At 38.7% G+C, this 62,472-nt stretch overlaps 11 protein-coding genes, 1 long non-coding RNA gene and 1 pseudogene across 12 annotated transcripts in view; 6 read left to right on the top strand and 7 right to left on the bottom strand.

Annotated features, from left to right (window-relative positions):
* Nucleotides 1-710, bottom strand: part of LOC106427869 (aspartic proteinase 36) — a 3,178-nt gene extending 2,468 nt beyond the window's left edge. Inside the window, exons 1-2 of the mRNA XM_013868587.3 lie at nucleotides 193-710; nucleotides 1-52 (exon numbers count right to left, since the gene is read on the bottom strand). The exon at nucleotides 1-52 is cut by the window's left edge and continues 78 nt beyond it. Coding sequence (XP_013724041.2) covers nucleotides 1-52; nucleotides 193-425 — 285 coding nt within the window. The 5' untranslated portion in view covers nucleotides 426-710. The remainder of the gene's footprint in view (nucleotides 53-192) is intronic.
* Nucleotides 711-2,581: 1,871 nt separating this feature from the next.
* Nucleotides 2,582-3,754, top strand: BNAC09G36200D. Its single transcript, XM_013868586.3, has 3 exons — nucleotides 2,582-2,720; nucleotides 3,174-3,276; nucleotides 3,371-3,754. Exons 2-3 carry the CDS (start codon nucleotides 3,194-3,196, stop codon nucleotides 3,495-3,497), a joined length of 210 nt encoding a protein of 69 aa, XP_013724040.1. The 5' UTR covers nucleotides 2,582-2,720; nucleotides 3,174-3,193; the 3' UTR covers nucleotides 3,498-3,754.
* Nucleotides 3,755-3,839: 85 nt separating this feature from the next.
* On the bottom strand, nucleotides 3,840-4,479 carry LOC106427867 (histone H2B.10). The gene has a single exon (XM_013868585.3). It carries the CDS (start codon nucleotides 4,405-4,407, stop codon nucleotides 3,982-3,984), a length of 426 nt encoding a protein of 141 aa, XP_013724039.1. The 5' UTR covers nucleotides 4,408-4,479; the 3' UTR covers nucleotides 3,840-3,981.
* A 17,415-nt stretch (nucleotides 4,480-21,894) lies between these two features.
* Nucleotides 21,895-23,406, bottom strand: LOC106417204 (protein SENSITIVE TO PROTON RHIZOTOXICITY 2-like). Its single transcript, XM_013858049.3, has one exon. It carries the CDS (start codon nucleotides 23,184-23,186, stop codon nucleotides 22,020-22,022), a length of 1,167 nt encoding a protein of 388 aa, XP_013713503.2. The 5' UTR covers nucleotides 23,187-23,406; the 3' UTR covers nucleotides 21,895-22,019.
* Nucleotides 23,407-24,628: 1,222 nt separating this feature from the next.
* On the top strand, nucleotides 24,629-28,361 carry LOC106407492. Its single transcript, XM_048767341.1, has 3 exons — nucleotides 24,629-24,983; nucleotides 25,079-25,117; nucleotides 25,216-28,361. Exon 3 carries the CDS (start codon nucleotides 25,706-25,708, stop codon nucleotides 27,344-27,346), a length of 1,641 nt encoding a protein of 546 aa, XP_048623298.1. The 5' UTR covers nucleotides 24,629-24,983; nucleotides 25,079-25,117; nucleotides 25,216-25,705; the 3' UTR covers nucleotides 27,347-28,361.
* A 98-nt stretch (nucleotides 28,362-28,459) lies between these two features.
* LOC106417195 lies at nucleotides 28,460-31,096 on the top strand. The gene is made up of 3 exons (XM_048767340.1): nucleotides 28,460-30,477; nucleotides 30,561-30,821; nucleotides 30,915-31,096. Exons 1-3 carry the CDS (start codon nucleotides 30,118-30,120, stop codon nucleotides 30,918-30,920), a joined length of 627 nt encoding a protein of 208 aa, XP_048623297.1. The 5' UTR covers nucleotides 28,460-30,117; the 3' UTR covers nucleotides 30,921-31,096.
* Nucleotides 31,097-31,783: 687 nt separating this feature from the next.
* LOC106417189 lies at nucleotides 31,784-32,893 on the top strand. The gene is made up of 3 exons (XR_001283345.3): nucleotides 31,784-32,227; nucleotides 32,303-32,351; nucleotides 32,451-32,893. It is a non-coding gene; the product is annotated as an uncharacterized LOC106417189 (long non-coding RNA).
* A 1,104-nt stretch (nucleotides 32,894-33,997) lies between these two features.
* Nucleotides 33,998-36,268, top strand: LOC125592725. The gene is made up of 2 exons (XM_048768104.1): nucleotides 33,998-35,354; nucleotides 35,472-36,268. Exons 1-2 carry the CDS (start codon nucleotides 33,998-34,000, stop codon nucleotides 36,266-36,268), a joined length of 2,154 nt encoding a protein of 717 aa, XP_048624061.1.
* Nucleotides 36,269-36,611: 343 nt separating this feature from the next.
* On the bottom strand, nucleotides 36,612-37,175 carry LOC125592724 (uncharacterized protein At4g04775-like). Its single transcript, XM_048768103.1, has 2 exons — nucleotides 37,020-37,175; nucleotides 36,612-36,914 (listed from the first exon to the last, which is right to left on the bottom strand). The coding sequence occupies exons 1-2, from the start codon at nucleotides 37,173-37,175 to the stop codon at nucleotides 36,612-36,614; spliced, it is 459 nt and encodes a 152-aa protein (XP_048624060.1).
* A 702-nt stretch (nucleotides 37,176-37,877) lies between these two features.
* LOC125592723 lies at nucleotides 37,878-43,181 on the bottom strand. The gene is made up of 7 exons (XM_048768102.1): nucleotides 43,121-43,181; nucleotides 40,229-41,088; nucleotides 39,706-40,143; nucleotides 39,331-39,615; nucleotides 38,806-39,071; nucleotides 38,644-38,725; nucleotides 37,878-38,561 (listed from the first exon to the last, which is right to left on the bottom strand). The coding sequence occupies exons 1-7, from the start codon at nucleotides 43,179-43,181 to the stop codon at nucleotides 37,878-37,880; spliced, it is 2,676 nt and encodes an 891-aa protein (XP_048624059.1).
* Nucleotides 43,182-44,848: 1,667 nt separating this feature from the next.
* Nucleotides 44,849-48,048, bottom strand: LOC106407475 (protein SENSITIVE TO PROTON RHIZOTOXICITY 2-like). The gene has a single exon (XM_013858029.3). It carries the CDS (start codon nucleotides 46,205-46,207, stop codon nucleotides 45,077-45,079), a length of 1,131 nt encoding a protein of 376 aa, XP_013713483.1. The 5' UTR covers nucleotides 46,208-48,048; the 3' UTR covers nucleotides 44,849-45,076.
* A 4,106-nt stretch (nucleotides 48,049-52,154) lies between these two features.
* LOC125593597 lies at nucleotides 52,155-52,253 on the bottom strand (annotated as a pseudogene).
* Nucleotides 52,254-52,383: 130 nt separating this feature from the next.
* Nucleotides 52,384-54,150, top strand: LOC106407466. The gene is made up of 4 exons (XM_048768101.1): nucleotides 52,384-52,579; nucleotides 52,640-52,872; nucleotides 52,999-53,540; nucleotides 53,643-54,150. The coding sequence occupies exons 1-4, from the start codon at nucleotides 52,384-52,386 to the stop codon at nucleotides 54,148-54,150; spliced, it is 1,479 nt and encodes a 492-aa protein (XP_048624058.1).
* The last annotated feature ends 8,322 nt before the right edge of the window (nucleotides 54,151-62,472 follow it).

Here is a 62,472-nt window from a genome sequence, read left to right as displayed (position 1 = left end):
TACATAGAAGTCTCTTGGAGGAGATCCCAATCGCAGTTTCGTGTAGTATAATCTGTTTCAAAAAAATCCAAACACCAAAATGAGCAGAACACAGACGAAACCAAACTTTTGATTGAGCAGGCAAAGACTCAAACACCTTGTGTGCAATCAAAATCATGTGTTCAGAAGAATAAAGATGGAAACTTTAGTTACCCAACAACGAAAGGATCAAAAGTTCCGTCGACGGGGAAATCAATAACTCCGCCGAGAGACTGCAACAATCTGCCGTGCCTGGCTCTGTCGCGAGCCTTGAGCTGGCTGATCTCCATCTCGTGATTCGCCGGAACCGCTCTTTCTAGTTTCAGAGCCGCCGGAAAACCGTAGGACAGAACCGTCAACGGTAATAGACAAACCAGGATAGCCGCCGTTAACCGGACAGCCGACATAGCTGAACCGAGTTGGGTTCTGATTCGAAGTGTTAACAGCTTAACAAGATCTCTGTATCTCGTCAAAAATCAAAAAAGATCATTTCGTTTTATTCCTTTCTGGGAGCGAGAAATAGGGTGGGGAACTAATCGTCGTCAGTCTCTAATTCTCAAGAAAACCAGAAGATTTGCAGATTTGTTTTGTAGTCGTTTCGCTTCTTCTTCTGGCAACGAAAGCGAGGGAGAGAGAGAGACAACAGTGGATAAACAGAAGATGTTTTAGTGCAGATTACTCCAAAATCACGTGTGTTTTCATTCCATTTATTTCACTTTCCTTTTTTGTCCTTTTTTCACAAACCAGTTCATTTATAGTAAAATAAATACATGAAAAAATGAATTTGAGGATGCTTTATTTATTTGTTATATTAAAAAGTAAGAATATTGTCAGAATTTCGTGTTTTAAGAAGCATACAAATTTGGTTAGAAGAAGAAATAAAAAGTTTATATTCACTGACTAGCTGTTTATATTAAGAAAATTTTGTGATGAAAAAGAGATAAATATATGTTTCCTCGTATAAGTATAAATTTTATGTTTGGTTTCATTCAGAGTTCAAAATGGAATTAGCAATCGCTTTTTCTTTAATATTATAAAGACAAATATAGCAAATATATATATTACAACTACACATTTTCCACTAGAACTAAAGTGATACATTTGAAATAGTGAACAGACATGGTAAAAGTTACTTAGCAAACAAGTAACTATTTATCATATACAAAAAAAAGTAGAACAAGGATTAGGGTTTTTAAGACAAAAAGGAAGACCAGTCAATGGGAGGTTCTTGCCTCTCTTGGCATCATCTCATTCTGCTTTGTCTTCTTTCTTTTTCCCCTGGTTACCTAAACCACATACTGCGTAATTTTGACGCATCTCTTGCTTTATGTATTTATACAGAATCGTGCACTTATATACATGATGATGTATATGTTGAAACTAATATTCCATGAGAGAACAAAAAAAAGCAAGTCATCGAAACATTGACTATTTCAACAAGTTGGTGAATTTGCTAATTAACTCCACAATTCGATTGGTTATTTGTTTAAATATTCAAACATATTACCCCTATTCACATTTGCAATACTACTTATTCTCGTGTTTCTTAGCATCATGATGGGTTTCCTTTTTGAACTAGTCGTACATATCTAAAGTACTACCCTCCTCGCATAAATGGAAGAGAATAGAAGATGCTTTTTTTTTTTTTTGAAACAAGAATAGAAGATGCTTATCTTACATAATTGACGTTGACTATTTATAATGGTATAAACTGGCCAATGGTCTTATGTCTTTAGGAAACAACTCAGATCATGGCAATTTCTCTTCTTCCTTTTTTACGGATGGTAAGCTATAGAACCCCACATTGCAATTATTTCATTTGCTTTAGCGTTTCTTTTTCTTTTTGATAATTTGTCGACAGCTTTTTCTCTATAACATATGGTTTTACTTTTAAGCAAAACAAAATTACAACTGATTTGTAATCAGAAGATGAGAAATTCCGTAATGTTTTAAGTGTTAAAGAATAGATCCTAGGTTTTGTAAGCTTTAGAACCTGACATAACAGAATCAAATAAAGAGAGATCAAACAAAAAAAGGTAGTACAAATAGTAATCCAATTATATGCACATTTTCACCTTGTATTTTCAATGTTTAAAAGTTTCGTGACAATAGGAATTTTAAGAAAAAAATCTTTTATATAATTTTGGTTGGGGTGAATGAGCTTTAAATTGTATCACTTCATTCAAATAAAAGGTTATAATGTATAACAAGAAAAGAAAAGCAATACCTTTGTGTTCCTTTGTGGCTAAGTTATGAAGGTATGGTGGTGTCACATTCCATAAGAATGCCTTTTATATTGCTTCGAAGCCCATAAATTCATAAAGAACTCTCTTTATGTAAAAACCATAAATTTATGTTCAGCTCACTTTTTAGTCATCATTAACCATAAACCTACTCGTAATGATTTTCCGTTGAAGTTTTAACAGATTTTAACTTTTTAAACTAATGAAAAATTTGACAACCCGTACGTCTTTTTTCTTCTTGCCGACAAGTCTCTCTTCTCGGATAATGAACGTGGCCCAATAACAAAAAGAATTAGAAATCAAGTTTAAACAGTAGGCCCAATAAAGCTTATCTCTAGCCCAATATTAATTTCTCAGAGCGTCTAAGAGCAAATCGCCGGTTTCATAGACCTCCGCGACTCGGGTGTATCTGAATACCCAAATGCTTAACTGAGTCAACTCGACAGCCTCACATCCCAAGTGAGATCTTCTTATCCGCTTCTGCTCGTGATTTTGATCTTTTGCAATATGTTCTAATTCAGTTTATTGTTTTGTCCGAATTGAAAATCATTTGTTAGATTCGGAAATTAGATTTAGATATATGCCTTTCAGTTTTGATTTATGAGCATCGCGACTGAACTAGTTGATTTCAATTTGGTGTTGAAATCATCATTGATATATTTCAGATGCTTGTCTGTGTTAAGGAAACTTGAATCTCGATTTGATCTTCAGATAGATTTTGAACATCTTTCGTCTGTGTGTGTAGAACGGAGAATGTCTTGAATTTTAGCAACTGAGAATGATTGATCAGTGTGTGTTTTTTTGAACTAGTTGTTGTGTTTGAGCTTTGGTCTGAATCCTTCTTTTTTTTTTGTTTCTTATAGTAGAGACTGATTCCGATTTCGTTTTGTTTTTTTTTTTTCTTTCTAAAAGCCAAGGACGCTAGTTTTGGAATGGCACCATCACGTAACATCATTGTAGCAACGGGTCTGGTTGTTTTCGCATCTGCAGGCTTAGCTTTCCCCTTTTACATGGCGTGAGAAAATCTCCTCTCTCTACTGTTCTGTTCGATTATTTTCTCATCTTTGTTGGTCTGACATTTGCTTCTTTCTTTTTTTTCCCTGGCTCAGATCGTCAAAGAAACCAGTGATTGATCCAACAAAACCGCTACCTCCTCAAGCAACTTTTAGAGGACCTTACATCAACACCGGTTCTCGTGATGTTGGTCCTGACCATCGAACTTACCCTAAGAAATAATCATCATCGAGTCAAGACACACAAACTGTAAACATGAGTTTTCATTGTCCCCCTTAAGAAGAATTGTTATGGTAACGCTATGTTTTATGTAACGAACGCTATGATGAAGACCTTCCCATAAACACCACCAGACCAGTCTAGCCATTGAGATGGTTTTGATTAATATAGCTCGAGGATTTGAATACAGTATGATGTCATAAGAATGTCACCACAAACCATTTTCATCATTGCAATTTTGAGTTTGCTTGAATACGTTATTTTGTGTTATGTTATTGAAGTTCGAACAAGCCACCTTTTATATATTACGAAGCATTTTTTCAGGCAATAGAAAACAGAGGCAGGTTTAAACAAAGTAAAACTTAATATATTTCATTCCATTACAAGAAAAACTAAATTTTCTAAAGTACAAACCCTGATAAAATAACCAAATGCTCAACACAACAGACTACTACTAGTTAAAACCATTACAAATCTCTCTCCAGATCTAAGAACTCGTGAACTTGGTCACCGCCTTGGTACCTTCAGAAACAGCGTGTTTCGCCAACTCTCCAGGCAAGACGAGTCTCACCGCCGTCTGAATCTCCCTCGAAGTGATTGTCGGCTTCTTGTTGTACCTCGCAAGCTTGGAAGACTCGCCGGCAAGCTTCTCAAAGATGTCGTTGATGAAGCTGTTCATGATCCCCATGGCTTTGCTCGAGATTCCGATGTCGGGGTGAACCTGCTTCAGCACCTTGAAGATGTAGATCTTGTAGGTCTCCACGCTCTTCTTGGTCCGCTTCTTCTTCTTGTCTCCGGCCACGGCGGGATCCTTCGGTAGCTTCTTCCCGGCTTTTGGCATCTTCTCTGCGGCCGCCGCGGTGGTGGTTTCCGCCGGCTTCTTCTCTGCTGGTTTCTTGTCAGCCTTTGCCATTGTTACGTTTCTTGTTTTAAGGAAGTGAGATTTTTGCTGTGATGATGATTTGTTGAATGATTCACGGATCCTCTTTATTTATATAGGAATGGTAAAAGAGATCTTATTGGTTAGGATTCTAAAACGGGGATCTGTGACGTGGCGGTAGTGAGCTGTTCGATGTGGAAGGCGTTATGATGGATGGACCAGATCTTTTTGCAGTAAACCCCGAGCTTTTTTTAAGATATATTATCCAAAAATCGAAATTCAAAATATTTCGTTTGCCCTTTTTGTTTCCCCGCCAACACAACCCATTACCGCCGCAGAGATTTGGCGTGGATGGCTGACGTGGCTATGCTCGGTCAATCCAACAATGTACGGCTAGGAATACATGGATTTATGACGAACTAGAGTTCCCGGAAACATAATTTTGATATCATTAATTCTTCATCAAATTTATCTTTCAAAGATTATTTTTTAAGGTCGTATAATTCAAGTTCTTCCATTATTATTAGAATAATAAAAATTTTAAAAATAGTTGTATCTATTACATGAAACTATGTTTCTTCACAATCAATGTCATATCAAACTTTTTTTGTTGTAACACTTTATTTATATCTTTATTATTTTACATTTTTAGTGTTTGAATTACTGCTCCAAATACTTCTCTTTTCACAAGAGTTTATATCTTTGTCTATTGTTTTTTTTATTTGACCAAAAAATTTTTAGAGAGAGTGTTGCAGTAAGAAATAGACATGTTGTCCTTTATCGAAGTTGCTCCACAAAACTTGGGAATTATGGTTAACTAGTATTGACCCCATGCTAGGCATGAAATATTTTTTTGTTACAAAGAAGACCATCACTACAAGAAAACAGCGGTATTCTGACGGACATTCCGAGGAAATATCAATCCGTCGGAATATTCCGAGGAAATTCCGAGGAAAATGGGTTCCTCGGAAAAAACCGATGAATTCCGAGGAAATATTATAGCTGTTGGAGAGCCATTGGGGGATTTTACAAAATTCCGAGGAAATTCCGACGAACTAGCCTTTTCCGTCGGAATTCCATCGGAATTTCCTCGGTCTGTCGGCAGGATTTAAACTATAAATACAAGCACTCCTCTTCCTCTTCATTCACTCCATATCTTCATCATCCCTCTTACTCTATTTACACACGAATTTGATTCATAAAAAATATGTCTTCTTCAAATTATTTTCGTTCTTGGATCGATCGACCTCATTTGGATCCGAACACGAGATTGCTTACGGAAGAATACCAACGAGGTATAACCGAATTCATGGGGTTAGTTCACCGACAACCGGAAGAAAAAACAGGTATGTTAAGATGTCCTTGCTCTAATTGTAAAAATAGAAAGGTTATTAAAGAGTGGGATGTTTGGACTCATCTATATTTGAGTGGGTTTACACGAAGTTACAAAATTTGGTATCATCATGGGGAAACTGATTATGAACATGGTAGTACTAGCGAACCTCAGCCAGCGGTTAGATTAGAAGAACCAATTAGAACGGATGTAGATTATGGTGTAGGTACTGAGCAGATGGTAAATGATCATTTTAGAGGGGAAGATTTACCCAATGCAGAAGCTAGGAGATTTTATGATATGTTGGATGCTGGAAAGCAACCATTGTACGAAGGTTGCAGAGATGGTCATTCAGCTTTATCATCTGCTACAAGATTGATGGGCATTAAAACAAATTATAATTTGGCTGAAGACTGTGTGGATGCGATTGCTGATTTTGTAAAAGGTATTCTACCCGAGGATAATGTAGCTCCTGGTTCATACTACGAGGTTCAGAAACTCGTAGCTGGTCTTGGTTTATCGTATCAGGTAATAGATGTATGCAGCGACAACTGCATGATTTATTGGAGGGCGGATGAACAGCGGGTTACATGCAAATTTTGTGGAAAGCCTCGTTATAAAGATACGAGTGGAAGAGTTCCAGTGCCATATAAAAGGATGTGGTATTTACCTTTGACGGAAAGGTTGCAGAGGTTGTATCTGTCTGAACGCACAGCGCAACCAATGAGATGGCATGCGGAGCACTCAACAGATGGTGAGATCAGACATCCTTCAGATGCAAAAGCGTGGAAGCATTTCCAATCAAAGTATCCCGACTTTGCGTATGAGAGAAGAAATGTCTACCTTGGATTATGTACTGATGGTTTCAGTCCGTTTGGCAAGAGTGGAAGACAGTATTCTCTATGGCCCGTCATTCTTACACCATACAACCTACCCCCAAACTTGTGCTTGCGACGAGAGTTTTTGTTTCTCTCGATTCTCGTTCCCGGACCAGAGCATCCTAAGAGATCACTTGATGTGTTTCTTCAGCCACTAATATATGAGTTGCAACAACTATGGGCTCAAGGTGCTGAAACATACGATGTTTCGTGTAAAGAAAACTTTCAAATGCGGGCAGTACTAATGTGGACAATAAGTGATTTTCCAGCATATGGTATGTTGTCTGGATGGACAACGCATGGAAGGCTATCATGTCCATATTGTCAAGATAACACTGATGCTTTCCAACTAAAACACGGAAGGAAAACGTGTTGGTTTGACTGTCACAGGAGATTCCTACCACCTGATCATCCATATCGTAGGAGTAGGAATTTGTTTACGAAGAACAAGAGGGTGTTTGACAGTCCACCTCCGGAAATTTGTGGGAAAGATTTGAAGATACAACTAAGAGATTTTGGTGCAGAAAGGACGCCAGACGTCGGTGGACATGAGCGTTTTCCGGTAGATGCTGTTGGAGAACTACATAACTGGCACAAAAAAATATTTTCTGGGATCTGCCATACTGGGAGGATCATCTGCCAAGGCATAATTTAGATGTCATGCATATTGAGAAGAACTTTTTTGACAATCTCATGAACACGATCCTTAATGTTCAAGGTAAAACAAAAGATAATTTGAAGTCAAGACTGGATTTAGTCGATATATGTGCTCGTTCAGAACTTCATGTTGATGAGAATGGTAGGGCTCCTTTTCCCATATACCGACTTGATGCAGCGGGAAAAGATGCGTTCTTTGATTGGATTTCAAACGATGTGGAATTTCCAGACGGTTACGCATCAAATTTGCGTAACTGTATCGACAAAAAGGAAGGAAAGTTTACTGGCTTGAAAAGCCACGATTGCCATGTAATGATGCAGCGCCTCCTTCCGTTCGCCTTCAAGGAACTATTACCACGAAATGTTCATGAAGCAATTGCAGGGATAAGTGGTTTCTTCCGCGATTTATGCACGAGATCAGTGACTCTTGAAGGTATTGAAAATTTGAAGACTAACATAGCCGTGATTCAGTGCAACCTTGAGAAGATATTTCCTCCCTCATTTTTTGATGTTATGGAGCATCTTGTTATTCACCTGGCAAGAGAATTGGAACTTGGTGGTCCTGTGCAGTATAGATGGATGTATCTGTATGAGCGGTATATGTTCCATTTGAAGAAGATGGTGAAAAATTTAAGTAGGGTGGAAGGTTCTATAGTCGCACAGATGATCAATGAAGAAACTTCAAACTTTGCCGAGTACTACTTTCCAGCAGAAGTTCAGACCAAAAACAGAAGACCTGCTCGGCATGATGATAGAGGCGAACGGGCAACATATCATGTTACGGTTCCAGACATTTTCACAGACGTTGGACGACTTAGCGGAAAACCAAAGGACCGTCGACTTACTGAGCAGGAGCGCAGTCATTTGCAAACATATTTGCTCACCAACTGCGAAGACGTTCTTCAATATGAGAGGTAAATAAATGAGCTTACAAATTTTTATTTTAACAAGTTGAAATTTAAATCTTAATTAATTACATTATTGTCATCATATACAGAATTTTCATGGCAGAAAAGCGGTTCGAGTATAGATACGCCACAGAGGACGAACTAGAAGAAATGAAGCAGAGAGAATTTACTGGATGGATGTTTACTTATGTGAGTGCTTTAAACAAATTAAAATATATTTTATCACATATTTATACTAATTCACATTTATTGATATAACATATATATATGTGCTATTAATAGGTGTCTGCTGGTTTGGCCAGAGGTGAAACATTTGACGATTGGATACGTGAGATGGTCGTTGGACCAAACTTTGTTGTGAAGTCATATCCGAGATTTTGTACTCGAGGATATGCATTCACAACTCAGAAGAGGAGACGTTCGAGTACGACTTATGATGCTGGCGTTTGTTCTGCATCAGGAGATGATGTATACTACGGACACATACATGAGATTTTGGAAATCAAGTATTTGGGCATGGTTGGATTGCGCTGTACTGTTTTCTATTGTGATTGGCACGACAACACTCCAGATCGAGGTGTGAGAACAGATGCATTTGGTGTTACATCAGTAAATTCGAGGCGAAAGCTGCAATATTATGATCCTTTCATTCTTGCTTCTCAGGCCGATCAGGTAATTAAATGTTAATTATTCAGAATGATTCATCATCATGTGTATTAATTTATAATTTTTCTAAATGTTACAGGTTTGTTATATCAAGTACCCCCGGGTAAGGAACAGAGATGATCCATGGGTTACTGTTACAAGACTCAACCCGAGAGGCCGAGTTCAGGGAAGTTCTGAGCTGGAAGACCCACTACAACCAAGCACATCCGGCAACTTAAGTGCAGCAGAAGATTTAGCTGGAGTTGGCCTTGTTGTCGATTTAACCGACTTTGGAGAGGAAGCCGTCGTTCACGTAGAGGATGAACCAGTGATTGGAGAGTTTCACCAAGATCCAGATTCAGATTCATCTGGTGATGATGACTCGGAAACAGACTACCATTGATTTTTTTTTTTTTTTTTTTAAGAAATACCGAGGAAATTCTGAGGAACACTTGATATAACCTCTTTCCTCGGATATTAGTTATTTGGTTTATCTAGCAAGGCAAAGCTGAATACGAATTAAAAACTACTCAAAACACAACCAAATAAAACGAAGAAACCATGTAAAAGAAATACGAACTCATAATTAAGAAAAAAAAAACTAAGTTCAAAATTAACAGAAAATAAGACCATAAAACGTTAGAATAGAAAAGAAAATAAAATAGCGCGGTCGGAAATCAAATGGCAATACTGGCCGGTGATAGCTCCTACTCCTCGTCTCCTGCTCCAGATGTTCCTGCATCGTTGGGTCTCTTGGACCTCTTTCTTACCCTGTGTGTACCACTCGAACCCGAACCAGAGCTGGATGGAGAGTTGTCCCGATGAACTACATCATCCTTTTGGCAACGACACGGCCTGATACGTGAAATGGCAGCCCAGATCTTGTGTAGCATGTCGTTGTTTGTCTTTATGCTCTGATCTCTCCAATGTTGTTGCTGGCGCGAAGTGGCGTTCGGTGGAAGCTCTTGCAGCTTGTACTGGCTGGAGTCTGATGGGAGTAGCTGATGGGGTTGTGAATCATCTGGAATGGCTTGTGCAGCCTCATCTTCTCCTTCTTCATCAACCACGGCCTTGCCTTTGGTCTGATATTTTGGCGTGAAGAAGGATGGCTTGTCTACTAGTGCGGTAGCAGGGGGTAGGAACTCAACTGCAGCCTCTGAAAGTAGAGCAGTCAGGCCGATCTGAGGCAGGTGGCAGTAGAGTGTTTTCTTCGCTCGGTCCTGGAATACGTAGACGTAAGGACCATCCCGATCGATCCTCGAGTGGGGACCAGCTATGAACTCCTTACTTACAAGATTTTTAACATCCAGGTAGTTCCAAGCAATGTTGTTCGATCTGTCCAGTGCTACCTGCTGGTTCTCGCAGTCTACACCCACATGTCTAAGGATCCGAGTAATCACTGCACCAAATCCACATGCATTGCTCTTGGATTTGGTTACTTTCCCCTTGTATCCTGCTAAGTTTGCGGCCAGCACCGCTCCCATGTTGAAGGCAGTAGCAGGTGGGAATGTAGAGTTTCCAAATGCCGGTAGCAAATGCCTCACACCTTGGTACAGGAGGCACAACTCCCATTGCGTGACTGATGCGGCTGTGGTTGTCCCGTATAGCAATGAGCCAATGAGGCGTGTGGCATATCTCAGTACTGGGCTCCGGATAAGTGACTCCTTTGCCTGAGAAGATCTATAAACCCCTGTGCCAATCGTTTCCCAGAAGTTCAACAGCTCTGAAGTCCAATAAAGACCAGATGTCCTCTCCCCTGCACTCAATCCAAATAGTCCGCAGAGGTTTGTGAAAGATACCTCATAGTATACTTTCTGCACTACGAATGCCAGAAAACCTTCCTGATGGCTATCATCGGGATGGCTGACGTATGCGGATGCTATGAACTGGCGTACCAACTCCGGATAAGTGGGTTCGTTGAGGTTGCATAGTTGGCCTAGACCCATATTCTGGAACAGCCCTTCAATGTCTGCTTTGATTCCCCACATTGTCATCGTCTCAGGACATGCTAGTTGTGTAGCCGGAACGGCTACCTTCTTCATGTTGTTGTAGTGGGTGGTATCAGACTTATCCCACTTCTTTGGCCTTTGCTTCTCTCGCTGAGACGAACCCTCTTCTTGTGTGTTCTTCTTTGCTGATGTTTTCGTGCGCTTCATTCTCTACAAAATAGAATCATTGCTCTCAACATGGTTATAATCAATTAAGAACTCAAAGCAACATGAAAATGAAAGGCGAAATCGAGTTGTGATAAAAAAAAACCAAATTGAAAAAAATTCTCAATCCCTAAATCATCTCAAATCCTGTTCCAAACTCGTTGATCACAGAAAATTGTGTTCTATTCCATGTTTAAACATCTGTTTCATGCATATTTGATCAAGGAATCAACACAGAAATAATAAATTCACAAAACCCAAAACATTGCTCAAGAACACGATTTCAGAATGTAGAGATTCGCGGAGTATACATGTCTTAGGGTGAAAACGAGTGTAGGAATCAGGTAGAGCTCGAAAAATCAAGGGGAATAGAGCCCAAAATTGTTCAAATCGGATGATTATAGAGAGAGAAAGGGGGGGCGAATTATAGGGGAAATCGGAGGGGATGAGAGTTCTGAGGTTTAGATCCAAAAAAGGTCGGGTTTTGCCTTATAATTATGTTTCCCGCACACGCATCGATCGATGCATTTTTGAACAAATACGGATCGATCGATCACATTCTTACGCTTTGGTCCATCTTAGTGATCGATCGATCCGTTCTTGGACATATATCCATCGATCGATCCGTTTATAAAAAAACTTACAAGATTTTCCGAGGACATTCCGAGGAATATTTGAGATTCTCGATCGATCGATGGGATAATCTCATCGATTGATCACATTATTACGGTCCGGTCCATCTTAGTGATCGATCGATGCGTTTTTGGACATATATCCATCGATCGATCCGTTTATAAAAAAACTTACAAGATTTTCCGAGGACATTCCGAGGAACATTTGAGATTCTCGATCGATCGATGGGATAATCTCATCGATCGATCACATTCTTACGGTCCGGTGCATCTTAGTGATCGATCGATGCGTTTTTGGACATATATCCATCGATCGATCCGTTTATAAAAAAACTTACAAGATTTTCCGAGGACATTCCGAGGAACACTTGAGATTCTCGATCGATCGATGGGATAATCTCATCGATCGATCACATTCTTACGGTCCGGTCCATCTTAGTGATCGATCGATGCGTTTTTGGATATATATACATCGATCGATCCGTTTATAAAAAAAAAATTGACGTATTGAAACCCCAAACACTAGTTCCTCGGAATTTCCTCGGAATATTTCGAGGAAATTCCGAGGAAGAAGAGGGTTTCCTCGGAGTTCCCTCGGAATAATCCGAGGAAATAGGGTTTTTAAACCGAAAACAACATTTTGCGGTTTGAATAACACCTATATAACCCTTATTAAGTGTCTTACGTTCATTATGAAGTCAAATATTTGTTCCTTACCGTATAATTAACACTTTTCCGATTGTATGAACGAAATCCCACGACATAAGAGAAACACTTATACCTTTTAATGAACGGTAAAGGGAATACTTTCAATTAGTTTTGAAATTTGTTATTTCATGGTTTATGCTCATCTATACAAAGAATCCTCAATGGTATGCATTACAATTGTATAAGAAATGAAATACGGCAAAAAAAATTGATGTTTTGAAACCCCAAACACTAGTTCCTCGGTATTTCCTCGGAATTTCCTCGGAATATTTTCATTTTACCGGGCAAATATTTCGCGAAAATTGAAATTAGAATTCTGACGGAATTCCGACGGATAATGTCCGTCGGACCCTAGGTTTTATAACCACGAGCCCCTTCTTCTTCTTCTTCCCCATTTCTCTCTTCTTCCTCTGCGCGACTCCTCTCTTCTCTCCGGCGATTTCCCCCTGAAATCCGACGATATCTCCGGCGATCTCCCCCTTCTCTTACACAAATCATGTAAGGACCCTGTCCCACTCTCTTAGGTTCTATTTGTTAGGTTTTTGTGTAGTTTTGATAGATTTTTGTTAGGGTGATTGGTTAGGATTGTGATTTGGTTGTATAATAGGTTTAGAATTATGATTTGGTTGAATAATTTGTTTTGTTGAATTGATTTAGAATTTTTTTATAATTTTTTTTATTTTTTTTTGTATTTATAAAATCGATTTTTGTATATAAAATCGATTTTTCTGTATAAATTCGATTTTTTGGATTTTACAAAAAAAATTTGTATATAAATTCGATTTTTTGGATTTTACAAAAAAAATTTGTATAAAAATTCGATTTTTTGGATTTTACAAAGCATTTTAAATATCTGTAAAACTTTTTTTGTGATTAAAAATTATTATTTGGGATTTAAAATATTTTTAATATATATATATATATTATTAAAACTATTTTTTTGTAATTATTAAACTATTTTTATTTATTAAAACTATTTTTTGTTTATTAGAACTATTTTATATATTTATTAAATATTTTTAATATATATAAATCTTTTTTTGTGATTAAATTATTTGAGATTTTTTTAAAAAAAAAATTAATTTATATATTTCTCTATTTATTAAATATATTTTTTTAATTTACAGGTCTCATGATGATCAGACCCGGCCTCGACAGCGTCGTGGTCGTGGTGGTACGGGGAGTCAGTCTCGGGATTCCAGCCATTTTTAGGATTCTCCTTCGCCCCACAGCTCCAACCATACATCTCCCTCTGCTGCACCCGCTCCTGCTCCTCTCGCTCCCGCTGCTGCATCCGCTCCTGTTCCTCCGGGTCCTCCGGGAGTGATGTGTGTTGCGGAGTTGGTTCAACAGCCCGGTCGTGGAAAGCCTCGTTATAAAGATACGAGTGGAAGAGTTCCAGTGCCATATAAAAGAATGTGGTATTTGACTTTGACGGAAAGATTGCAGAGGTTGTATATGTCTGAACGCACAGCGCAACCAATGAGATGGCATGCGGAGCACTCAACAGATGGTGAGATCAGACATCCTTCAGATGCAAAAGCGTGGAAGCATTTCCAATCAAAGTATCCCGACTTTGCGTATGAGAGAAGAAATGTCTACCTTGGATTATGTACTGATGGTTTCAGTCCGTTTAGCAAGAGTGGAAGACAGTATTCTCTATGGCCCGTCATTCCTACACCATACAACCTACCCCCAAACTTGTGCTTGCGACGAGAGTTTTTGTTTCTCTCGATTCTCGTTCCCGGACCAGAGCATCCTAAGAGATCACTTGATGTGTTTCTTCAGCCACTAATATATGAGTTGCAACAACTATGGGCTCAAGGTGCTGAAACATACGATGTTTCGTGTAAAGAAAACTTTCAAATGCGGGCACTACTAATGTGGACAATAAGTGATTTTCCAGCATATGGTATGTTGTCTGGATGGAGAACGCATGGAAGGCTATCATGTCCATATTGTCAAGATAACACTGATGCTTTCCAACTAAAACACAGAAGGAAAACGTGTTGGTTTGACTGTCACAGGAGATTCCTACCACCTGATCATCCATATCGTAGGAGTAGGAATTTGTTTACGAAGAACAAGAGGGTGTTTGACAGTCCACCTCCGGAAATTTGTGGGAAATATTTGAAGATACAACTAAGAGATTTTGGTGCAGAAAGGACGCCAGACGTCGGTGGACATGAGCGTTTTCCGGTAGATGCTGTTGGAAAACTACATAACTGGCACAAAAAAAAGTATTTTCTGGGATCTGCCATACTGGGAGGATCATCTGCTAAGGCATAATTTAGATGTCATGCATATTGAGAAGAACTTTTTTGACAATCTCATGAACACGATCCTTAATGTTCAAGGTAAAACAAAGGATAATTTGAAGTCAAGACTGGATTTAGTCGATATATGTGCTCGTTCAGAACTTCATGTTGATGAGAATGGTAGGGCTCCTTTTCCCATATACCGACTTGATGCAGAGGGAAAATATGCGTTCTTTGATTGGATTTCAAACGATGTGGAATTTCCAGACGGTTACACATCAAATTTGCGTAACTGTATCGACAGAAAGGAAGGAAAGTTTTCTGGCTTGAAAAGCCACGATTGCCATGTAATGATGCAGCGCCTCCTTCCGTTCGCCTTCAAGGAACTATTAGCACGAAATGTTCATGAAGCAATTGCAGGGATAAGTGGTTTCTTCTGCGATTTATGCACGAGATCAGTGACTCTTGAAGGTATTGAAAATTTGAAGACTAACATAGCCGTGATTCAGTGCAACCTTGAGAAGATATTTCCTCCCTCATTTTTTGATGTTATGGAGCATCTTGTTATTCACTTGGCAAGAGAATTGGAACTTGGTGGTCCTGTGCAGTATAGATGGATGTATCTGTATGAGCGGTATATGTTCCATTTGAAGAAGATGGTGAAAAATTTAAGTAGAGTGGAATGTTCTATAGTCGCACAGATGATCAATGAAGAAACTTCAAACTTTGCCGAGTACTACTTTCCAGCAGAAGTTCATACCAAAAACAGAAGACCTGCTCGGCATGATGATATAGGCGAACGGGCAACATATCATGTTACGGTTCCAGACATTTTCACAGACGTTGGACGACTTAGCGGAAAACCAAAAGACCGTCGACTTACTGAGCAGGAGCGCAGTCATTTGCAAACATATTTGCTCACCAACTGCGAAGACGTTCTTCAATATAAGAGGTAAATAAATTAGCTTACAAATTTTTATTTTAACAAGTTGAAATTTAAATCTTAATTAATTACATTATTGTCATCATATACAGGATTTTCATGGCAGAAAAGCGGTTCGAGTATAGATACGCCACAGAGGACGAACTAGAAAAAATGAAGCAGAGAGAATTTACTGGATGGATGTTTACTTATGTGAGTGCTTTAAACAAATTAAAATATATTTTATCACATATATATACTAATTCACATTTATTGATATAACATATATATATATGTGCTATTAATAGGTGTCTGCTGGTTTGGCCAGAGGTGAAACATTTGAAGATTGGATACGTGAGATGGTCGTTGGACCAAACTTTGTTGTGATGTCATATCCGAGATTTTGTACTCGAGGATATGCATTCACAACTCAGAAGAGGAGACGTTCGAGTACGATTTATGATGCTGGCGTTTGTTCTGCATCAGGAGATGATGTATACTACGGACACATACATGAGATTTTGGAAATCAAGTATTTGGGCATGGTTGGATTGCGCTGTATTGTTTTCTATTGTGATTGGCACGACAACACTCCAGATCGAGGCGTGAGAACAGATGCATTTGGTGTTACACCAGTAAATTCGAGGCGAAAGCTGCAATATTATGATCCTTTCATTCTTGCTTCTCAGGCCGATCAGGTAATTAAATGTTAATAATTCAGAATGATTCATCATTATGTGTATTAATTTATAATTTTACTAATAATTTTCTAAATGTTACAGGTTTGTTATATCAAGTACCCCCGGGTAAGGAACAGAGATGATCCATGGGTTACTGTTACAAGACTCAACCGAGAGGCCTAGTTCAGGGAAGTTCTGAGCTGGAAGACCCACTACAACCAAGCACATCCGGCAACTTAAGTGCAGCAGAAGATTTTGCTGGAGTTGGCCTTGTAGTCGATTTAACCGACTTCGGAGAGGAAGCCGTCGTTCACGTAGAGGATGAACCAGTGATGGGAGAGTTTCACCAGGATCCAGATTCAGATTCATCTGGTGATGATGACTCGGAAACAGACTACCATTGATTTTTTTTTTTAAAAGAAATACCGAGGAAATTCTGAGGAACCCTGTTTCCTCGGAAAAGCCTCGGAATATTCCGAGGAAATTCCGAGGAACACTTGATATACTCGATCGATCGATGGGATAATCTAATCGATCGATCACATTGTTACGCTTTGGTCCATCTTAGTGATCGATCGATGCGTTTTTGGACATATATCCATCGATCGATCCGTTTATAAAAAAACGTTCGAGAGTTTGTTCTCGATCGATCACATTGTTACCCCAAACCTTGTTTCCTCGGAAAAGCCTCGGAATATTCCGAGAAAATTCCGAGGAACACTTGATATACTCGATCGATCGATTCGTTTTTGGACATATATCCATCGATCGATCCGTTTAAAAAAAATTGACGTTTTGAAACCCCAAACACTATATCCTCAGAATTTCCTCGGAATATTCCGACGGAATTCCGAGGAAGAAAAGGGTTTCCTCGGAATTCCCTCGGAATATTCCGAGGAAATTCCGAGGAAATAGGGTTTTTAAACCGAAAACAACGTTTTGCGGTTTGAATAACACCTATATAACCCTTATTAAGTGTCTTACGTTTATTATGAAGTCAAAAATTTGTTCCTTACCCTATAATTAACACTTTTCCGATTGTATGAACGAAATCCCACAACATAAGAGAAACACTTATACACTTTAATGAACAGTAAAGGGAATACTTTCAATTAGTTTTGAAATTTGTTATTTCATGGTTTATGCTCATATATACAAAGAATCCTCAATGGTATGCATTACAATTGTATAAGAAATGAAATACGGCAAAAAAAATTGATGTTTTGAAACCCCAAACACTAGTTCCTCGGTATTTCCTCGGAATATTTTTATTTTACCGGGCAAATATTTTGCGAAAATTGAAATTAGAATTCCGACGGAATTCCGACGGATAGTATCCGTCGGACCCTAGGTTTTATAACCATGAGCCGCTTCTTCTTCCCCATTTCTCTCTTCTTCCTCTGCGGGACTCATCTCTCCTCTCCGGCGATTTCCCCCTGAAATCCGACGATATCTCCGGCGATCTCCCCCTTCTCTTACACAAATCATGTAAGGACCCTATCCCACTCTCTTAGGTTCTATTTGTTAGGTTTTTGTGTAATTTTGATAGATTTTTGTTAGGGTGATTGGTTAGGATTGTGATTTGGTTGTATAATTGGTTTAGAATTATGATTTGGTTGAATAATTTGTTTTGTTGAATTTGGTTGAATAATTTTTTTTTGTATTTATAAAATCGATTTTTGTATATAAAATCGATTTTTGTATTTTACAAATCGATTTTTCTGTATAAATTCGATTTTTTGGATTTTACAAAAAACTTTTGTATATAAATTCGAATTTTTGGATTTTACAAAGCATTTTAAATATCTATAAAACTTTTTTTGTGATTAAAAACTATTATTTGGGATTTAAAAATATTTTTAATATATATATATATTATTAAAACTATTTTTTCTAATTAGTAAACTATTTTTATTTATTAAAACTATTTTTTGTTTATTAGAACTATTTTTATATATTTATTAAATATTTTTAATATATATAAATCTTTTTTTGTGATTAAATTATTTGGGATTTTTTTTTAAAAAAAATTAATTTATATATTTCTCTATTTATTAAATATATTTTTTTAATTTACAGGTCTCATGATGATCAGACCCGGCCTCGACAGCGTCGTGGTCGTGGTGGTACGGGGAGTCAGTCTCGGGATTCCAGCCATTTTCAGGATTCCCCTTCGCCCCACAGCTCCAACCATACATCTCCCTCTGCTGCACCCGCTCCTGCTCCTCTCGCTCCCGCTGCTGCATCCGCTCCTGTTCCTCCGGGTCCTCCGGGAGTGATGTGTGTTGCGGAGTTGGTTCAACAGCCCGGTCGTGACCATCTTCCGTATCTCACTCCGTATCCACATGGACGGGGTCAAACATGGTAATTAAACATTTTTTTTCTTTAAATTTGGATTCATTATTAACCGTTTATTCTTTTTATTAGGTTCAACCGATCGGGGAACGGGATCAGCGCATGGATCAACCGTATGATGTAGTCGGCCCTCGACAGTGGACATCCGACTTTCACTCACTTCCCTACCGACAAGCAGGTTCTGTGGTTTCGTCAGTTTGCGGTAAGTATTCTAGTTTTTTACTTATATTTTTAATCTTTAATATAAATTTTCTACTAATTGTTTTTTTTTTCAGCAAGGGTTCAACTGGAATTCCGATGAGACGCTCTTTATCTATCACCACTTCGTCCATAAAGTTATGGACAACTATGGGAAGCAGATCCACGAGTGGAAGAAGAAGTGGAAAATCAATAAGGTTCGATTTAATTTATTAAACAATTTTTTAATTTATTAAACTATTTTTTAATTTATTAAACTATTTTCTTTTTCTTTTTTATTAAAAGGTCCCAAAGTCGATGAACGACACGGTCTGGAAGGAGTTGTGTGCGCATTGGGATAAGGAAGAGACGAAAAAAACTTCTTCCACCAACTCCACCAACCGCAGGAGCGACCGTAAAGGGAAGGACATGATGGCGGAAGAAAATGATGGCGAGCCGGTTGATGATCTCGCCCTAATGAGGAGGGCGTATACCAACAAGAAGACCGGCCAGATTGATGACGGTCTTGTGAGGGACGTGGTCGACCTGGTCCAAACTCAGGTGGTAGACGAAGTGTCTCAGCTTCAAACCGAGGATGACGCTTCGACGGCTTCGACCAACTTGTCCCGGTTTCAAATCAACGAAATCGTTGAATCCGTAAGTTCTTTTTTTTTTAAAGTTCAATTCATTTATTTCTTGGTTTAAATTTGTAAATTTGGCTATTTTCTATTCAGTCGGTTCCAAAGAAGAAGGGACGTTTGGTCGGTTTGGGTCGTCGCACCCGGTCGGTTTCTCCTTCTTCTGCACCACCGCCCTTTGTTGATCCAGAAGTACTTACGGCCCAGTTGAAGGACAAAGATGATCGTATATCTTTGTTGGAGACCCAGATGGCGGCTCAACAGGTGGGCTATGAGGCACATAGGAGGCTGAACCAGCAAATGATGGAGATGATGCAGATGATGTACCCGAACGAGGTGTTCCCGGACGTGCCAGACCCGTAGTTTTTTTTTTTTCCAAAAACTCGGAATGTTTTATTTTTATTTGTGAAACTTTGAATATTAATTAATATGATTTCAATTTCAATTTTAATTTCATATTTTCGAATTTAAATTTCAGAATTTTTTTTTTTTTTTAAAATTAATATTTTTTACATTCCGAGGAAATTAATTATATTTTTTACTCGATCGATCGATGCGTTTTTGGACATAAATCCATCGATCGATCTGTTTACAAAAAAAGTTCAGAATATACCGAGGGACATGTTCCTCGGAATTTTCCGAGGAATATGTCCGTCGGTATATTCCTATCGATCGATGTATATATGTCCAAAAACGCATCGATCGATGAACGTCCGAGGAAATATCCCGACGAAGTTCTCCCTCGGTATATTCCGAGGACATTTCCGACAAACTAGTGATCCTCGGAATTTCCTCGGAAGTTTGTTTCCTCGGAATTCCGTCGGAAAATTCAAAGGGATTTCCGAGGAAAGAAGAAATTTCGAGGAATTATTTCCGACGACTTGTTTCGTCGGTATGTCGTCGGAATAACGATATTCCGACGAAATTCCGACGATTTTTTCCCTCAGAATCCTTGCTGTTTTCTTGTAGTGCATATTTCAGTTATATATATATATATAAATATATATCATGTTTCCAATTTGATATCTAACCATTCTTAGATATATTTTTTTGAGAACGTTACCTTAGAGAATAAAAACATTGAAGAATCTGATTGTCTGAGTTCCTAATATTCCCTGCAGTCAAGAGAACGCAAAGTTGAAAGAATTTATTTTTCGTTGTGTATTGGTATATCAAACATCTACAAATTATGTATTGCAAAGATTGCCGACCAATTTCTAGAGAAATTAAAAAAAAAAAATACAGACATATAGCTAATATACCTCTCTTAATTTTCCATGGCAGCAACATTTGAAGTTCCTATCCCATACAACCGTAAACATACCAAAATTTCTCACCGAATATCAAAGTATTCGCAGTAGAATTTAAACAATACAGATCCTTAAAGTGGTGAATTAGTATAATTGATTTTACCTTTTATGAAATTCAGTTCCTCCTATTGTACCATGTCTACGTTTGCTTTCTTTCTTCCTCCCCCTTTCTTTCTCTTTTTCCTACCTTGAAGTCTCTTTGCACTTGTCGAATCTTCAGCAGCTAGGATCCACTATATCCATTATTTCTCGAAACTTCTTGGCCTTAAACAGGTTTTGATGAAGCAATTTGGTGTTTCGCTAAGGCGCTAAGCCAACAAAAATGTACTGAATAGTAAAATAGTGTAACTGGAGAATTTGGTTGCAGGGATCCGTTTATTTAGAAAAAGAAAACTCAACACTGCTCAAAACATTGATGAAGCAAGAGTATAAACATTTCCTATTATATTCTCAATCGATAGGTAGTTTAATGTCGTTGTTGTTCGTTTATCAAATTTTTAGAGATATAAAAATAAGAAAAAGAAAAGATCGTGGATGAAGAAGTAGGATCATGGGTAGTGGGCACTCTTTTTAGAAACGGTTGATAAGTTTTTTTTATAATCATTATCTTGTTTTAATTGTTTTTTAATTTTGTTAAACATAAATTATGTGGCAAAATTTGATTGGTTAGATGACTTGTCATTTAGTATATAAAGGATTCGCTATACAAGTTTATGGGCTTTTTGACTTCTACAAACATGGTGTTGCAATAATTTTGGTTTTAGATCATTCTTTTATCTAAATTTAAAATTAAATTATCATTAGTCAATTATAAGTTGTTTTATTATTATTTAATCTTATAAATGTGCATCAGACGAATTGGCTGTTAAATGACACCACCACTTTTCAGTGCCATACCACCTCTCATGAATAATTGATTAGATTATTATTTTTTTTTGAAAAAAAATAATTGATTAGATTATACTCCCTCCAAATCAATATATTAGATAGTTTGTTGTTTCAAAATATTGAACATTTTCGTAAATTTAAATAACTTAATTTTATAAAAAATTGTGTAACTAATTATCTTTTTACTATTTATATTCATAATGAAATAAATTAATTTTAATTAACTTTTTAAATAATGATTTTCTTAATATATATGTAATGCGAGAAAAAATCATATATTATGAAATAAAACGAGTGTATAATTAATGGAAGGCCATAAAATCAGAGAATGTATAGATCAACAAAAACTCTCACCCATGAACTTAGAAGAATCATGGATAAATAAAAAGCAAATTCAACATTGCATTTCACCAATCACGACAAAAGTCTTTTGCAACATTGATGTTAATGCACAAGTTATTTGAGAGACGTCTAATTAGAACTTAATCTGCCGTGGTAATACTTTAGAGGGAGATCATCGGAGGCTGCGGCAGCGGCTCATGGGCCGGTGAGTGACCCGAGAACAAAGAAACATGGCTCGTAAGCTTGTCTTTCCTAGAAAACCTAGTTCCACAAGAGCAAACCCACTTGATATCCCCACAATGCTTCTCGTGCGTCCTTAGATCAGACAGAACCGAGAAATGCTTCACGTTGCATCTTCTGCACATATATATTTTCGGACAATGACTTCTCTTGTAATGATTCTTGGCGCAAATCACAGATTTCAACGGCTGAAACTTATCGTGCCTTTGGTTCCACCTACATCCATGTTGAGGGCACGAATAGTAATGCCTCGTGAGTGACGAGTATTCGACATTCTTGTCACGGCTTGTTGGATTAATCAATGCTTCGCGTGTCTTGTACTCGTCTCCGTGCGCTCTCATATGCATCCTTAGATTCGCGTCTCTCTTAAACCCTTTCCCGCAGATTTGGCAGTAATGTGTGTATTTCGCTAGCAGATCCTCCACGCTTAGCTCCACTATCTCATAGCTCCCGGTTCTTGATTTAAAACGACGGTGATCTGTTTTAGGGTTTGTGGTTTGGATGCTGTGCCAGTCAAGACTCTGCGTACTCTGGTCTATAAGCGAAACATGCTCTCTTTCCTGGACACCAAGAAGGTTCGACGACGATTCTTGGAGGAAATCATGATCCGGGTCGAAGTCTCGGACACCAAGAAGGTTGGTCGAAGACTCTTGGACGAAATCATGATCCGGGTCGAAGTCCTGGGAGAACTCCATGAACATTCCATCTGTGGTTTGACTTGTATCGATGTTGCTGTTGTCGCTAGTTGAGATTTGGAGGTTTTGGCAAGTGAGCATCATTGAAGAAGCAGCCGTGATGATGTCTTGAACCAAACTTTCGACGTTAGCCGCGGCTAAAGACGAAGTTGACTCCGAGGATTGGTTATTCTTACTAGGGGAGATCAAGAAAAAGTTGACCAGAGATTGGATCTCATGGACTTTGTCTTGTATGGTAGAGAGATTGAAAAGAAGAGAGAGTGAAATGTCGTCGCCCGATGATCTCGTCGCGGCCGCCATGGAGTTAGTGTAGATTGTGGAACTAGAGTTCGTCTCGGAGCAGCAAGACATGGAGCATTCTCCAGTATTCATAATAAGCCCTCCTTGATTCATCTTTGCATAAGAAGAATATAACTAACTTAAGTTTTTGTTCTTATTTATTCTTTTGATTTTGTTGGCTTAAATGCTTTGTGATATCTTTGTTTATATATATGGCAGCCGTTCTAGAGTTATAGAATGAAAAAGACAGCCTACCCTATAGGAGGGCATCTGTTGTATAAAATACTTGACATATATACATTCAAACACGCAAACGAGTACGTGTCAGGCCTGCTTTTATTTTACTAAAATTTAAAATCAACCAATACTACGTGATCTATGGGGTATAAGTATAACAGTTGAAAACCTAATTCTGAGAGATTTATTTCACGAGACGGTATTTAATTTAAACGAACTAAAACACTAACAAAAATAGAAAAGAAACGGCAATTGATATGCGACTAAGCCATGTAGGTCTACAGTCTGTTGAACCTGACGATATTTAACGCCTTGAATTTCATTTGTGATTTCAAGATCACATAGACATACATTGATCAATGAAACATGTACAGTATAACAGAGGTCCAGTCATACTGCATTTTATTTAAATAGTGATACTTTAGGCGTTTAAATCTTGTCTATATATGATGATTTTCTGGTAAAATGTTTCAGATTGTCGTCTATAAGTTTTTGAACATACCAATTCATTAGTTAGGTTAAGACATAAGAATAGTTACAATTATGTTATGAGGACCGTAATTGCTGAACGAATACGGAATATGCGTCAGATATGCTCGGTCAAGATTTGTTAAGATTTCGTAGGCATACAATTACGAAACGTTGTAACCAATTTGTGTACTTTAAATACGATGTAAATCATCGAGTAAAGGTCAAGGGAAATACAAGATTTTCAATTGTGACAAAACAATAACATAATGATGTTTAGACCAAAAAAAAAAATAACATAATGATGAAGTCATGAATGATGCTTTCCCCCCTTGAAAACGCAACGGTTATATATATATATATGAATTATTATCATTAGGTTAAAAGTTGACAGATCTCGATGTGATTAACTAGGTAGTGTTTCTCTTAAACCTTCCTCGCATAAACCTACGAATATTTTGTCAGCTATATCTTAAAATAAACGAAACTTAACCTAAGTCAAGCATTAGTGTTTCTCATGCCTCTTTCTTCACGTAGTAATTGAATAAACATTCTTAAACGGGTGAAGTTGGCATAAAACGAAGAAGCTTACATACCATCTTATGTCACATGTTTAACCAATCATTTTTAAAAACTGCATCTACATGCTTTCCTCTTACCTGCTTTTACATGCGCACATGTAAACGCGTGCTCATAGGATGGATCTTACAGGGAACACTAACAATGTGGAAATCGGCATGAGTTGCAATTTTGGTAAGATAATTAATCTTGGCCATGCGTATTCGTTTTATCACGAAAGAAGTAACTTCTTGTATTAATGAACTACAAAATAATTCAGGCCTTATGAAAATTTAAATGTTATATAACAAATATCACTACAATAAATATGAGTATTGGTAGCAGTTCACTGTAGCACGAAATCACGAACTGCTACGAAAACATGCTAAATCCGTGGGCATCTTTTTCGTAGCGTTATATCCGCGATAGGACAAAAATTCATTAACTGGGAAATAAAAAAAGACTATTATAGCTGTTATGTGTTTTGGAGGCAAAACACTTAGCTTTTTTTTTTCTATTATTCCGCCATTATCTCTCACTTTCGAGCACTCTCGAGCATGCAAGGGTAGAAATCCAAAATCCTAGATCCGCCATCCTTCGGTGCTGTCATCGCCGATCGGTGTCTCGTCATCGCCGTTCAGATTCTAGGTGAACCCCAGTATCGATTTGTGGTGTTATGAACCCTAGATTGAAATTTTCAATTTCTCTGATTTCTCCAATTAATTAGTTCGATTTCTTTGCAGCTTGTACAATTACAGGAAGAGAAGGAGGAGACGAGTCAGGTAATACATATTTATCATCTCTGTTTCAATTTCTTGTGGAGTGATTTGTGAATCGTTTTGGGGTGAGACGATCTGATTTGTGGTTCGTTTTTGTTCAGTTTGGCTTTCAAGTTTGGAGCTTTTGATTGTTTATTTCTTTGTGGAGTGAAGTGGACTTGAAATCTGCAGTATCTTATTGAGGTAATTAATTCGACCCTAATATAAGAAGGATCTTATCGAGTTTTGTTTGTGTTATTGATTGCCTGCCACTTTTGAATATCTGATTGATTGAATATATTTGATTGTTTATTGGTGCTTCTGTGATTGACAATTTCTTTGTTTTGTGTTTGAGATATTCTTATGTGTTTGCTTTGTTTTTGGTTCTGAGTTAGAAACTTAGTTCATAAAAATGATGGAAAAGTCATGGGTTCAACTTAGCAGGTAAAGTAAAACAATATATACTTAAGGATTTATTAGGAGATTAAGAGAGTTTACGCTTTGCTATTGTCTTATGCTTGCATCTGTCTTAACGAAAGAGCTGATCCTGATTATGAGAGAGGTGCTTGGAATTTTGTGAGGTCTGTTGGTGCAGCTTTACAAGACTCTGCGATGATCATTTGCCCCTGCACGGACTGTCGCAACGTAGACCGTCACTCAGCCAGTGTTGTTGTTGATCATCTTGTAACAAGGAGAATGGATTTGAGTTACCAGATGCGGGAGGATTGGTATCATCATGGAGAAGTGATTTCAGGGATTGACTGTAGAAGCAATGCAAGTGAGAGGAACAAAGAGATTTTAGGGTTGTACAAAGCAGCTGCATTTGTTGATGAAGAGTTTCTTAGGCAGGGTGACTTAAGTGATGTTGCTGCTGATGGTGAAGATAAGCAAGAAGATGAGTTTCTTGCAAAGCTAGCCGATGCAGAAACACCTCTGTATCCAAGTTGTATAAGCCACAACAAGCTTTCGGCGATAGTTTCACTCTTTAGGATAAAGACACAGAGTGGTTGGTCTGATAGAAGCTTCGATCTTCTGCTAGAGACTTTGCCACAGATGCTACCCAAGGATAATGTCTTGCACACATCTTTGTACGAAGTGAAGAGGTTTATGAGATCTTTTGATATGGGTTATGAAAAGATACACGCTTGTGTGAACGACTGTTGTCTATTTAGAAAGGAGTTTGAGAACCTAGACTACTGTCCGAAATACAATGCTTCACGATGGAAGATTAACAAGCGCACAGGTGATGTGAAGAAAGGAATTCCACAGAAAGTTCTAAGGTATTTTCCGCTGATACCACGTCTCAAGAGGATGTTCAGGTCAGAGGACATGGCGAAGGACTTAAGGTGGCATTTTACTAATAAGAGCACTGATGGGAAAATGCGACATCCAGTAGTTTCTGTTACTTGGGATCAAATGAATGACAAATACCCGTCATTTGCCGGTGAATCAAGGAATCTGAGGCTTGGACTTTCCACTTATGGGTTTAATCCGTTTGACATGAGCGTTAACTATAGTGCTTGGCCTGTTTTGCTGATGAATTACAACATGTCACCCGATAAGTGTATGAAGGAGGAGAACATCATGTTGTCATTGTTGATTCCTGGTCCAACCCAACCTGGAAACAATATCGATGTGTACTTAGAACCACTTATAGAGGACCTCAACCATCTTTGGGAGGAAGGAGAGTTAACGTATGATGCATTCAGTCACAATACTTTCACGTTAAGAGACATGCTTCTCTGGACCATTCAGGATTTTCCAGCATATGGAAATCTTGCAGGCTGTAAAGTAAAGGGGAAAATGGATTGTCCTGTGTGTGGGAAAAACACAGATAGTATGTGGCTGAGTAATGGCAGGAAGCATGTATGTATGTGCCATCGGAAAGGTCTACCTCCCGCACATGCTTACCGAGGAAAGAAAGCATGGTTTGATGGTAAAGCTGAGCATGGGCGAAAAAGTAGGATTCTGAGTGGTCATAATATAAACCAAATACTCAAAAATTACAAGAATGACTTTGGAAAAGTGCAAGTAATTGGAAGGAAGAGGAAGATTAGTGAGTCTGTTGCAGCAGACACCAATGCCGATGATGAATCCAGTGAATCAGAGGAAGAGGACGAACCAGTAGATGAGGAGGAGCTATCTAGATGGAAGAAAAGATCAATCTTTTTCAAGTTTCCTTATTGGGAGGTATGTTTCAATCATTATTTTATAACCATGTTTTTAGAATTGTTCTGTTTTAGCTTTCGTTGATCCTCTTATCTGTGTTTTTTTGTATAGGATCTCCCGGGTAGACACAATTTAGACGTGATGCACGTTGAAAAAAATGTTGCTGCAAGCCTTATCGCCACATTGTTGCATTGTGAAAAATCAAAAGATGGTCTTAATTGTCGGAAAGATCTGGAACTGCTTCGGATTAGGAAGGATATACATCCTCAACCCCGTGGAAAAAGAACATACCTTCCTCCAACTCCTTGGTCTTTGTCCAGCAAAGAGAAGAAAATATTCTGCAAGCGTCTAGTGGACTTCAGAGGTCCAGATGGCTACTGCTCAAATATATCAAGGTGTGTGAAGATAGAAGAATGTAAGATAATTGGCATGAAATCACATGATTACCATGTCTTGATGCAACAGCTTCTTCCGGTTGCGATTAGAGGTATCATCTGAGGGTCTTTTAACTTTGTATTTGTCCAGCATTTGATGTCCTGAAATTGATATACAATGCTTCTTTCTTTACAGGGTTATTACCTAAAGGTGTTAGGATAGCTATTGGACGGCTGTGTGCATTCTTCAATCATCTCTGTCAGCGTGTCATTGATAGAGAGATAATTTCAGTAATGGAAACTGAAATTGTGGAAACTCTCTGTATGTTTGAGAGGTTTTTTCCTCCAAGTTTCTTTGATATAATGGTGCATTTGGTAGTTCATCTAGGGAGGGAAGCTCGGTTAGGTGGACCAGTCCATTTCCGTTGGGTGTACCCGTTTGAGAGGTATATGAAAGTGCTGAAAGACTTTGTAAGAAACCCTGCAAGACCAGAGGGTTGTATAGCTGAAGCGTATCTCGCCGAGGAATGTATGAGGTTTTGCAGTCAGTTCTTGAAAAACACAACAAGTGTTGAGGAGAAACTCGATAGAAATACTGATTTCGAGAGCAGCTCTATTCTGGAGGGTCGTCCAATATCCACAGCCACTTGTTCTGTTCTGTCTGAGAAGGATAAGAACATTGTACATTTTGCTGTTATTCAGAATATGGAAATCATGGAACCTTATGTCGAGTAAGTTTTGTAAATGTTCTTGTCTTTTTATTCAGAATGTTGCTATATACATTGAGTTCGTTACAAATTTTTTATTCCTTTTGAAGCATGCACCTACAACATCTACAAAACACTAGTGAAAGATGTAGACGCGATGCAACAACATTATGGAGAACACATATAGAGCAATTTGCGTCTTGGTTAAAACAGCAGGCAAGTTCATAATCAAGCTAAAATTTACTTTGTTTTATATATGTATTGACACTTAACATGTTTTCTTACAAATACCTATTACTTTGGAGAATCACGATGAAACACTGAGGTGGTTAGCCTACGGTCCTCGTGTTACTACTAGGTCTTTCACTGGTTACATAATCAATGGTCTGCGGTTTCACACCAATTCAGTTGACAGGCAAACTCAGAACAGTGGTGTTTTATACGAGGCAACATCAATGTGTAGATCTAGTGCAAGAGACACTTCTCAGATGGTTGATTTAGTTACATTATATGGCAGAGTGGTGGAGATTTTACTTATCGACTATAATACATTCTACATCCATGTTTTCCGCTGTTCATGGGCAAACATTGGTAATGGTGTGAAGGTAGAAGATGGCTTCATCCTTGTCAACCTGAACCAAAGCCAACTGGCATTTGCTAAAGATCCATACTTCCTAGCTACACAAGCAAAGCAAGTCGTCTATTCTAGAGTAGATGAGTCATTAAGTTGGTATGTAGCTTTGCGATGTCCAACAAGAAGATACAGTGAAGAAGATGTGGCAGATGGAAATGCAGATGTTGGTCCTTTACCACCAATTGTCGCTATGGATGCTGAGGAATTGGTTGATGAGTCTAGAAATGTCTGGACTGACTGTGAAGGCATTTATGTTTGAATGGAATGTCATATATTACTTTCAGTGGCCTTTTGTATATCTTTTTGAGATGCTTTTAATCAAATGAAATTATATGGCTTTGAGTTGGTTTGAGTGTTGATTTTCCTTGTGTCATTGTGTGTTTTTCTGAGTGTTTTGTGTTTTGGTTGCATTGTGTTGCTGTTTGTGTTTTAAACATTGACACTTAACAAAACTTGTTTCTGTCTCAGGTGAATTAAGATGGGTAATCGTAGGAACAAGCGTGTGAAGAAAACAAAGGAACCGAAGAACAAACTTGAAGATAAGAAGCTGAAAGAAATTGCGGAAGATATGGATGTAGAAATGGAGGAAGAAGAACCAAACAATGAGGAACAAGTTGAAGAACAGAATGAGGATGAACATAATGCAGAAGAACAGACCAAAGAACCAGAAGCTATTAATATGGAAACAAATGATGAAGAAGAAGTCTAAGCTGAAGAAGAAGTCGAAGCTGACCCAGAAGATGAAGCAGAAGTCGAAGCTGGCCCAGAAGATGGAGAATAAGTCGACGCTGATGCCAATGTTGATGAAGCGCAAACTCAGACTGATACAGTTACTGCATCACAACTTAAAAGACGTCGACGACCAACAAAGATGAAAAACATTGCCAGGGATCCACACGAACGACATCATGTTGACTTCAATGCTTTGGGAGAACCTTGTGGACCAGGGTCGGTATCATTATCCTCCTACTTGGGACCCTTAGTACGTGAACATGTTCCTGTGATTATTGAAAACTGGAAAAAAGTTGGTGAAGATATCTGAACTGTGCTGTGGAAATCTATTGAGGTAAGTTGAATCTACTTTTACTTTCACTATAAAGTTCACTTGTAATTGAATGTGTCTACCTTTCCTGCCTACAGATGAGGTTTGACTTGGATAAGGTTGTAAATCCAAAGGCATATATATGGAGGCCTACAGTTAGCAAGACAGCTATGGAGGATTATCTGAAATGCTTTGTAGCATGGCCTGCAAATAGCGTTGTATTTGAGTCAAATACACAAAATTCTCCTCATCTACAACAATCAGTAAGTTCAACTTCAAAGACTCAAAAGTCTCCATTAAGTGCAGCATCTTCGGCGAAGCAACCGGCAGCGAGTTCTAAAGCTAAGTCTATGAATGAGGAGTCTCCGTCAACTCCCCCAGCTCTTACAAATAAACCAGCAGGTACTCAGAAAAAGAAGTCTCCAGTAACTCCAACATCTCCTCTTCGCAGATCAGAGGTAATCTAATTTGTTTAACTAGTATGTTGCTTCTCGTTTGATACTTGAATTTTGGTCCTGGTTTTTGCTTATCTTGCTTGCAGCGTAACAAATTCAAGCCAAATCAAAAAGTTAAGCTCCTTGATCTCTCAGAAAATAAGGTGATTGTAGCTGAAGGTCGTTGGTCATCGAATAATCCAGAACATCTTGTCCACTTTGAACCTTTGGGCCCTGGTGGATGTCGAATCTTTGTTGATGTTGTGAAGGTTAAAGATGCTGCTGTGTGGAGGACAACATCTGAGATCGAGTATATGGAAGATGCACTTGGAAGCTGTCTTGCCTGGCCAGAGGATAAAGTTGTAATGGTGAGATTTGATTTATTGCTGACTTCTCTGTCCTGTTACATATGAGGGAAAAAATATGTCTAACTTAGCTAATTTTGTTGGCTTTGGTTGCAGGCGTAACCCCCAAGAAGGAAGCAACTGAGTTATGTGTTCGCATTTTATGTTGTCCTTTGTTATGATATGCCTTTGTTTCAAAACATGACTCTGTCTTTTTTATGACTCTGTTTTTATGTATGCTTTGGGTATTCGTATGCTTCGGATCTATGACTTAATCGAACCATATCTTATGTTATGCATATTTTCCTTTTCAAATTCAAAACAAGACCCAGCTAAAAAGCCCAATTTGATAAAGTAATTAAGTAATCTCATAAGTATTTTTTCCGAATTTTTTTTTATGGTTTAGGGCATATTTAGGGGTTCGTCTGTTATTTTAGGGATTAGTTTTACTGAATAGTTTTAGGGTTTAGGCTAGTTTAAAGGGTTTTATATACAAAAGATAAAAAATCACACAATAACAAAATAATCAATGTGTTCACAAATTATAACATGTTGTCTCTCAACTATGTCGTTGAAGGGTTTAGATTTAGTGCATAGTTTTAGGGTATAGGGTATAATTTGGTTTACTTGTATTGTGGTGTGTTTATATGTTCACAACATTATGTATTGTTTCAATAGTTTTGTTTTCAAGGTTTCTCTATCGTTTAAACTAACAAATACATTCCAATAACAAATTACATTTTACACAATCGTAAAACCTTGTCGAAATCAAACTAAACCATTGTGTGTTTCATAATTTGGTGAAATTTGCTTCTTACATGTTTTGGAGGCAAACTTGATTTTCGGTGAAATTTTCGGAGGCAAACCAAATTTTGAGAGCCAAATTTTATTTCATTTTCTTTATATCTGCGAAATCCAAAGGGCTCCTACCCACCACGACATTAGAGCATGATTAACTCGGGATTCTTAGAATGAGTTCTTATCGGAAGTTAAGAAACTAATTCTTAACTTTTAACTAAAAAAGCTAAAAACCGGTTCTTAAATAAGGACTTTAAGAACCGGTTCTTAGTTTTTTTAATTAAAAGTTAAGAAACAGTTTCTTAACTTCGCTAAGAACCCAACTCTAAGAACCTCAGGTTAATCATGGTCTTAGGTTCTAGAGTTCTCTCTCCTTCCATCTCAAACCTCCACCACGATTCTATCTCAAAACACCTCCAATCTCTCCGTAACCACCACGATTCTATCTAAAACCACCACGGATCTCCCCTCTTTCCATCACTCCCGACGATTAAATTTCAAAGCACCATTTTAACTCAAACCACCGAGAGATCTCTGTGACTACGAATTTCTCGTCTTCCATTAATCCCGACGATTCCTCTCCAAGAATCTCTGTTACCACCACGATTTCATCTCATGAATCTCTGTTAAAGGTTTGCGACCTCTAAACCCTAGATTTAACTTAAAGGTTTTCCATCTCATGATTATATTTCTCTTATCTCTTACAGATCCAGACTGATTCGAATCCTAACAGATCTCGAAAGTCTCCATATCAAGGTCATAGATTTCGATTCTTATATCTTATTATTATTATCTTATTCGACTTTTTAGACTTATTATCCTATAGATATAACTTGTCTTAAATTTGTCAACCAGGAAACTCCAATGGAAGCAAGGAAGGGCATCATCTGTGGACTCGCGGCATGTGGAGTTAAACCACAACTCAAAAAACAACATCCAGAAGAAGAACAAGGAAAGACCTCAGGAGGAAACGATGCGGAAGAGATAACTAGAACCGAGTTCAGACGCTCTCAAGGGTACTTGATACGCATTGAGGAACCTGAAGAAGACATCGACCCAGTGTTCTTGCACTGTCTGTGAGCACTCGATGCCCGCAACTCAACCCCAGCGAGACGCCCACAACAACAACAAGGACAGTCCTCACGAGGCAAGGGTGGTCGTCAAAACTAATGGGATGGTTCTATAATTGTTTTCTTTCATTCTGTGTTTTGCTTTTTCATTATCTCATCTACTGTATTAACATTTTATTGTTTTGACATTTTTGTCATTTCTATAGATCTATTAATTTGATTGAATTATATTTTGAATTTATTTTGTTTTCTAAATATATAAAGTATGCAATTAAATATTTCATTATGAAATTAAATATATATAAATTATGCAAATAAATATCCAAATAAAAACAAATATAGCACAAAATCAGACCCAAAAACGTGTCAATATACAATATTATGGGGCAGTGAAAAAGGTTATGAATTTACACGTAGTAGCACGAAAAAGTAGCTACCTAAATAATATTCAACAACAACAGAGAAATGCTATTATAGGTGCACAATCTCCACAAACAGTCACGTTACGAACACATATTCCATGGCGTAGTTTAAAGAAAAAATTGCCAAAACACTGGAGAAGAACAACTACATTGTCCCTATAGCATAAATCCTTTTTTGGTCGGATTTGGACTTAGATACTTTTGGCCAACTTCAAAAATTCATATCAATTATTTTAAGAGTCAAAAAAATATGAAAAATTATTCAAAATGTACATAAACATGAAACAATCATATGAAAAATAATTTGGCTGACTAAATATTAGTGTAACATAATTTCATATTTTGATCTTCAGATCGCAGAAAACAAAATCTACTAACTACGGATATGTAGATCGTAGTTTCGGTTAACTACATATATCTGGCGCTTGAAAATGTTAAAATCTACGATTTCGTAATATGTCTACTACCGCAGAAAGAAAAGGTTACGGTTTTGCTTACGATCTGAACCCCGAAAGATTTTATGAACTAATGTCTCCTATATATCTACTGGCTCGGAATCATAGAATCTGCCAGTTACTAATACTCTACCATGGTAATATTTCATTATCTACTAAGATACTATAACCTATCTCTGCCGGATTATACATTCTGCCATCGTATCTACCATCATATATACAATCTACTGGCAGCAGAATGCATGTTCTGCCAAATTCGAATTATTTTCGAAAATATTCCTTAAATCTCTCCAAAATCTGTTGAAAAATATTTTGTAAATCTTTAATTTCCCAAATTTTACGTGTTTCCTAAAGTTATGTTTTTAAAAAATAACCGTGACCTCTCTTCTTCTTCTTCACAAGTTCTTGATTAATTTTGAAACCACCCCAAAAATTTGAATCCCTTGTTGAAGAACATGCATATCTATGCCTCTTGTGGGGTGTGGAAATTTGATCCCTGTAAAGGATGGGGATTTGCTTTTGATAAGGAAAAAGGAGGAAGAGTACTTGCTGTGGAATTGACAAGTTCCTTTGAAGATCTAAGGACTACGGCTTTTGAAGATTTTGGAATTGACCAAAACGATGTCGAGCTTGAGTTAACCTACTTACCTATGGAGTTAATCAATACGATAGACTGTCCTCCAGTTATCATTGAGAATGATCGGCAAGTCAAGAATTTTCTTACATATGTACGTGGAAAAGCTTCTTCAAGGTTGTGTGTGTCTATTTCACATGTCAATGCAAACAACGACAACATTGAGCTTGATAAGGAGCAATCTAACGCGTCTGGCAGAGAGCAAGGTGAGCCTTCCTCATTTTCACCTGGAGATGGCATTGGTAGTTCTTGTGAATCGAGCAAGGATGGTGAATACGAATGTAACTCGAACGCCCCAGAAGAAGATGAAGATGCTGACTTAAGTGTAAAAGAAGAGGATAAGGGAAAAAGTGTTCGGTTCTCTTTGAAGGATGTTGTGAAGAGGGGTGAAACGTTTCAAAACAAATCTAAGTTGAAAGCAGCATTGGAAATGTCAGCAATGAAGAATAACTTCGATTACAAAGTTGTGAATTCAGATAGAAAACTTTGGTACATCCGATGCGTGGACAACAAGTGTAGGTGGAGTGTTCGTGCTGAGGGGTTATCAGGATCCACATATTTCATCATCAAAAAATATGTGGCGGATCATACATGTGCTGCGTCAAGTATGAATAATGGTGGCCAGACAGCTTCTGCAAAAACTATTGGGAGTCTAATAATGCATAGGTATGATGGTGTCAAAGAAGGTCCCAAAGCTAATGATATCATACAAATTATGAGAATGGAACATGGATGCGAGATATCTAAATCATTAGCATGGGACGCTCGTGAGTATGCGATTAGTCTTGTTAGAGGCATTCCCGAGCAGAGTTTTGGAAAAATACCGAAATACTTGCACATGCTGAAAGAAGCTAATCCAGGAACACACACCTTTTACGGAACCGATGTTGATGGTAAATTCAGATTTCTCTTTGTTTCGTTTGGGCAATCAGTACGAGGTTTTCATACATCCATGCGAAAAGTTTTTGTTGTTGATGGGACATTTTTGAAGAGCAAATACAAAGGAGTATTACTTGTTGCGACGGCTTTAGATGGAAACTCCAACTTGTATCCTATTGCATTTGCGGTTGTGGACTCGGAAAATGATCGTTCATGGGATTGGTTTTTCAGACAACTAAAGGTTGTTGTTCCGGACGAGCGTGCTCTTGCCTTTGTGTCGGACAGAAATAACTCACTTTGTAAGGGGCTTGAGAATGTGTATCCTCTTTCTCAACATGGAATTTGTATTCACCATTTGTTAAATAATGTGGTCACACATTACAGAGGAAAATGAGTGGTTGGATTGATTGCAAAAGCTTCTAAAGCTTATAGAGTTGTTGATTTTCAGAAGCGATTCGAAGCTGTGTGCAATATTAGTCCAGCTATTGGAAAATATTTAAGAGATGCATATGTTACAAAGTGGGCTCGCTGTCAGTTTCAAGGATACAAGTACGACATCAGGACGACAAACCCGGCTGAGTCAATAAACTCTGCTTTGCGCTCAGAGTATCCAGTCATTCCTTTGTTGGATAGCATCAGAGAAATGCTTACCCGTTGGTTCTTCGAACGACGCACACGAAGCAGGAAGCACACAAAACCATTAACTATTGCCATCGAGAAAAAGATAGATAGACGGATTAACAAGGGTAAAACGTTTCTTGTCCAGCCAGTTAACGAGCATCGTTTTTTGGTTCGCGGAGATACAATCGACTGCCTGGTTGATTTGGACAGAAGAACCTGCTCTTGTGGGAAATACGACCTACTGAAAATCCCATGTAGACACGCAATCAAGGCTGGTTTAACAGTTGGCCGAGCCCCATCCTCACTAACGGATTTCATGTTCACGACTTCCAATTGGAGAACAGCTTATGAAGAAACTATCAATCCAATAGGTGTTCCTGAGGATAGTTGGGTGGTTCCAGATACTGTTCGGAATGCCAGTGTGCTAGCTCCTGAATCAAGAAGAGGAGCAGGAAGGAGAAGAAAACGCAGGTATGAGAGTGTTGAAGACAAGCTCAGTTCATCGCAAGGAGCTCAAGAAAAAAAGAGGCGCAGGTGCAGTCGATGTGGCGAAGAGAATCATAACAGGGCTACGTGTGACAGAGCTATTTAGACATGTCTTTGTTTTGGATTTTCTTGTTTTTCATTATGAGGTTGGTTACTTGATTTGCTTTGTTTTCTTGCTTCTGGATTTTCTTGTTCTTGGATATGGTTTACTTAATTTTATGCAATCATTCCTTCATAAAACGAAGCTGATCAATAGGTTTCTCTGCAACTTTTACTCTTTAAAAAACATTACTTATATTGTGAACTGAAGCTGCTTATAAAGCCAACGACTGTAAAAAAGAATCCAAGGAGTGTATATTAGTCAAAATAATGAAAAACAATACTGCAAACTTAAGAGATTGTGAGGAAAATCAAAATCAGACAACAAGCAACCGACCACTAGAACTTGCTCATACACTAAGAGAAGTCCATATTCCTACGATTGCTCCTACAACTACCATAGCCACAGTTGCTATCTTTAGCTTATGTTTCATCTCGTGTGCAACTCTAGCAATCTCCAAGTCTACCTTCTCTTTAAGCTTTTCGGACATCTGATGTTCAACTCTAACCATCTCGGACTTCACCTTTTCCATAACCCTTTCTTCAAACTTCGTAATCCCTTGAGCAACCCTCTCATGTTTCGCATCCACCATCCAAATCTCCTCAATCAAAGCTTCATCAATCCATTTAAATAGACGATTCTCAGTTTTTCTCTAGCGCAAAAGAAACAAAAATCAGTCAGTATTGTATTATGAACTATAAATCTAAGTGATATAGTATGGTTTAATCTGCAACACGAAATCAAAACAGGGACTTACATCTCTTGCGATTTCGTATTGGTAGAATCGTCGATACCTATTCTCCGCCGTCGATGAATCAAACGTGGTTATGCCCTCGCCACACCAACATCTTGTAGGCATACCATGAGTAGAGATTCGAGGAAAACGAGCAGAAGATATTGACGAACTGGTCATTGAGATTTCGTTGCTAGATTCGCAGATAAAGAACCCTAATCTCCTTTTCTCTCTACTTTACTTTCTTAAGTTTCGACAAATGAAAAGAAACTCACGTGTTTGGGGTTGTGTGGACCCGGGTTTTAAACATTTTCGGGTGGGCCTAGTGGGTATAAACCGTAATTGGGTTATACTCTATAACACTTATATTAGCTGCTAAAATACTACACTCTAATACAAAAAAATCGACTTCTGAGAATTATATGAAGACAAAATTTGAAAATACTAATCTGTAAAAATATCTTAGTAATCAATTAAAATCGTCATGTTACATACTATATTGTAAAGAAATTGTTAAACACAGAATTCTTATTTACTCTTGTTAAATACTACACCCTATAACATGATTTAGGGTATAGGGTTTGAACTAAATCGAATTTAGGGGTTCAACATCGAATTTGGAGGTTTGAACCGTAATGAATGAAGGGGTTTCAACCCGTTCTTATTTAAAATGAAAATTATCATAACTAACAACAACAATTAACCATGAACTAAAATAAATTAGATAGGGTTGAAACCCTATACCCTAAATCAATTAATATATCAGTTTCGAAACATAAACAATAATCATGAACTGAAATAGTAGATCAGTTTCAAAACAATAACAGTAGTGCATGAGCTGAAATGATAAACCACAAACTATCAAAGACAACAATCATGAACTCAAAAGAGTTCAACCGTTTTCTCCGGAGCACGCTTTGGAGGCTTAAATGTGGACATTCGATACTGCAAGGCCTCATCATTTGCTGCTTCCCAAAGATCAAACGCTATCTTGTGTCGGGCTTCTTGGATGTTCTCGTCATTCACCAAAGAGAAATCTAAACCAAGTAGATGGCACTCTATGAACTTCAACGAATAAGCACCACAATCATTGCCACTCGTGTTTAGGACGCGCATCGGGACATATGAAACAGCATACTGTTTGACGTTGAAATCTTTCTTCTTATCTGATGACTGGACAGCCTTGACGATTCGTGGAATGAGGACGACAAATACTTCCACGGCCTTGTTGTTCTTCTTACCCCCACAATCAAAGACCTCAACAGTCCGGTTCAGAAGATTGACGCACATAGAGATCCAATGGATTTGGTTGACACAAATAGGAATGTAGAGACGATCGACATCAACACTCCAAACCGAACCTGTGCTTCCATGATATGGAAGCTCACCTCTTCCATACTCGAGAAGGTTGTTGTCGACTTTGTACCCTCTCCTGTTCCCATCAAACTTGCCGTAGGCGGTGATGATCTGATTACTGAACACACAGTTCATAAATGCTATTCTGTTTGGCTTCCACCGACGCAATGAGGTTTTTTCCCGAAACAAATACATCATGGCGTCCATGTCCTGAAAAAGACAATGCATTTTTTTAAGGGATGAGAACCAATAACATAATTCAATTTGTAAATTAAGTCTAAGCTAAACTCACATTGTTCTTCAACCATTCATTAGGCCCCATTATACGCGAAACCAACTCTGCATCAAATTTAGATGGCCCAATCTGGAGTACTCTGTATATAGAAAGCAGTAGTAAGACGATGTTTGTGAGGAAAATTGAGAAAAATAGTAAAACAATACAAATATTACTTACTTGGGCTTGAGGATCCATTCAGTTAGTTTGGAAAATTTGTCTTCTGGAACAAAAACCAATTCATAGTCGCTGTCTTTGCAACGGACTTCTGGATCATCTATATTATTCAAGAATGGTCGGTTGAAGATCTCTTGAGATGGATCAAACCCCTTAACATGCGACTCTTGTGTAAGCTTGCCCATTGTCTTTTGTAAGTGCTCTTGGGTCCCTAAATTGAAATCTATAGTGTCAAATAAGCTGCCAAACACATCAGACAACTCTGGATCCTGGTTATAAACAGAAAAACATGACATTAATACTTTTAAAACATATATAAGACAACATCAAATACATGCAATTTCAGTACATCATCCTTACTTCAAAATATTACAAACCGCAAACAAACCATCATCCTTACATAAATATTACAAACATCTAACAAAACATCATCCATACAATAATATTACAAACCGCAAGAACAATAACCGAATACAAACCTCAAGAAGAGAATTCAAATACATGAGAAAAGATCTATTTCTTGTTTACCTTTGTCTGAGACCTTGTCTTAGCAGCAGTTGCAGGACCACCAGTGTGAGAAGGAACCGAAGCTTTGTTGCGAGAAGCTCGAGCGCGGGAAGTAGTAGCAGGAGCACTAGCGTGAGTAGACGCCGGAGTAGGAGTAGGAGAAAGGGTAGAATCCGATCCAGGAGCTTGAGTAGATGTCGTAGCAGCAACATGAGTCTGAGTATAAGCCGGAGCAGCACCATGAGTCTGAGTATAAGCCGGAGCCGCACCATGAGTCTGAGTATAAGCCGGAGCAGCACCATGAGTCTAAGTATAAGCCGGAACACCAACTGGAGTCTGAGATGAAAGGATCGTCTGCTCTAATTTGGTAAACCGGTCTTCAATTAAGTCGCAGACCTCGAGCCCTAAGGCAGTAAAAGAAGACTTAAATATACCCTGGATATAGGACTTCATACCCTCTTCAAGATCTCTGTATTTGTCGGTTGATCTTTGGCAAAGTAACCTCTTCTTCCTTGACTCGGCTCCAATATCCTGATACTGGTTCTTTCTCTTCTTTGCAGGACACACATGGGCAGTTTCTATTTCTTCTTCCATTCCACAGTCACTTCTTTCTCCTGCCTCTTCTTCCTTTGAACCATCATCCTCAGAACTGTCCGCATATGGTTGTTCAGTTTCCTGATAACCCCAAACATGCTTACTCCAGTCATACTTCTTTCTGTACATGTCAATGATCATATCGACCCTTTCGTCATTCATCTCATCGTCTCGCTCAAACCCAGCATCAACAATGATGTTGCCATTTCCAGTTGAAGAGATGTATGGAAACGCAACTCCCTACAAAAAAAAAAGTTCAAAAATTAAACACAAAGATTAAGAATCATGAAATTCAATCACATTGATTAAAGGAATCAAAACTTACAGTGGATGCAAAATCGGACTCAATACTAATAATATCCTCATAGGAAACCTTAGCAGATCCTTTCCCATTTCTGCATCTCATGCTAGTGACCCCTTCTTTGAGCTTCTTACCCAAAAGAGACCCGATGTCTGGAATAGCCTCCATCAACCAAATCTGAAGTGCATAAGAGAATCCATCTATGACATAACTGTTCTGCGTCTTCACTTTATCCATAGCTTCAGTAATGGAAGTCACAAGCGCATCAAAAGAGTGAAGACCCCACAGATATTTTCTCATCTTATCGAAATCCATCACCAGCTTGATGTACTTGTGTGGGATGCACACCTTCTCATCATTCGCCATAACCAGACCAGCAATCACACACAAATACACCATCCTCAGCCTATCAACATGAGACCATGTATTACAAGATTTCAGATGCACCTTCCTGATTTGTTGTAGGCTAATTTTTCCTTTTCTCCGCAGCAACTTACTCCAAAACCCTTTATCACCTCTCCAGTTATCAATATCCAAGTCAGGCTCGTCGTCTTTATATTTCAGACCAGTGATCGCATGGAATTCTTGCATTGAAAATCTGAGAGCCCTCCTAGCAAAATGGAACCACAACTCATGGCGCTTTGCGGTCAGAAGCTGCTTACAAACGAAGCTGTGGATCACTCTCCCTGAATACTGAAGCTTGTGCACATATATATCCATAACCTGAGAAAATAGTGGATCACCCAACACTTCCTTGTACTCTGCTTCAACATACTTCTCCACCTTCTTAAGTATGGAAGTTTGACAAGTGTTGTTGACCTTCTCAACTTGTGTTTCCGTTCCCTCTTTGAATAGGGTTTTTGGCAACTGATCCATCACCATACCTGTATACAATGAAACAAATACAATCACCACAGTCAGTACTCATAAAACAAAGTCATCATAATACAAGTTCATAATACTTAAGCGTTGACAAACAAGAAAAAGTATGAAACTTTACTTAGCGTTCAAAAACATCAAAAGAATTAAACTTTGATAACATAGACACCTAAATCATTAACACTAACTATCTCAACTAAAATCGATACATATCAAGTGCAAATTATGATAACGAAACACATATATTTTAAAAAGAAAGACATGAAAATGAAGTCACCAGTTCTTATACAAACCTGAAAAGGTCGAGGTGTCTGAGAACAATGCACAAGGAAAGAAAAACAATCACAACAGTCACGGTTCATGCCACTTTTCATCATAAAACAATCGTCCAAAGACATACATACTAGTGAAAACAAATCAAACAAAATCACCTAAGACATACAAAAATGCAAACCACATACTTTACATGCTTTATAGATGTCAATACCCAATCAAATACGAATCCATTCTCCCTCAATGTCACGAGAAACAACAACAGGTACAAGAGATCAGTTGCCACAAACCAACAATAAAAAAAGTATGCAACTTTGATAAGATAGAAGCCTAAATCATTCACATAAACTAAATTCGAAACCTATGACAGTCAAACTATGATTAAAAAAAGACTCAAGTAAAAGATACAAAGACATGAAAAAAAATTCACAAACAAACCTGAAAAATCTCGATTGGTTTGCTTGAAATTGAGCTGAGAGAGTATATTCCAGATCGGAGAGGCACGAGCTTCGGTTATCGGTGAGGTTCGAGCTTCAGTGGTGTTCGGCGAGTTACTTGAGAACGAGATGCGAAGTGAGACGTGGTTTCTGAGACTGCGATTAAGAAGAAGAAGAACACCACTGGAGTCCTAGCGGGCAGAAGGAACACCGGCGACGGCGAGCTCTGACACGCCGATGACTTTAAATCGTCTTTTGTTCTCTATCGCCAAAGGAGAAGACGAAATTAGGGTTCTAAATCACGATTTGGGATTATCCCCTTTTGTTTATTTACCTTCTGTTTTTTTTTTAACTTTTAACTTTTTTTTAACAATTAATTTTACAAAAGAAAACGTTTTAAGCTTAGATTAGGGACTTAATTGGGTTTACATAAAACATTATGCTAAGTGGACAACTTCTAGTTCATATTATGGCATAGGGACAATATACTAGTTTTTTTGTTGCATATTTCCAATTTTCCCTAGTTTAAATGCCATTATATAAAATTTTATTGCAAAGAAAAAACGCCATAGAAATGTTAATATTAGCATATACCTTTAGCTATAAAACAATCATAATGTAGCAGCATAAAAATGCTACAATAAATCTATTTACAATAACTCACGCGAAAACGCTATGATAGGGGTTCTACGGTAGCTGCGGCAGACCTAGCGTTTGTGAAAACGCTACGAAAATGTTTTCGTAGCGTTTTCAGTGTGCTAACAAAGCCGATATTTCTTGTAGTGTAGATAGGATATCGTCTGAGCCTCACTACTCAAGACTCCGAAGCACATCCTGCACCAGCTTTGGCTAATGCACCGGATATTGCACGATCAATATGGCATTCAGATACTGCTCCAAAGTTGAAACACTTTCCCTGGAGAGTAATGTCTCGCGCGCCGTGGCAGTGAAAGCAAATCTCAGACACCGAACTGATCAAGACCACCGTCAGCCGACAGGATATGGATCAATTCAACTATAATGCAGCTTTTAAAGCTAGGTCAGGACTAAGTTGAATAATCCGTAATAGAATGTGGCACACAGTTGAGGAAACAGATAATTCTCTGCTCTCCTTTCGGCTATGCAAGCAAGCAAGCAACATGGGCTCTAGAATATATTAATGTTATCTTCCAAGGAGATAATCTGACGATCAATGGTGCACTCAACAATACAACAACTAATCATAGATTGCAACACTTCATCTCCGCAGCACGCGCGATGTTGGGAACAAATGTTTTCTTCATGTCGGTTCACTCATAAGAAACGTTCTTCTAACGAATGTACTGACCTGCTAGCCAAGCAAGCTTGTTGCTCTCCATTACAGTCGAGCTTATTGTATTGTTGTCCATTTCTGGGACATATTTTAATACATGACAATGATGTTACTCTACCCTTGGTTCACTTTTTTTTATCATATAATTTATAAATATATAATTAATTAATAATAAAATAGAGTTTGACCTGAATAATTTTATTTTTATATAGGTTAAAATTTTGGTTTGTATAATAAATAATTAAATAATTTGTAACTAAATTTGGTCACGTAGTACTGTTGTTTATGTTTATTGTTTTTCAAAAATTTAAGATACAATATTTATTTTTTATCCGTTATGTATTTTTCATAAATAGTTATTTATTTTGTCATAACTAGTTAATGAATATCAAGCCATTTTTACAATATTTGATACAATTTTTTTTTGATGTAATCAAATAGAAAAAAATATATTAAAAAGTTCTTTGACCAAAAAATTTATATTAAAAAGTTGAAGATTTGTTTTCAGAAATTTATATAAGTTTGCGTAGATTACTTTACAAATTATTTTGATAGTATTTCTAAATTATTAAATATAAGTTTAGATGTATTTAATATTATATATTTTGAATATTTAATACAAGTTGGATATTTTGGTTGTATCTGAAAATACATGAACCCAAAATTTACCGAACCTGACCGAAGTGAATAAGAAAAATACCTAAATAGGTAATAGAAAAATAAACTAAAACTAGATCTTGACCGCACATCCACACATAATTATTTTATTTTTCTATAAACAAATATTGATTTGTATAAGTACTAATATATATATAATTTATAATTTATTCGTATTCAAAAATTGTTTAATATGACATTCATAAACACAATCATTTATAGTTTATATTGAGTAATTTTACTTTGTCTTGTAAACAGTCAACGTATTATCCACATTTTTAGAATATGATCCATGCATTCACACAAATGTATTTTTATGTTTTATGGATCAAAATTTTATGATAATATATAATGAAATTGTTTTATATACTATTCAAAATCTTGTGCTATATATTTTATACTCTTCAGCATTTATCAATTTACAGTGGGTATTATTTATATAAAAATATACATAAAATAATATATTTATGTATTAGTTTATATTTTATTTATATATTATATAAATGATTCTTTTAAAATTTATGTATGTTTTATGGTTGTTTAATTTGATAAAAAGATTAAAAAAATACTAAATGTTAGAGTTAGGTAGTTTTTAGTGGCATTAAAATGTAATTAAGAAGTTGTTTTAGTTTATGATCAATTTAAAAATGATTTATTAAATTAGAAAAAAACAAAGGATATATACATAAATATAGGTTCATAATTAATCAGTGGTATTCTAGTGTAAATAAGTTGAAAACTAAGAGAAATTTTTATTTTTTATTTTTCTTTTAATAATATAGATAAATTCCTGAAAGTCCAAAATACTCAGTTTATATCCGAACTTGTATCCAAAGGCCATGTCCTAGTCATTGTACCATCAAACGTCTAAAACGGTATTTGATTAAACACTGATCTAAGCATAATTTGTATGACATATTTTTGTTGTGGTGCGAACGTATTTGAGTAATAATTTTGTTTGAATACAAAACTGTTTTGGATTTTAATTTTATATAGTGATCGGTACAGTTGTATGAACTCTCGGTTTACATGCATTATAACCAATCGTATATGACACCTAAATTATGCCCATGAATGTGACAGTTATTTAAAAAACTAAAACATCATTAATGAATACTATAAAAATAAAACTAAATTTAGTGGAATTTTGTGTAAATCATACATGAAACAAATTTTAATTTATATGTATTTCTCTTTTAAAATAATAGATATATTCATGAGATAGTTGTTACAAAAAAAAAAATCATGAGATATTCACGAGGGTACTAAACAATAATGCTGCTTTTAGAACTCAATTCCGGCCGTGGTATTACTTTAGGGGGTGATCATCGGAGGTTGCTGCTGCGACGGCTCATGGGCCGGTGAGTGGCCCGAGAACAAAGAAACATGGCTCATAAGCTTGTCTTTCCTAGAGAACCTAGTTCCACAAGAGCAAACCCACTTGATATCCCCACAATGCTTCTCGTGCGTCCTTAGATCAGACAGAACCGAGAAATGCTTCACGTTGCATCTTCTGCACATATATATTTTAGGACAGTGACTTCTCTTGTAATGATTTTTGGCGCAAATCACAGATTTCAACGGCTGAAACTTCTCGTGCCTTTGGTTCCATCTACACCCTTGATGAGGGCACGAGTAGTAATACCTCATTGACGAGTATTCGACGTTCTTGTCACGGCTTGTTGGGCTGATCAAGGCTTCACGTGTCTTGTACTCGTCTCCATGTGCTCTCATGTGCATCCTTAGATTCGCGTCTCTCTTAAACCCTTTCCCGCAGATCTGGCAGTAATGTGTGTATTTCGCTAGTAGATCCTCCACGCTTAGCTCCACTATCTCGTAGTTCCCTAATCTTGATTTAGAACGATGAATATCTTTTTTAGGGTTTGTGGTTTCGGTGCCGTACCAGTCAAGATTCTGCGTAGTCTGGTCGAGAAACGAAACATGCCTTCTTTCTTGGACATCAAGAATGTTAATTGACGACTCTCCCATGAAATCACGATCCGGGTCGAAGTCTTGGGAGAACTCCATAACCATTGCATCTGCGGTTTGACTGGTATCAATATTACTGCTGCTGTTAGTTGAGCTTTGGAGTTGTTGGCAAGTAAGCATCATTGAAGAAGCAGCCGTGATGATGTCTTGAACCAAACTTTCGACGTTAGCCGCAGCTAAAGACGACGTTGACTCCGAGGATTGGTTATTGTTATTAGGGGAGATCATGAAAAAGTTGACCAGTGATTGGATCTCATGGACTTTGTCTTGTATGGTAGATAGATTCAGAAGAAGAGAGAGTGAAATGCCGTTGTCTTCTCCCGATGATCTCGTCGCGGCCATCATGGGATTCATGTAGATTGTGGAACTAGAGTTCGTCTCGGAGAAGCAAGACATTGAGCCTTCTACTTGACTCATAATATACCGTCCTTGATTCATATGCTCTTCTTGATTCATCTATGTATAAGAAGAAAATAATTAACTTGAGTTTTTGTTTTGTTTTGTTTTGTTTTGTTTTGTCTTTCGAGTTTGTTGGCTCTTTAAACTCTTTGTGGTGCCTTCTTTTATATATGCTCAGCCGTTCTAGAGAAATGGATTAAAGAATACACCCTACCTTATAAAATACTTGTTAATTGTGGCATATATACATTCACACACAAAAGATTACGCAATATTAAAAAAAACAGCCACTATTATACTACTACGTATACCAGTTGCAAAAACAAATTTTGACACATAAATCATTGAATCGGCCGTTAGACTGTCTTTATTAAGAGAACTAAAATACTATAACAAAATACAAACGAGAAATCGGCAATTAATATGCGACGCCGTGTGAGGTGTAGACAATCTATTGAACCCTAGAGCGTTGCATTTCATCAGTGATTTCAAAATCAAATAGACATACAATGATCGATAGAAGCATGCATAAGATAATACTGGTCAAGTCATAGTACATTTTGTTTCAATTAATCGGATTTAATTTAAGCGTTTAAATCTGGTATATTGGTTATTTTCAGAAGAAAAAAATGTTTCAGATTGTCGTCTAGTGCTTGTAGATGTCACAATCCCTAATTAAAGAATTAAGGATATTTACAGTTATGTTGTGTATAATTTTTTGAGAGTATTATTGACATAATACAATTACACAACGCGTTAGATGGAAGTCATGCATGAATGCTGTTTTTCACCCTTCAAAATGCAATTATCATTGTTTACATTAGGTTAACAATGGGATTGATAAGGATGTGTGATGTGTGATGTGATTAACTAGGAAGTCAACTAGCGTATAGAAAGCGAATAAGTGATCCCACTTAAACCGTCCTCACATAAACCTACAATATTTTGCGGATATTAGCTTAAGAAAACGAAGAATGCCAATCCTAGTTTTATTATAAAAAAAACTAACCTAAGTCAAGTTTCAAGGTGATGGTGACCAAGGAACGATGAGAAATAATGTATTTCCTAACGGTCGTAAAAAAATTACCATTCATAAGAAATAATAATTCGCTCTCATTCTTTTTTTTTTGTAGAGAATTGATATCTTGCATATTTGCATTGTCTTAAGTTTTCATTTTGTGCATAATGATCATATAGATTATGAGTTTAGCATCTTTAGGATCCATTTTGCATTTATATGTCTTAATCAGGTAATGGAGTATCCTATGGAGGAATCAGAGGTGTTTAGAAGCATTGTGATCCAAAAAGAGATGAAGAATGGAGATTGATCAATCATAAGGCGAGCCACGCGGGTTGCAGCACCCCGAGTCCACTTACCCGCGTCACCGAAAGACCAACTCGGAGGGGCCACGCGGGAAGGATCACGCGGGGTCGACTACCCATTCGCACGAGCTAGAAGAATCATCAAGTTCCGACGCGGGGAAGGCGACGCGGGTGATCTCCATCTTCCCCTACTCGCGTTGCCGAAGACTTTGTTCGAGGAGTCACGCGGGTGAAGCAGCGCGGGATCACTCACCCGCTCGCACGAAGAAGGAGTATCGTCGAAGGTCCAACGCGGGGAGGATGACGCGGGTTGGTGCCGATCGTCTCAACCCGCGTCGACGCGTTATCTTAGTCGAAATTTTAATGTTTTTAAGGGCTTTTAAGACTTTTTAATGGAAACCATTTGGTTTTCCAAAGACATATAAATACTCTTGTAATCCTAAAGTTAGGATCTTATCTTGTTTTCTATCTAATAACAAAGAACTTTTAGGTGAAAGATCTTATCTTGATCATTTTCTCTTGTGATTTGCTTGATAAATTTGATCACTAATCATGATTAGCACCAAATCATCATTGATTCTTGGGCTCATCATGGAGAGTAGTGAGTAATCATCTTTGGATTCATGGGTGAGGGAGACTAAGGGTGATTAAGCTAGATCTAAGGTGTTTTAGTATAGATCCATCTTGTTCCTTTCTAGTAGAGTGCTTTTAATGCAATTTTAGAGTTGGCCTCTCTAAAGTTGAGCTCTAGGTATTTCACACCTGAAAGGTGTTTGATGAAATGTCTGAACCAACTCTCCTAAGCTTTTAACATTATTTACCAAAGAGATTTGTTGTTAAAGGTGTTAAGATGGCTAGTAGACTTGAGATTAATGATTACTTAGATAACATTCAACCAAAGAGATTTGATGCTTGAGTTATCTTAGTAAATGAGCATTCATCTAGAAATAGAGTTTGTTTAGGATGGTGTCTAGGTCTAAGGTAGATAGATTGGTTGAAAGTTAACACCTTTAGATTGAAACTTGATCACCCAAGGTCAATTCCTTTAGCTCATGAGTTCTCTTATCTCATAACAAAGAAAGTTTTGTCCTTTATTGCTTTTCAGTAGCATTCTAATTCAAAAATCATCTCACCAATTGATAGCACTTAGATTAAGCATGATCTTGCACTCCTTTTGCTTTAGAATCACTTAGAACTGGTTTGACATCCTTTATTCTACAACATTTGATTAGGAGCCTTGAAACTCCTATCATCAAATTGGCGCCGTTGCCAAATTCTAAGTTGATTGTGACATTGGGATTTAGTCATTTGCTTGTGACTAAGTCAATTTTTGTTTAATTGTGTTATTGCTTTTCTTTCTTTTTCTCCCTTTGCATTTCAGGTGTATGAACACAACGAGCAGAGGTCCAACAAACCTAGTTCCAAGAGTTGAAGACATTAGAGCACTTGAGAGGGAGATTGCAAGACAGAGAAGAGAAGTAGAGCAACAAGCTCACTTGCAAAGGTTGGGGTTTGATATGGAGAATCTGCCTCAAGATGATGATGTCCAAGGAGGCATTGATCCAAGAGCTGATCACCTTCGACCACAGCGCCAGCCACAACATCCACCGCGCCAAGCTCGCGCCATTGGAGCCTATGATCAACCTCACATTAATGGTCATAGGTTGGGAATCAAAGCACCACCAGTGGAGAACAACAACTTTGAGATCAAGTCAGGGCTGCTCAACACAATAGAGAACAACAAGTATCATGGCCTTGCTGCTGAAGACCCTTTCGATCACTTGTACAAGTTTGATAAATATTTTGGCTTGTCCAAGACAAATGGTGTTACTGAAGATGCTTTCAAGTTAAAGCTGTTCCCTTTCTCTTTGGGTGACAAAGCACACCAGTGGGAGAAGACTCTCCCAAGTGACACTGTCACTACTTGGGAAGAGTGTAAGAGAGCTTTCCTAGACAAGTTCTTCTCTACTTCAAGGACAACTAAGATCAGAAACGAAATCTATGGTGTGGGAACCGAAATTCGCACTGTCGATTTCCGTTTAAATAAGGAAACTAGGAAAACCATAATTTCCCAGAGGTCCCGGATATCTGCTAATACCACACGCCAAGCAAATCATAACACGATAATGACAACGATAAAGTATAAAAATCGTAAGAAGAGAGCAAATAGAAGTCTTATTCCAAATTTGCGTATGAGCGTTTCCAACAAGGTATAAGCCTGGGCTCGAGAGCTGTCGGCGAGATTCCTAGTTCTAGCAACCCTAAGACGGCTAAACCTAATTGAGTCGCAGCTCGAAATAACAAAAACGGAAAGTTGCCTAATTGCTCTAAGTGCTAAGTTTGCTCTGAAAAAGTCTCTCCCATGCCTCTCGCCTAGGACCCCTTATATACTGGCTCCAAGGTCGGTTTACGCTTTTCCTCTTCTGCCCTTAAGCCGCCATAACATAAAAATGGAGATATTCCATTTTTTCCGATCTTCGTGATTATCTTCAAAATTTCGTATCTATCCGCGGAAACTTGACATTTATCTTCCCTTGTGAACCAAGCGTAAACCGTCATGCAGTTTATGGGCTGTTGGTTAATAAGTCGTAAGTTGGGCCTCGAGTCATGTCTTAGGTCCCTTTGGGCCGTCTTCCGACTCGAAGTGTTTATTACGGCTTCTTTCGATAAAGAATGGACTTTCCGCGGTTTTTACGGTAAAGTTTGATTGATAACTTAGAAATGGCGGGGAACGTGAGATGGGTTCGCTATGGTATTCGGGAGATAGCACCGAAGGGTAGACGAGAATGCATGGACTGATGTCGAATCGACGTTTCGGAAGAGCTCGGTCGAGCTGTATGAAGGCTCGGTCGCTACGTAGCGACCGAGCTGTGTTCGTGCTCGGTCGCTACGTAGCGACCGAGCTGTGTGCGTGCTCGGTCGCTACGTAGCGACCGAGCTGTGTGCGTGCTCAGTCGCTACGTAGCGACCGAGCTGTGTGCGTTCGTAGCGACCGAGCTGTGTGCGTGCTCGGTCGCTACGTAGCGACCGAGCCTTGTGCGTGCTCGGTCGCTACGCAGCGACCGAGCTTGGCTAGAGCTCGATCGCTATGTAGCGACCGAGCTGTGTAATCGATTTGCTGCGCTTCCTTTTTCCGCGATTAACCTAGGGGTTTTCTGCGGTTTTTGGGAGAACAAGTTTTACCCTTCCGAAAAGTTTTCGGAAAACGTGTTTTGGTAAAACCCTTACGCATTGAAACTTCTTTAGCTCGGAAATGAGCCAAACTTACGGGGTTTGTCAATATTTATCATTTCACTTTATGTTTAAAAAGAGAAATCGCAAGCTCGTTTCATTGCACTTCCTGTGGCGAAAAGTCGCGGCTAGGATTTTTCGAATTTTTTTTTTTTTTTTTTTAGGCACTAAGGCGTTTGCGTAAGCGTTGGCCATAGGCGCAGTGGCAGCTGGAATTGTCTTACCAGCGTTGTTGCGAACTGCGATTTTGTATTTCGTATTTCCAGACATTGTTTGGATCAAGCGTTTTGTGGCTGAGAGTAAGATTGATCCGTACCCCCCTCCTTCTAGCGCCAAACTGTGGGAACCAAAATTCGCACTGTCGATTTCCGTTTAAATAAGGAAACTAGGAAAACCCTAATTTCCTAGAGGTCCCAGATATCTGCTAATACCACACGCCAAGCAAATTAGAACACGATAATGACAACGATAAAGTATAAAAATCGTAAGAAGAGAGCAAATAGAAGTCTTATTCCGAATTTGCGTATGAGCGTTTACAACAAGGTATAAGCCTGGGCTCGAGAGCTGTCGGCGAGATTCCTAGTTCTAGCAACCCTAAGACGGCTAAACCTAATTGAGTCGCAGCTCGAAATAACAAAAACGGAAAGTTGCCTAATTGTTCTAAGTGCTAAGTTTGCTCTGAAAAAGTCTCTCCCATGCCTCTCGCCTAGGACCCCTTATATACTGGCTCCAAGGTCGGTTTACGCTTTTCCTCTTCTGCCCTTAAGCCGCCATAGCATAAAAATGGAGATATTCCATTTTTTCCGATCTTCGTAATTATCTTCAAAATTTCGTATCTATCCGCGGAAACTTGATATTATCTTCCCTTGCGAACCAAGCGTAAACCATCATGCAGTTTACGGGCTGTTGGTTAAGAAGTCGTAAGTTGGGCCTCGAGTCATGTCTTAGGTCCTTTTGGGCCGTCTTCCGACTCGAAGCGTTTATTACGGCTTCTTTCGATAAAGAATGAACTTTCCGCGGTTTTTACGGTAAAGTTTGATTGATAACTTAGAAATGGCGGGAAACGTGAGATGGGTTCGCTACGGTATTCGAGAGATAGCACCGAAGGGTAGACGAGAATGCATGGACTGATGTCGTATCGACGTTTCGGAAGAGCTCGGTCGCTACGTAGCGACCGAACTTTGGTTTGAGCTCGGTCGTTACGTAGCGACCGAACGGAATGGATAGCGACTGAGCCTTGGCTCGAACTTGGACGCTACGTAGCGACCGAGTGGAGCTCGTGTTCGGTCGTTGCGTAACAATCCTTTTCGGGCTTTTGTCCGATGACTCGCGTTTCCTCCGTAAAGCTTTTCGTAGAGGAGAATCTATTTTGAAAAAGTATTTGTCGAAGAAGTTTTCTATGTTTTTCTTCTTCGGGGATTTGGACCTTAATTCCGTCGTGACCGATTTTAACCCCATCATCTGGGTTTCAACAGAAAGGTCTAGAGAGCTTCAGTGAAGCATGGGAGAGGTTCAAGGGCTATTGGTCTCAATGCCCTCATCATGGTTTCAGTAAGGAGAATTTGCTTAGCACCTTCTACAGAGGAGCTCTACCACAGTGCAGAAACAGGCTTGACACTGCCAGCAATGATTTCTTCTTGGGGAGAACCAAGGAAGAGGCAGAGGAACTGGTAGAGAACATGGCTAAGAGTGACTCGGTCTACAGTGAGGAGCATGATATGGTCAACAGAAGTGATGATCAGCAAACAAAGAAAGAGATCAAGTCCTTGCAAGAGAAGATGGTCTTGCTTCTTTCCAACCAAGCTAAGAAAGAGCAGATGAACTTTGTGGGTGGTCCTATTCAAGAGGGTCCTCCCAAGATCAATGAGGTTGATGGTTTGGAAGGCCAAGAAGAGCTGTGCTTCATCAACAACAATGGTTCTTGGTACATGAAAGAGCCTAACTTTCAGTACAACAACTACCAGCAAAGGTCCTACTCTAACAACCGGCAAGGAGGATACCAGCAGAAGCAAAACACTCAGCAAGGGAGCTATCAGCCTAGGCAAAACACTCCTCCTGGTTTCAACAATAACAACAATCAGTCTACTCAGGTTCAAGGAAGTTCTTCCCAAGCTCCAGCTTCATATACAAGTGTGGATGCAATGTTCAAGAAACTTTTGGATTTTCAGGCAAAGAATGAGAAGACAATGGGTTATGAGTTCAAGAACATTCACTCCAAGATTGATGGAAGCTACAATGAGCTCAACAACAAGATCCGACATTTGGAGAACCAGTTTGCTTCAATGAATTCTCAGCCAAGTCGCCAACAAGGGGCATTACCTGGAAATCCAGAGCAAAATCCCAAGGAAACAATGAAAGCAATCACCCTACGGAGTGGTAGAGAGTTACCTCCAAGAATTCTCACCAAGGATGGTGAAAATCAAGGTGGGGAGGTGGCTATCAACATTGATGATGAAGTGGTGATTGTAGATGAGAAGGTTGATGAAGAAATTCTAGAAAAGATTGTTGAAGCTAAGGGTAAAGGAAAGGTTGGAGAAGAGAAGAGGACAGTGAAACATGGTGAAACTGCTACTCCAACAAAGAAATCCTCTTTTATTCCTCCTCCTTATGAGCCAAAGCTACCATTCCCTGGGAGATTCAAAAGACAGCTATTGGAGAAGTACAAGGCACTCTTTGAGAAACAAATGAGTGAAATTCAGGTCACAATGCCCATCATTGATGCTTTTATGTTGGCCCCTCAGTACAACAAATTCTTGAAATATGTTGTAGCTGCAAAGAAAAAAGAGATGGAGGGCATGATGATCCTTACCCACGAGTGCAATGCCATTATCCAGAGGTTAGATGTTCCAAGAAAGCTAGTGGACCCATGATGTTTCACCTTACCTTGTGCTCTAGGACCCACGGTGTTTGAGCGGTGTTTGTGCTATCTTGGAGCTAGTGTTAGCTTGATGCCTTTGTCTATTGCAAAGAAGCTTGGATTTACTCAATGCAAGAAGTGTAAACTCTCTTTGGTGTTGGCTGATAGATCAGTGAAGATTCCTGTTGGTATCTTAGAAGACCTTCCCTTGATGGATGGTAACTTTGAGATCCCTACTGATTTTGTTGTGTTGGAGATGGAGGAGGAAACCCAAGACCTTTTGATCCTTGAAAGACTATTCTTAGCCACAACAGGAGCTATTGTGAATGTTAGACAAGGAAAGATTGATCTACATCTTGGACAAGGGAAAATCCTCCACTTTGACATCAATGAAGTGATGAAGAAGCCAACAATTCAGAACCAAGTTTTCTACATTGATGAAATGGATGCTCTAGCTGATGAGCTTCTAGAGGAGTTGGCACTTGAAGACTCTCTACAGCATGCCTTAACAATTGAGAGAGAAGTCCAAGTGATAGAGAACAAGGAAAGTGATGTCTATGTGAGGATGCTGGACATCAAAGAAGGTTGAATCCCAACTTGAAAGATGTTGTTAAGAAAGAGATTCTAAAACTCTTAGATGCAGGAGTAATATATCCTATTTCGGATAGCAAATGAGTGTCTCCTGTGCATATTGTCCCAAAGAAGGGAGGAATTACTGTGGTAAAAAATGATAAGGATGAACTAATACCAACAAGAACAATAACATGACATATGATGTGCATAGATTATCGAAAACTTAACTCAGCATCTAGAAAAGATCATTTTCCATTGCCATTCATTGATCAAATGCTAGAGAGACTTGCAAATCATCTATATTATTGTTTTCTTGATGGGTATTCAGGGTTCTTCCAAATCCCCATACATCCAAATGATCAAGAGAAAACGACTTTCACATGCCCTTATGGTACCTTTGCTTATCGAAGGATGCCATTTGGGCTATGTAATGCTCCAGCCACTTTCCAAAGATGCATGATGTCTATTTTCTCTGATCTTATAGAGGATGTTGTGGAGGTATTTATGGATGACTTCTCTGTCTACGGATCTTCGTTTTCTGCTTGTTTGTCCAATCTTAGCAGAGTCCTTAAGAGATGTGAAGAGACAAACCTTGTGCTGAACTGGGAGAAGTGTCACTTCATGGTTAAGGAAGGGATTGTGCTTGGACACAAGATTTCAGAGAGGGGGGATTGAGGTAGACAAGGCCAAGGTCGAAGTGATGATTGAATTATCTCCACCAAAGACGGTTAAAGACATTAGAAGCTTCCTTGGTCATGCTGGATTCTATAGAAGATTCATCCAAGACTTCTCAATGATAGCAAAGCCAATGACTAAGCTTTTATGCAAGGAAGCTGCATTCAACTTTGATTGGGAATGTCTGGAAGCATTCAAGAAGTTGAAAGACAAGCTAGTTAGTGCCCCCATTGTGCAGCCACCAGATTGGGATCTCCCCTTTGAGATCATGTGTGATGCTAGTGACTATGCTGGGGGAGCTGTTCTTGGTCAAAAGAAGGATAAAAAGACTCATGTAATCTACTATGCGAGTAAAACTCTTGATGAAGCCCAAATGAAGTATGCTACAACTGAGAAGGAGCTGCTAGCCATTGTCTATGCCTTTGAGAAGTTCAGAAGCTACTTGGTTGGGTCAAAAGTCATAGTCTACACTGATCATGCTGCATTGAGACATCTCATGGCCAAGAAGGATGCTAAGCCAAGACTGTTGAGGTGGATCTTGCTGCTACAAGAGTTTGACCTTGAGATCAGAGACAAGCCAAGAGTCGAGAATGGTGTAGCTGATCACTTGTCTAGACTGAAGACTGATAGTGGGATCCCTATTGATGAAGGGCTTCCAGAGGAACAGATCATGGCAATTGGAGCAGTGGTAGCAGTTTGTGAAACTGGAAAGAAGCTTGAAGAGGTGAAGGCAACTGAAGAGAAAGGTCATTGGTATGCTGATTTGGTAAACTACTTAGCTTGTGGAAGAGAGCCAATGGGTCTTGATGGATATGCCAAGAAGAAGTTCTACAAATATGTGAAGAGATACTATTGGGATGAGCCTTGCCTCTACATCCTTTGTAGAGATCAACTCTATAGAAGAGTAGTAGCTGAAGAAGAAGTTGAAGGGATTCTCACACACTGTCATGGATCATCTTATGGAGGTCATTTCGCTACTTTCAAGACTGTCTCAAAGGTGTTACAAGCTGGGTTTTGGTGGCCTCATATGTTCAAGGACACTCAAGACTTTGTCTCTAGGTGTGATTCATGCCAAAGAAGAGGGAACATCACCAAAAGGAATGAGATGCCTCAAAACCCAATTCTAGAAGTGGAGGTGTTTGATGTGTGGGGTATTGATTTCATGGGACCATTCCCATCATCTTTTGGCAACAAATACATCCTTGTAGCTGTTGACTATGTCTCCAAGTGGGTAGAAGCTGTAGCAAGTCCTACCAATGATTCTAGAGTGGTGATCAAGATGTTCAAAAGCACCATCTTTCCAAGGTTTGGAGTTCCCAGAGTTGTCATCATTGATGGAGGCTCCCACTTCATCAACAAACTGTTTGAAAGTCTTCTCAAGAAGAATGGTGTGAAGCATAAGGTTGCAACTCCCTACCATCCTCAGACAAGTGGTCAAGTTGAGATCTCCAACAGAGAAATCAAGTCTATTTTGGAGAAAACTGTGGGGACTATAAGGAAAGACTGGTCTATCAAGCTAGATGATGCACTTTGGGCTTATAGGACAGCTTACAAGACCCCTTTAGGAACCACACCTTTCAACCTTGTGTATGGAAAGACTTGTCACCTACCAGTTGAGCTTGAATACAAGGCATTATGGGCTGTTAAGTTACTGAAATTTGACATCAAGAGTGCCAAGGAGAAGTGACTTCTCCAACTCAATGGGCTTGATGAGATTAGACTGGATGCTTTTGAGAACTCAAAGATTTACAAGGAGAAAACCAAAGCTTTTCATGACAAGAAGATCTTGAAGAGAGAGTTCAGTGCTTGAGATCAAGTGCTTCTCTACAACTCTAGACTGAAGTTGTTTCCCGGGAAGCTCAAGTCAAGATGGTCCTGTCCTTTCAAGATCAAGGAAGTTAGGCCATATGGGGCAGTTGTGCTATGGGACAGGAATGGTGGAGACTTCACAGTCAATGGACAAAGAGTTAAGCTCTACATGGGAAGCACAATAGAGGAGAAAAGAATCTCGGTTTCACTCTCCGACCCCGTCACCGCCTAGCCAAAGGAAACAAAGTCAAGCTAGTGACTTAAAACAAGCTCATCTGGGAGGAAATCCCATGTCTATCCTTGTACATACTAAAAAAAAAAAAGGGGGGGTTGAATCTCACGCGGGTTCCTCTACCCGCTCGCACGAACTTGGTCAGATATGGAGATCCCACGCGGGTTGACCCACGCGGGTTACCTTACCCGCGTAGCTTCCTCGATGGCTCAGCGCGGGTTGGAACGACGCAGGATCCCTCACCCGCTCGCACGGATTTGATCTTTCTCGAAGATCTGACGCGGGATGAGCGACGCGGGGTCGATCCGTTTCCTTCAACCCGCGTCGACGCATTAACCCGCTCCAAAATGCCCTAACCCGTACGACCCGACCCGGTTACACCCTAAAAACACCTACCCCGCGTCTCTCTCCCGTTTCCCTCATTCCTCTTTCACAAAACATCAAAACCTCCCTAGCCAAATCATCCCATTACTCACTCAATTCTTCACCAAATCAACTCATTCTTCTTCCTAAATCTAAGCTTTCGCCCCTGTAGTCTATTTTCTTGTTTCACATCTTCATTTCCTTTCATCCAAAGCAAGGTATTGTATCAATAAGTTCAATTTCGTAGGTCTCATGAACCCTAGAAATTTGAACTCGAAATTTGATCTTTTTCTTGCTAGATTCTTGTGAAAAAGACTAGGGAAAGCTTATATATCATGTTGGGTTGGTAATTACATGGTGAAATTGAGTTGAAATTGAACTTTGAAAATTAGGGTTCATGAGAATTGGGGATTTTTCGGAATTGGTATAATCCTATGTGATTTTGGCTAGGTTTAGTTAGCTAGAGTGTTTGAGAACTTAACTAGATAACTATCCACTTGAAGAACTCGTTTGATGTTTAAATTTGCTTAAAAGCCTTATTCTTTGCTTATGATCATCTCTTGTAGCTTTCTATAAATAACTTGTGTGCGTTGTGATAATTAGCTTTAGCTAACTGATTAAGTTGCTTTCTTCCATTTGCTTATTTTTTTTCCAAGGTTTGAAATTTTCAGGTACAAATGGGGAGACATGGCCAACAAAAAATGGAAGCTGAGAAACAAGAGCTTGCAAGGCAAGAGACTGCTAGACATGGGAAACCTCTAACCTCCGTCTCTACAACGGGAGGAACTTCTAGGCAGAAAATCTTGGCAGCGAAGAAGAGAGAAGGTAAGCAAGTTGCCACTGTTGAGAGTGTGAATGCTGGTGGTAGAAGGTCAACCCATTCCAAAAGGTCAAAGGAACCGAAAGGCAAGGGGATAGCTCTTCCCCAAGAGGAGGAGAATGAAGACATCACTGAAGAAGACCAAGCTCCGCACAAGAGAGCCAAAGTGTCTAAGGGGAAGAAGGTCGACACTGAGAGGGATAGAACCGAGACACCAACTGAAGATGAGCTATATGGGTATTTGAAGAATGGTGTGTTGTGGCCTCCAACTCGATTTGCAGATATCAAGATCATGGAAGAGTTGGAGATAGGTGACGACATCAAGCAAATGTTGGAGCACATGAACATGCAAAGCTTCTTCACTATGGCCTATCATACCTATGAAGATGAGTCTTGTCAGTCCTTGTCATCATTGGTGGCTACTTTTCACACCACCAAACATGTGAGGCAAGGATGGGGAAAAATCAAGTTCAAGGTCCATGGGAAGGTTTACAACATGACCTTCAAAGAGATTGGACAAGCGCTTGGTCTTCAGGATTTAGAGGAATCCATCCCTATCCTATATAATGCCCCTAGGGAAGAGAGCATTGCTAGAATGGTTTGGAAGGTGTTGGCGGGGAAGACTCGCAAGCCAAGCCGTGACAAGAATGCTTCCATTCGCCACCCTTCAGTGCGCTATCTCCACCGGTTAATTGTCCACACCATCCTTCCAAGAAAAGAACCATGCACTGTTAATGATGAGGAGCTACAACTTCTTCACCAAACCGTTCAGCATTATGCTCATCCTTCTCAGTTGCCTTTTGTCGATACTGATTTCTACAAGAACTTTGGAATGGTGGGATTCTTTGTGAAGCGCCTCGTCCACTACAAGGAATGGGCTTGGAAAACAAGTGACTCAGAGCCTCAGGTTGGCATTGGTGGTTTGATAACCCCATTGCTTCAGTTCAAGGATATACCCTTAAAAGATGATCCAACTGGTCCCGCCTTCTTAGACGCAAGCTACTTGAAGAAAGCTCAGTACTTCAGTGGAAGGTTGGAAGGTTCAATGGAACTTGCGTCTACTCTTACATACAGTCTACACGGGAGGTTGAAGTGCTTCTCCCAAACACCACCCTAACAAGCTTGACTAGGCCTGGAGCTATTAGCTTTGATATTGGGAGCGAGCACTTCCTTGGACCCCATGGTCCTCTAGGCCCCATGAGATCTCCCAAGAGGAAGAAGACAACAGATAAATGTGGTGTGTTCCCAGAAGACGCTTCCGGTCTAAACTCCGAGCTCCTCTATGGTCCTCCTCGTTACCACTTTGAGCAGCATCCGGGAGCTCTTCCCCATGGACCCCTTCGCCAAGCTCATGAGCATATCCGCAACCTCCAACAATGGAACAAGGCTCAGGACAGAATAATCTTCAAGCTCAAAGACAAGTGTAAGGCGTTGAGTAAGACTGTGAAGAGGCAAGCAGAAGCTTCAGCTCAGTTCATGAAGAAGGTAGCTGATATACTGACTAAAGGAGCTATAGCGGGATGTTCATCATCAGACTTTGACTTCCTTACTCCCCAGCCTCAGCCTTCAATTAGTCCTTTAGCACTCAGACTTCCCGCCACCAAGAAAGAGCTGCTCCGCCAGAAGAGAAACCCACCAGCTCAACCATTCGATTCAGGAAACAAATCTCCATCCCTTGCCTCTACAGATGAGGAAACTGACACCGAGGATGAGGCATCGGCCTCTTCCCATGCTTCATAGAGAGGTACTCCACACCTCCCATTGTATATATCAGTTTTTCTTCGCATTTATCTCTCTTTTTGATATCTCCTTCAACTTCCTAACACAGAGACTGTGTGAACTAAGTTTGGGGGAGGTATCAAGTATTTGATCATGTTTTTTTTGATGAATTGAATCTCATGCATTGCATTGTACATACAGATATGCATAGGAAAAACCAAAAAAAAAATGAAAATTTTTAAAAACACAAAAAGAAACATGTAGTTGCATCACTTGCACTTTTAGGATTGAGTCTAGAGCATATAGGTTGCATTCACTTGCCTTGGGAACAATGATTTAAAATGCCTTGCAAAGAACCCTTGTCTAGAACTCAAAATGACATCCTAGTTAAACATATCAAGTAGCTTAAGCATCTCTTGAAAACCTTGCACGCTTCGAGCCTTGAAAACTCTTCTTGAAACTTGTTTACTTGCTTGATGTTGACATTGTTCTTGAGATCAGCTCCAACCCGAACTTGGCTTGAATGAACTTAATCTCTCTTGCATATGGGCATTTGCATACTTGATCATGAATCTCATACACATTTGGGTTATCTTATTCCTTTATATACCAATCTTTGTTAACCCAAATGGCACTCCATACCCTACAATCCTAGCCATTATTTGAGACCAAACATTTAATTGCATGAGTGAGGCCTCTTTTGATAGTTTGTCATGTGCAAAATCTTGAGAGTATTGAAGGTGACATAGGTTTATTCTCATCTCTTGCTAGCACAATGAGTTAGCATCTGGGAATGGTGAGAGGGGTTTGTGTATTCTGAACTTCAATATCTTGGGTTTGGGGAGTGAGAAAGATGAGAGAGATGAGCAAAAGAGTATAAATAGAAAAGAAAACTCTAGGGATAAAAGAAAATATGAAGCTCTTGATTATGCAACAAAGAACCTTCTCCCTAAAAAAAAAAAAGGAGAGAAAGAGAAAGAAAATAAAAAAAGAATCAAAGAGAAGTTGGGGAAGGGAATGAAAAAGAGTTAGAGCTTATAAAAAGTGAGTTAAAATCCCTAGTGGTTGAGTCAAAAGAAAAAGAAAGTTGTTCATTGGGTGAGTGATGTGAGGGGTTTATTTTGATTTTGAGATTATGATAAAGAGGGTAGAACTTGAGATTACTTATAACAAAAGGGGGTAGTATGATGAGAATGAATCTATGTATGCATGAGTTACTTCTAATCTTAGATAAATTTTGCATAATGATCAAGCTCCTTGTTTTTGAGTGATAGCCACCTTGAAATGATGACATTTGAACCCTTCTCTCTTCATTCATATTAGACCATACTTACCTAGCCAAATGATTGAGATCATATGCCCATTTGTGAGAACTCACCATGTGTGTGTGTGTGTGAATCAATGTGAGAGCTGGTTTAAAGAACTTGTTGGTTGATGAGTATTGCAACTTGTGTAGATGCATAAGGAGTATTGATAGGCCTAGAGAAGCTAAAGTATAATAAGAGAGTTGCTCATGCTATTTGCTATGTTTCTTTGGGATGTTAAGGTGAGTACTAGGAAGTGTTACTTTTGGCTATGAGTTCCCACCTTCAAACCTCTTTCCCTTATGAGTTCTCGCAAAGTCACTTGAGTACAAGTAAAGAACAAGTTTGGGGGAGTTGATATCTTGCATATTTGCATTGTTTTAAGCTTCCATTTTGTGCATAATGATCATATAGATTAGGAGTTTAGCATCTTTAGGATCCATTTTGCATTCATATGTCTTAATCAGGTAATGGAGTATCCTATGGAGTAATCAGAGGTGTTTAGAAGCATTGTGATCCAAAAAGAGATGAAGAATGGAGATTGATCAATCATAAGGCGAGCCACGCGGGTTGCAGCACCCCGAGTCCACTTACCCGCGTCACCGAAAGACCAACTCGGAGGGGCCATGCGGGAAGGATCACGCGGGGCCGACTACCCGCTCGCACGAGCTAGAAGAATCATTGAGGTCCGACGCGGGGAAGGTGACGCGGGTGATCCCCATCTTCCCCTACCCGCGTTGCCGAAGACTTTGTTTGAGGAGTCACGCGGGTGAAGCAGCGCGGGATCACTCACCCGCTCGCACAAAGAAGGAGTATCGTCGAAGGTCCAACGCGGGGAGGATGACGCGGGTTGGTTCCGATCGTCTCAACCCGCGTCGACGCGTTATCTTAGTCGAAATTTTAATGTTTTTAATGGCTTTTAAGACTTTTTAATGGAAACCATTAGGTTTTCCAAAGACATATAAATACTCTTGTAATTCTAAAGTTAGGATCTTATCTTGTTTTCTATCTAATAGCAAAGAATTTTTAGGTGAAAGATCTTATCTTGATCATTTTCTCTTGTGATTTGCTTGATAAATTTGATCACTAATCATGATTAGCACCAAATCATAATTGATTCTTGGGCTCATCATGGAGAGTAGTGAGTAATCATCTTTGGATTCATGGGTGAGGGAGATTAAGGGTGATTAAGCTAGATCTAAGGTGTTTTAGTATATATCCATCTTGTTCCTTGCTAGTAGAGTGCTTTTAATGCAATTTTAGAGTTGACCTCTCTAAAGTTGAGCTCTAGGCATTTCACACCTGAAAGGTGTTTAATGAAATGTATGAACCAACTCTCCTAAGCTTTTAACATTATTTACCAAAGAGATTTGTTGTTAAAGGTGTTAAGATGGCTAGTAGACTTGAGATTAATGA

This window comes from Brassica napus, chromosome C9 (genome assembly GCF_020379485.1).
Source record: "Brassica napus cultivar Da-Ae chromosome C9, Da-Ae, whole genome shotgun sequence".
Lineage (NCBI taxonomy): Eukaryota > Viridiplantae > Streptophyta > Magnoliopsida > Brassicales > Brassicaceae > Brassica > Brassica napus.
The sequence above is the reverse complement of the archived record's forward strand: the minus strand, read 5'-3'. Positions and strand labels throughout refer to the sequence as shown.

Excerpts from the sequence above, each read along its gene's own strand:
- LOC106407492 (XM_048767341.1), top strand. The coding sequence starts at position 25,706 with ATGATCATTTGCCCCTGCACGGACTGTCGCAACGTAGACCGTCACTCA.
- LOC125592724 (XM_048768103.1), bottom strand. The coding sequence starts at position 37,175 with ATGACCAGTTCGTCAATATCTTCTGCTCGTTTTCCTCGAATCTCTACT. Across the intron at positions 36,915-37,019 it reads AATACGAAATCGCAAGAGAT|AGAAAAACTGAGAATCGTCT; the intron begins GTAAGTCCCTGT and ends CTTTTGCGCTAG.
- LOC125592725 (XM_048768104.1), top strand. The coding sequence starts at position 33,998 with ATGCATATCTATGCCTCTTGTGGGGTGTGGAAATTTGATCCCTGTAAA. Across the intron at positions 35,355-35,471 it reads GGACAGAAATAACTCACTTT|CTTCTAAAGCTTATAGAGTT; the intron begins GTAAGGGGCTTG and ends TGATTGCAAAAG.
- LOC106427867 (XM_013868585.3), bottom strand. The coding sequence starts at position 4,407 with ATGGCAAAGGCTGACAAGAAACCAGCAGAGAAGAAGCCGGCGGAAACC.
- LOC125592723 (XM_048768102.1), bottom strand. The coding sequence starts at position 43,181 with ATGGACAACAATACAATAAGCTCGACTGTAATGGAGAGCAACAAGCTT. Across the intron at positions 41,089-43,120 it reads CAAGCTTGCTTGGCTAGCAG|GTATGGTGATGGATCAGTTG; the intron begins GTCAGTACATTC and ends CATTGTATACAG. Across the intron at positions 39,072-39,330 it reads AGACAAGGTCTCAGACAAAG|GATCCAGAGTTGTCTGATGT; the intron begins GTAAACAAGAAA and ends GTTTATAACCAG.
- BNAC09G36200D (XM_013868586.3), top strand. The coding sequence starts at position 3,194 with ATGGCACCATCACGTAACATCATTGTAGCAACGGGTCTGGTTGTTTTC. Across the intron at positions 3,277-3,370 it reads GCTTTCCCCTTTTACATGGC|ATCGTCAAAGAAACCAGTGA; the intron begins GTGAGAAAATCT and ends TCCCTGGCTCAG.
- LOC106407475 (XM_013858029.3), bottom strand. The coding sequence starts at position 46,207 with ATGAATCAAGAAGAGCATATGAATCAAGGACGGTATATTATGAGTCAA.
- LOC106417195 (XM_048767340.1), top strand. The coding sequence starts at position 30,118 with ATGAGGTTTGACTTGGATAAGGTTGTAAATCCAAAGGCATATATATGG. Across the intron at positions 30,478-30,560 it reads CTCCTCTTCGCAGATCAGAG|CGTAACAAATTCAAGCCAAA; the intron begins GTAATCTAATTT and ends TCTTGCTTGCAG.
- LOC106407466 (XM_048768101.1), top strand. The coding sequence starts at position 52,384 with ATGGCTAAGAGTGACTCGGTCTACAGTGAGGAGCATGATATGGTCAAC. Across the intron at positions 52,580-52,639 it reads CAAGATCAATGAGGTTGATG|AGCCTAACTTTCAGTACAAC; the intron begins GTTTGGAAGGCC and ends GGTACATGAAAG. Across the intron at positions 52,873-52,998 it reads AGAAACTTTTGGATTTTCAG|CCAAGTCGCCAACAAGGGGC; the intron begins GCAAAGAATGAG and ends ATGAATTCTCAG.
- LOC106417204 (XM_013858049.3), bottom strand. The coding sequence starts at position 23,186 with ATGAATCAAGGAGGGCTTATTATGAATACTGGAGAATGCTCCATGTCT.